Here is a 72,089-nt window from a genome sequence, read left to right on the forward strand (position 1 = left end):
CGCGTTTGGATAATATAAACTGTGGGTTTGGTGGCAGACTGGTTCCGAGCACCCCACCGAGAATGTTAGCCTGTTTGCATTAGTTAGCTCACCATGCCACTAGAATCTCCTCCTATTGGGGAGAGAATAGTTTCTGGCAACCGTAGAACATGACAACCCTGATCCCTCAGGATCGTGGAAACAATGTACTACTTTTCGCGTCGTCACTCGTGCTCACTTAGATTCTCTCCGAGAGTTACACAGAAGAAAGTTGGGCGTGTTTACAACAAGTATTTATTTTATTTTTCTGTTTCTATTGCGCTAGAATCGACCCCCGAAGGGGTATCTCTGCGCTTAAACGTACTTGAGGAGGCAGTGATTCCTAGCAAAAATTAGACATCACATAACAGGAACGTTTTTAACAGTTTTCTGAATGTGAGATGTTCCGAACACTGTCTGAGGGAGAGCGGGAGGTCATTCCATAAAAGAGGGCCTAGATGGGAAAAGGCTTTTCCTCCTAGCCTGGCTTTTTTTACAGAAGGTACTACCAGGAGGTTTTTAGCACTAGAATGGAGGGATCTAGGTGGAACATAGGGTACACATTTCTCTGCAAGATATAGAGGACCTAAGTTATGTAGTGCTTTGCGAATAATACAGCAAGGTTCAAACTTGAATCGTTGCCGAATCGGGAGCCAGTGAAGCTTTACAAGAAGAGGGTGGGAGGGGGTCCTTGGAGGAGCATTCAGGACCAGCCGTGCTGCTGTATTCTGGACCACTTGAAGTCTATTTAATGAGCCTTCATTGGCCGATATCAATAGGCCATTGCAATAGTCCACACAACTTAATACTAGCGCTTGGACCAGGGTTAAGCGGTCGAATCTGGAAGCATAGGGAAGGCTTGACGCAGTAAACCTATTACATGGAAACATGAGCTGAATGTCTGGGCAACATGTTCTTTTAGGTTGAGTGATCGGTCCAGACGGATGCCAAGATTGTTTATAGTGAGTTTAGGGACAGGATAGAGACCCAACTCGGATGGCCACCAATCAGGGGTCCATAACAGAGGGGCTTCTCCGAAGAGCATTACCTCCGTCTTCTCTACATTGCATTGTAGAAAGTTATCTTCCATCCATTGGGATATTGCTCTCATCCCATTAGAGAAGGCCAACTGAACTGCAGCTGTACGTTGATCAAATGAAAAAAGGAGCTGTGTGTCGTCGGCATATAATACGGGGATGAACCCATATTCTCTCAGGAGATTGACCAAGGGAGCAACATAGATATTAAACAATGTAGGGCTCAAACATGAGCCCTGTGGTACTCCCTTGGTCAGTTCCAGTGGGGCCGATCGAAACACACCCAGGTTAATACTAGAGCCAGATCTCTTAGCCCTGCCTCCTCCATTCTTCTGAGCAAGACATTGTGGGATATTGTGTCGAATGCTGCGGATAGGTCCAACAGCACCAGAATCATAGAATGGCCTTTATCCAGGGACATTCTAATGTTGTCTGTAACAGTCAACAGAGCAGATTCGGTGCTGTATCTGGGCCTAAATCCTGACTGGGAATCGTCTAAACATCCAGTCTGTTCGAAGAAGTTGGATAGATGGTTATTAACATGTTTCTCCACAAGTTTGCTCACAAATGGAAGAAGCGAGACAGATCGAAGATTAGAGAGATCTGTCCATGGTGTTTTAGCATTCTTGCGTATTGGTCTGACCTGAGCGATTTTCCATTCTTGTGGGATTTTACCCTCCTTGATAGAGAGATTAATAAGGAATTGTACCTCCGGAGCGAGTTGTTTGGTCAGAGAAGGGATAACCTTGGCAGGAATGAGATCAGATGGCGACCCAGATTTTACCTGATGGATAAGGGTCTCAACCTCGGTCACAGAAATACTTGGAAATTTAGTGAGGAGTATGAGATTAACCTGCTCAATTCTGTCAGAGTGTACGTGCCTTTGCTGAAGGTTGCCCACTGTGGTGATTTTGCCATAGATAATCTCGATCTTTTGTGAGAAATACACGGCGATGTCATGACATGACTGTTGAGAAGGAGTTTCAAGGCTCTCACATGCCTTTGGATTAACAAAAGATTGAAGAATTGTATACAACATCCTAGAAGAACTTCCAGCTTGTGACAGATGAGATGTAATATGTAATTTACATGCAATTTTAATGCTTTTATGATAGATTGCCAGGGCGCAGTAATACTGATTTTTATCCATTTCTTTATGTGTGGTACGCCAAACTTTTTCCATCTTTCTACAATATTGTTTTTGAATTCGTAAGTCATCTGTGAACCAGGCTGTCTGTATGCGGTTTGGACGGCTTGCACCAGATTTGACAGGGGCAATGTGATCAATAGCTCGTATAATAGCTGAATTATATTTTAATAGCGCTTCCTCCATGCCATCAGATTCAGCGAAGTGAGGTTTTATAAAAGCACTTTGAAACCTGTCCGCAGAGACTTTCTTCTTGTGTCTATACAGATTGGGAGTAGTCGCAGTAGGATTTCTCTCCTTTATAAGATCCTGTATGTGAAACTCAATGGCTGTGTGATCTGACCAGCTGAGTTGTTTAGGGGCTTACAGTTAACTCTTGGGGAGTTTGAAAAAATGATATCTAGCGTATGTCCAGCAACATGCGTTGGCCCTTCGTTGATTTGTTTTAGGCCAAGCGAAAGAAGATCAGTCAGAAGTAGCTGGGCATCTCGATTAGTTTTATTTTCACTATGGACATTAAAGTCCCCTAATAATAGGACATTTTTCCCCACACTCACATAGGGAGCCAATAATTCAATCAGTTGTAAGGAAAAGTTGTTAATGGGTCCGGGGGGACGGTAAACAAGTGCTTCCTTCCAGTTGATATAGGAGTGGGCTTCTACTCTAAAGATCATTATTTCTATAGCGGCGTCAATGCGTTGTTCCAAGACAGTGATACTAATTTTTTCTTTATGAACAATCTCGATACCGTCCCCTGTTTTCATAGCTCGATCCAATCTGGTCATTTTATATCCTTCTGGTATCCCTAATGTAATGGCTGGTACCAGGTGGGGTTTCAGCCATGTTTCGGTAAGGACACATAGGTCTGGTTGAGTAGAGGATATAAGGTCCCATATCTCCACGGAATGTTTGGGCATAGAGGGGACGTTGCATAGTATGTTTTCCCAACCCTTCCTACTGATGGTACTGAGCGGGTTAACAGGTTGGTTCAATAAGGCCATTAACGCTTGAAAAGTCCGACAGGAGAAAGGACCTTCCACATCAGAGCAGGACCCTGCTTGACAGGAAAAAGGTGCTTTAGATTGAAGTTTTAGAAGCTCTTGCCTAGAGTAAATCATAGGAAGGTAGGAACTGGTATTTTTGGAAATTTGGCCAGAGTTCCTGGCTTCTGGCGGTGTACTGACGCGGACGGGCCTTCGGCGCGCCATCGGCGCCCCCGCTGCGCGTGTCCGCTGCGCGCTCCGCTTCGTGTGCTCATTTATAGTGAGGCCAGCCTGTGCACTAGACCGCCAACCACCCGGAAATCCCTATCTTCCCTCCACTCAATCGGGACTAACACCCGCGGGGGACCAGGGAAGGAAACCGGAGGTGGGGCTAGGCAGGAAGGTGCAAGAATGAAGGAGGTGAGTCACGTAATATTTAAAAGCAGGCAACAAAATGAAACAATAAAAGGTTCAACAAAATAGTTAAAATATCAGCAGCAAAGCGGTCTGAGCGTCATACAACTAGCGCTATGGTGAGTGTGAATTATGCAGCGGCACCACTACCTTGCACAGTTATTCTTCTAATGTCAAATATGTGTGCTGCGACAACCATTAGACAGTAGCAGAGATATATGATCAGCAGTACAGTGAATTTAAAAGGATAGTACAGTTCTACCATTTTGAAATGGTCATGAACACATACATGGAAATAAAATGCATTTATATAAGAAAGCGCGTCCTCCTACGATGCCTGTCTAGATGTACCTAAGTGTACCTCGCATGTGAGTAGGTGTGAAGCCAAGAATCCCTCTAGGTTCAGTCTAACCCCATTACCTGAAGTGAGAGAGTGTTGGACCTCGTCCTGGTCTCGAGTTGGACACCTCGCAAGGGATGTTTAGACCTCTGTCAGCTGGAGCGTCTGCATGCAGGAACCTCAGGATCTCTGGTCAGTGTGTCGGCCTAGAAGTCTTAGTTCCCTCTAACTAGTACTAGCGAGAGGTGCTGTATTTATACAGAAAAGTATCTTGGGTGCCTTTGTCCCTTGTTACTTGGATTAGCCATTGTTGTGTTTGAGGATGACGCATGGGATGAACCTTGTACGTAGATATTATGCAGGTGGTGTAGCCCCTGCCTGGTTTCCAAGAACCCTTATGAATATTCATTCATACCGGGTAAGTCTAAAGATGAAGTCATAGAACACTATTGTTCAGGGAAACCCTCCTTCTGCGCCCAGGACTAGAACTAGGTAAAGGTTCAATCCTAAAAGGCTCGTTACTGTGTAGTGTAGGGGAGGTGATGTAGGTGAAAGGGTATGATGTTACCGGGCCTATATTAGGGTACCTATATGAAACATAACAGTCTCTGTAGTCTACACAAAACCTAATTTCTCTCTTTCCGCCCTGAGAGTGAGGTTTTGGTACCAGGTCTACTGGACTAGCCCTGGGGCTGTCTGAAGGCTCAATGACACCTAACTCCAGCATCTTCTCGACCTCTGTCCTGATGCAATCCCGGAGATGGTCAGGCTGCCTGTAGATCTTACTCTTGACAGGCAGGCTGTCACCTGTGTCCACCTCGTGTGCACAACACGTAGTCTGACTGAGTGTAAGGGAAAATATTTCAGGGTACTGATGAGAACTTGTCTGGAGACAGCCTCACTGTCTGCACAGACTACTCCATCAACTGAACCATCAACAGGGTCTTGTGAGAGGAGATCAGGGATAGGGTCACTGTAGGACAGTGGGCTTCTGTTGCAGTAACCCCCCCCCACTTTTTGCCAGACTACTGATGCACTTTTTCTTGGTGTGCCCTGGGCCCCTGCCAATCAGGTTCCCAGGGCCTGTGGTCTTTCCCCAAAACTAACCCAATTGGCATCTCTCGCCACAGGTCAGTCCCTGGTAAATGGTACCGCAGGTACCCTGGGCACTGTGACCATGGAAGACCTCTAAGGGCTGCGGCACTTATTGTGCCACCCTTAGAGGCCCTGTACCTTTACATGCACACACTGCCCTTGCAGGCTGCGTGTTTTGGTACAGACCACAGTAAAGAGTCAACATGGCATACTGCCGTGCCTACCACCCACTGCCCTGGCATAGATCAGTCACCCCTCAAGCTGGGTGTCCTATGCCAGTGCTAAGGGTACAAGTGCATGAGCCCTGTGCCCCTACGGTGTCTAAGTCCATTCTTAGACATTGCAAGAGCAGTGCTGCCATTAAGAGTATATGGTGCTGGGAGGTCGTCATTACGAACTCCACAGCACCATAATGGCTACACTGAAAACTGAGCAGTTCGGTATCAAATTTCTCAGCACATTAATCCCACACTGATGCCAGTGTGGGATTTAATAAAAAATGCACACAGAGGGCATCTCAGAGATGCCCCCTGAAAACTTACCCACCACTAGAGTCCAGGCTGAGTGGCTGCTTGCTGCTGCCATCACCAGACATGTTTCTGGAACCCTGGGTCGAGAGCCTACTGCTCTCTGGGGCCTGAAACAAAGCACATCCTGGGACGAGGTGCCAAGTCTCCTCACCCAGGATGGGCAGGGTTCACGAAGGGGGAGCTTCAAAGGCATGCCACCTTTGTGAGCCTCCCCAGACCATTTGCTGCTTTAAGCACCTGGTACCCACTGGTTCTATCCCCCACTTTGGGCAGGAGAGTCAGCAGGAAAAACAAGTGAGGGAAAGAGGCATCCCCACCTCTGCCAACTCGACCCCTCAGGTGGGGGAGGCGAGGTGAAGCACCACTCTCAGTCCCCGCCATCTTTAGGATTGGGGGGATGCAACCAACCAGGGACAGGCTCCTGCCCCCCTCCCACTGGAGGGTGGCACAATAGGGGGTGTACCCACTCCAGGGAAGGGACCCATTGGTCCCTGCCCTTTACCTACCTGTAATACTCCTAAATCTAGCATTTAGGGGGCACCCTGAACCTTGCTTCCTCAGATCCAGCAACAACAAGAAAAAAAGAAGAAGAAGGACCGAACAGCCGTGCAGCCAGCTAACAAGAGGAAGACGCCCAACGATTTGGCTCCAGCCCTACCAGCCTGTCCCCCCTCAAACCTGCTCCTGCGAAATCCCGGTGTGTCCTGCAGCCAGCAACCTCAAAAACTCCAGAGGACCTGCTTGCCTTCCCTTCAAAAGACTGCTTCTCCCGTGAACACCCGATTTGTTCAACTGCAGCCTCTGGCAGCAGCTAGAGACCGCAAATCCAGCCCACTCTGCACCCACCGAACCCGGCCCGAGCTTGAGTGGAAAAACACCACATGGAGGTCACCCCGGCGATCCTGACCCAATATTTGGCGACCCTTGACCTGCCTCAAGCCTCCAGCCAACGCCTGCAGCCTAAATCCAGAAGGCCCCCCTAACCACGACCAGCAGCTGGTAAGAAGATACGACCCAAAAAGGCACCCCTGCGTCTGACGCCCCAAGGCCTAGTGTGCCCAAACCGACGGTGCCTAACCAACTCTTAACTTCCCAACTTACCTCTCCAGGTAGTGGTCGCACCAAGAAGTCCTTTGCCCTGCATGCAGTGCTTTTGCAAACGGGAGGTTCTCCATAGAAAACAACAGGACGCCCGACGTCGAAACAGCACTCTGCACCCGGTCGCCCCAGTGCCGCTAAGAGTGCACCTTTTGTGCTACTTTGTTTCCCCATTTGCCCTGACCTAAACCCTAGAAGCTTTGCTCCCACAACCCAGTGGCCTGCTTGCCAACAGCCACCAACCGGAGGCCCTCTGTCCTCCATTGGATTTCATTGGGCCTCAACACTCTGCACCCGGTCGCCCTAGTGCCACTGAGGGTGCAAAAACAGTGCATCACTAACCCTGGGGGACCCCTGAGTCTAACCCCAGAACCTTAACTCCCAAAGTCGATTACTTACCTGTGAACCGATAACCTGTTTTTCTTCCATAGGATAACATTGACAATTTTCTTCCAAAAAGTTTCTAAGTGTGGAGTTTTGAAATCTAAAGATATTCTTTAAAGATCGCACAAATAACCCACAAATATTTACTTACCTGTTTTCTGGAAGTGTCCCAGTCCTGAATCTAGGTATCCAGCACTGAGTTATAAAAGTAATGTAAAAAGTAACTTACCTGTAATTTACTGAAAAAGCCTATTCATTTCAATGTACTGTATTTGCTAAGTATTGCAACCTACTGCATCCCCTGTAAATCAAACATAGTACAATTCCTATTGCATTTTCAAACTGTTCTATATTCAGCAACGTAATACTGTGCCAGGCTTGCTTGGTTAAAAAAAATAAACAACAGTATATTTTTTTTATACAAAAACAATTGGCTTAGAGTTCAGTTCTTGAGTGTGTGAATTCATTTGTTGACTGAGTGTGTACATCAAATGCTTAACACTGTCCTCTGATACTGCCTTACTGCTCGACCACTCTACCACAAATAGAGAGAAAGGTTCTATCTAATTGTAACCTCTGCCTACCTCTGGGGTCACCTGGACTCTACACACACAATACCTCATTTTGGTGTAGTATATATAGAGCCAGTTTCCTACAATCACTCTCTGCCTCCTGTCCCTCATCAGTGGCCATGAGTAAGCTCATGACAGCCCTGTTGTAGGAAGGCTTTCAGCAGTTTACATGAAGCACCCTGTGGGGGCTTCTAGGAGTACCAAGGTCCTCCAGATAAGTGATCTCACCTTTCTTCTCCAGGATGGTATGGGGGCCACTCCACTTGTCTTGGAGGGTTCTTGGGGCCACATGCTAGAGGACCCATACTTTCTGCCCTTGCTGGTAAACAGTCGGAACATCCTTTTGGTCATACCCCAACTTCTGAAGTTGTTGGCTGGCCTCCAGGTTTTTGCGGGCCCTGTGGCAACACAGGCCTAGTACACAATCCACTATGTCCTGTTTAGGAGGTTTGAGAGGCTGCTCCTAGCCCTCCTTCACAAGAGCAAGTGACCCCTAACTGGATGCCCGAACAGAAGTTCAAATGGGCTCTAGCCCACTCCCTCCTGTGAAACCTCCCTGTAGGCAAAATGAAGGCAAGGTAATAGGACATCCCAACTCCTCCTGAGTTTTTCAGATAGTCCCATTATCATATCTTTAAGGGTTTTGTTGAATCTTTCTACCAACCCATTACCCTGTGGATGGTAGGGTGTAGTGAACTTCTAGTTGGCACCACACTCTTTCCACATGGCTGTCAGGTAGCCAGACATAAGGTTTGCATCTCGGTCTGACACCACCCCCTTCGGAAATCCCACTCTAGAAAAGATTCCTAAGAGGGCCTTGGCCCCTGCAGGTCGTGTAGTGTCGCTACGCGGAATAGATTCTGGGTATCTAGTGGCATGGTCCACCATCACCAGGATATAACTGTTCCTGGATGCTGTAAGAGGGTCAAAGGACCAACAATGTTCATCCCTACCCTTTCAAAGGGAACCCCAACCATTAATAGAGGAATTAAAGGGCCATTTGTATTGCCATCTGACTTGCCACTGACTTGACAGGTGACACAGGAGCGACAAAACTCCTTAGTATCTTCAGACATATAGGGCCATCAACGATCTGTCCCACGCTTGTAGACAAGTGAAGGAAGATCACCAACAAACCTTGGCAATTGTAAACACCGGTACGTGAGAGACGATGCTGTGTTGCGGACCAGCAATGTCTGTGGGACTAACCCAGCGAGTGGAAGTCAGTGCTGGCCCTCAGCATGCAAGAGAGCCAGCAGGAATCAATGGAGCCCCCTCGAGGACCCTCTGACAGCAAACACAAGGAGTTGCAAGGAAGCCTCAGCAGCACACAGGAGATGAAGGCCCAGGATACAGAGAATGCAGGCTGGGGCTTCTTTGAGCTTGAAGGTCTTCCGTGAAGGAAGCCAACAAGCCTTGGCAACGACAGACAGACGCAGTGCACTGGGAGGCAGTTCATGTCAGCTGGAGTGGGATTACAGCCATCCCACTTGCAGTGAAGACTGGTCAGGCCTCTAGAGAGACAACAAATCACCACCTGTGTTGCAAGGCTGGGCGAAATCCGTGGGAAAATAGGATCAGAAAACCGGTCGTTGTCATAGAGGTGCCTGCAGATGCAGGGAAGTGACTCCTTCACTACAAGGTAGATTCCTTTTAGCTTGGATGCAGGCTGAATCCTTGGTGACTTGGAGGATGCACGGCCACGGAGTTGCAGAACTTGAGAAAGCACAGGGGCGAAGATGCAGCAGTAATATTCCCACCAAAGCACTCTTGTCTTGGGTCGTGGCTCAAAAAAGAGCAGAGTTCCAGTGTCCACCAACAGAGGAGTCTTTGGACAGTCTTCAGACAACAGGCAGTTGGATCTAGAAGATATTGTCGGGACGAATCTAAGGACCCACCCTCAGGGGAGCCCTTAAGTAACCATAAAAAGGGGAAGGACCTCTTTCCTGTTGACCCACCTATCACAAGGGGTCAGGGATGCTACTCAGCTGTCCTAGCCAGTCAGAGGCTCCCAGGGGTCAAGATGCAACATGGCAGAATCAAGTGACCACCTGGAGGAGCTATGGGCACCCAACCACCCAGCAACGGGAGAAGCAGGAGCTGGAGAACCCCTAACCGACCATGGAACTGAAGAGGGCGAAGACCAAACTGAACCACAGAAAGCCACAAAACACAGTGCACCAGACACAGAAACTGACAGGGCGAGAGGGAGAGCACCCAAACCACCAGAGAGCAACCAGGACAAAGGAAGCCTCCCTCCCTGTAGAAAAAACAGACTGCAACCCGCTTAAGCTCCAGGACAACCAAGAAGGAAATCACAGACACCTCCAACAAGAACCGCAGACTCAACAGCCAGGAAAACCTCATGAAGAGACATCCACACATGGGAAACTGGTACACAAGCTCCACTGGCGCAGCAAAGCAGACCAGGCACAAAACCAGAGGCCAAGAAAGGACCAATAGGCTGCCTCTCACCTGCCAACCACCGGAACAGAAGGCAAAGAGCTCCAGGACAGAACAAGAAGCAGCCAACAGATGGAACCATAATGGGCCAACCAGGCAGGAAGAAACAACAACAGCACCCCATCAATCAGCATGCAGGAGAAGCCGAAGACAAAGAGCATTGCCATATCTAAGGGGGAGTAACCTCACAACAGAGAAGCCCCCAGAGCAAGGCGTAACAGCCCAAACAGACACTGATGCACCAAACAGTGACCCCAGCAGAAGCTCACCCCCCAAAGGCACCTATTGCCACAGCCCCTAGGAAGCCGATAACAGGGGAAGCACAGAAACACATGAGAAGGGCAGATGCGAGACACCACCCAGCATTCATCACATGTGCCTAGCAGCCCGGGGGACGCCCCCGGAAAAAGCAGCACCAGGCCTGCAAGCACCGCAACGCAGAATCTGAGGCAGAACAAGGGAAAACTACAGTGAATGGGAAAAGGAGAGCCTGCAGGTCAGGAAACATCCCAACAACAAAAGACATAGCACAGCTATACACAAAAAAAAGGTTAAGAGGGACTGATTTACCAACAGGAAGGAACACTGCATCCCCCTCTGACAGACCTTCACCACAGAGGCCGAGAGGCTCAGCAGAGGTGCCTATTTAGTCACAGTGACAGCCAGAGCACTGCTCCGAAGTGCTGCGACAAGCCCAGGGACAGCCATAGGCTAACGAGGCCCCAAAACACAGGAATCACTGCACAGCCGAACCCACACTTCAAACAGAGCATCGCCAGAAACTGTCAGACAGGACCACCAGGATGTAGGTAAGCCTCCGCAGCCTAGGCCAGGGGACAAGCACCCACAAGGAAGGAAACCGCTGAAACCCAGAAGAAAGGGCCAGGCAGACATGGAAATGCCACAAAAACGATCCAGGAAGATCCAAGGCCAAAAGCAGCAAAGCAACCCCATCCGGAGCCAGTGTTTTCAGCCTACAGCACCAGGTACTGCTGGGGGTTTCCCATTTGGGTTCTAACCAAGCCCGACTCTGCTTAATATTTTAGGACAGGTGATTCAGGGTGGAACAGCCATGGGCCCAGGCACCCACCCCTAGAGGCCAGACACCAAAGACCAGATGCCGACAAACCACCGTAGGAGCAAGACGGCCCAAATCCCTGTGGCAAGACTGAGACCCCCGGCACAAAATCCAAGCTCTTGAATGACACATGAGCCAGACACAGGGAGCAACAGCAGAGGGCTGCAAGTGAGCTCACACATAGCAGACAGAAAAGTACCACAGAAAAAAGTGCAGACACCAGAGGGCCAAGGTCCCAAACGCCCACTCAGGCCAGAGAAGGCACTGCAGCCCACCAGCTGGACGAAAACCAGGGCGAAGAAGCAACACACAAGGCCGCGGCACTGCTAGCAGCCAAAGAAACCCATCCCACCCTGGCACACGCAACAGAAACAAGCCGGCGCCAGCCAGAAACACTCCCCAGAACACCACTGGCAGGGAAACCGAGAGCCAGCAACATCGCCCAACTGAAGAAAGGCACCGCAGGCCTCCGGCTGGGAGAACAAAACCAGGACAAAGTCAGGGAGAAATCTGCCGCACTGCAAGCAGACACCCCCACCCCACATGGGCCACAGGAGATACAAGACAGCCCCCCTGGCTAAAGAAACAATGGGGACAGGCACCCCCTCCACCGTGCAACTGACAGGGGATCAGCAGGCTGGGAGACGCCAAAACCATGCGTCCGACCCCCACAGCAGCGACAGCAGGAACAGAGAGGTGCTACAGATCGACAAGCTCATACACTGCGCATGAGAAAACTGCACCCTGGCCGTAGGCCCCGCAAAGCAGCCACTGAGGCATGTTCAGTGGCAGAGCCCCCAACGGCCCACCGTGCAGCCGTCACACAGTCAGACACACACCTCGGCCACAGAAAGGCACTGCAAACCTATGCCTGGCAGAAATCAGCCCAGACTACAAGCCATACTCACCCCGACCGGAGGTGAGCACCACCCGCCTCTGGTCAAGGCGAAAATATGTGGGCACCAAAGCATGGGAGAATGTGTCAAAACACCGGCAACGCCTCCTAGTAGAGAGGAGGAGACAGACTGCCCAGCCGAGAAGAGGAGACAGACTCCCCAGCAGAGAGGAGGAGACAGACTCCCCCACAGAGAGGGGCAGACTGACTCCCCAGCAGAGAGGGGCAGACTGACTCCTCAGCAGAGAGGAGGAGACAGACTCCCCAGCAGAGGGGGGGACAGACTCCCCAGCAGAGGGGGAGGGCAAACTCCCCAGCAGAGAGGAGGAGACAGACTCCCTAGCAGAGAGGAGGAGACAGACTGCCCAGCAGAGAGGAGGAGACAAACTCCCCAGCAGAGAGGAGGAGACAGACTCCCCAGCACTGTTACACACCCACAAGCTGGCCGGAGGCAAGCAGCTCAGAGCTCCGGCCAGGCAAGAAATGAAACGAGGGAGGAGCCCCGATCCACTGCCCTTATGCAGACCCACTCCCCCCCCTTACCTGAAATGACATAGTCACCAGCAAGCCAGAAGAGAACGCGGAAGCCGGTCCCCGTGACCGCCGGCACCGCTCGGCCAGAAACAGAGCCATCACGAACACCGGAGTACGCGTACAGTGGGCGCCCCGACCCAGAACACACACTGCAGCCGGAACCAACACGCCACCCGTGCAGCGAAAAGGCAGCCTATGACACGCCAACCAAAACAACAAACCTACCCTGGAGCGAGCGCGCCGCACCCAAACTACCGTGTCTACAGACACAAAAGAACAGGTGTTGTGGAGGGGGCGTTGCCTTTTATTTTGGTAGGAGGTGTGTCTACGAGGCACAGGTGCCTCATTGCGTAATGGAGATAAGTGAGAGGGACGGAGGTAATGAAATACTCTAAGGCTGACTTTGGAAACTGACAGATTTATTAAGTTCGATGCAAAGTTGGACAATTTTCTCTGCACTTTGGCTCTCACTCCTAATTATTGTTTTCATATATGTAAATGTCACTTTTTAGTTTCTCGCTTTTCCTGCTGTATACTCTCAGTTGTTTAAACAATTAATAAAAAGATCAATTTAATAAATGTATGTTTTAGAGAGCAAATAAGTGAAAGAGAGGCAAGCTATGGAAAGTGGGGCCAAAGAAATAAGATCAGGGGTTAACACTGATAGATTTGCTCCAGGATTATTCAGTCTATTTTTACAAACAGCAGAAGGTGTTAACAGTCTCCTCCCTGTGCAGACATTTCCAGTCTTTCTCCTCGCATACTACTGCTGGGATGCCTATGCGTCCCATGTGCTCTACAAATCCAGTAGCATACATGGCAATACACCCGATTCGGGCAGAGGACTCCAGATTTTCTAAGCCAAAAGTGTTTTTTTTAATTAGCTGTCTCGCACCTGAAATTGCCTCTGCTTCAATAGATGTCAATGGGGGAAATACATTCTTCTGATTTCTTTTTGAAATCTGGCACTTAAATTCCTTTTCTGAAATGTTGGCATTTATGCTCTCCTTCTTGGCCTGAATGGGGAGAGGAGTATCTGAGGTCTGTGAGGGTCTAAAAATGAAGATAAGGACACAGACCCTCAGGGCCCCTCTCCCTGCAGGAGGCACAGACCCCCAGGGACCCCTCCTCCCCCTGCAGGAGGCACAGACCCTCAGGGGCTAATCTCTCCCCTGCAGGAGGCACAGACCCTCAGGGGCCCCTCACCCCTGCAAGAGGCACAGGCCCTGCAGGAGGCACAGACCCTCAGGGGCCCTTCTCCCCTGCAGGAGGCACAGACCCTCAGGGGCCCCTCCCCCTGCAGGAGGCACAGACCCTCAGGGGCCCCTCCCCCTGCAGGAGGCACAGACCCTCAGGTCCCCCCCCCCCCACAGGAGGCACAGACCCCCAGGGGCCCCTCTCCCCCTGCAGGAGGCACAGACCCTCAGGGCCCCCTCCACCCTGCAGGAGGCACAGACCCACCCTCAGGGGCCCCTACCCCTGCAGGAGGCACAGACCCCCAGGGGCCCCTCCCCCTGCAGGAGGCACAGACCCTCAGGAGTCCCTCCCCCTGCAGGAGCCTGGGACTGGACAGGACTCACTGCTGATGCTGACTCTGCTGCAACTGACCCTATCACTATTACACTTACAAGAGGAGAGAAGTAAATTGGGGTCGTTTTGATCAGGCAAAGGCATGCTTTTGCAAAGTATGGGAGACTTTGCGCGTTTGTGCTTGCTGCATGCAATGTTTGTGGTCAGGCGAGCAGTCCCCATTAGGGTAAAAGAGCTTCAACCCCCCCCAGGGAGGCTGTTTTAGCCAGGACTGCTGCAGCTTCCAAAGCCATTGGCTCTGGCCCTAACACCACATCCTCTCCCATCAGTTATGAGAGTGACACCTCAACTTAACTTACTGACTGGCCTTCTTACTGTAACGTAACCAGTGAAGGGTGGACCCACAGCCACACCACCCATGGGAAATGCCTTGCTTGAAGCCATACATGCCAATAGACCCGATTCAGACGGGAGACTACTGATTTTTCAAGCCAAAAATGGCTTTCGTTCAGCTGCCTCCCACCTGAAATTGCATTTTTTACAATAGAAGTCAATGGGGAATTTTCACTCTCCTGATTTTTTATTTTAAATCTCCCATGCCCCTATCCTAAAATGTTGGCATGAATGCTGAAGCAGCAGCAGAACAATCACGATTCCTCCCACCTCTCCAATGTACCCGCTTGCACCTAAATTCAAATCGGAGGTGGGAACAGAGCATGTGCTCAGGGTCAGAGACACTTCCATTATTGTTTCCGGGCGTGTGCGCGAGAACCAATGCCCATATATTGTAATAAGCTGGGCCCAGAAGATGTTTCCATGACAACCCAGTCACTTCTCTTGGCCTAGCCAAGACTGCAATGAGATTAAACAAATAAAAGCTGGCTGCACTCAAGCCTCAATGAAAGCAAAACGCCTCAAGAAATACTTAAAAGGTGTGACAAATGTACTTTAGTGCAGGAATGTGGTGAGATGCACTATAACGTGTTACACTAACTCCTGATGCGTGGCACTTGGCACGGCTGATACTTGAAAATGCCTCCTCCCAGGTGGAACATCATGAAAACTCTTGCACCTAAATTCAAAACGAAAGTGAAAAACAGAATCAACAAAGAACATCTTTCACCTAGTGTAAATACAGAAAGGCAGACTCTCTGATCCCTAGAAGATAAGTGGAAGAAGCCATCAGCACCCACTCCCTGTAACGCACAACAGCCTAGGAAAAAGAAACTCCAGTAACATTAAATACAGAAGCTGTTTCCCTCAAGATTAATTAAAAGCACCTAAAAGTGATTGAACTCAGCAAACTCCTCCTTTACTCAAGCATGTCCCTAAAGTGCAGATTTGTAAAGTGTGACTTATCACCCCTAAGGGTATCCAGGCGCTGGGGCCGTCAGGGAGATTAAGTGAGCTGTTGCCCAGAGTCACATGATGCTGATCGGCTGCCAATGCTGGGTTCGAGCAGTGAGCCCTGCTCTGGCCGCTGCGCCACACCTGTCCCCGGAGCCCTGTGCTCTGGAGTCAGCTGCTCTGGCCTCTGCACCACACCTGTCCCCAGAGCCCTGTACACTGGAGTCAGCTGCTCTGGCCACTATGCCACACCTGTACCCGGAGCCCTGTGCGCGGGAGTCAGCTGCTCTGGCCACTGCGCCACACCTATCCCCGTCGCACTGTTCGCGGAGTCAGCTGCTCTGGCCGCTACGCCACACCTGATACTCAATACTGACGCTGACTTGGGAAACTGACAGGTTTATTAAGTGGGATGTAAACTTGGATCCTTCCTTACAACTGTGGCTGTCACTCCTCATATTTACATTTATAAATGAACTGACGCTCTTTACTTTCTCTTGCTCTTTTTCTTGTCTGGGGTGAAATGTTTAAACCTTTAATACAAAGACACATTTAAAACCCTATGCTTTGAAGGCAGTGGAGGCTGGGCCTGGCAGGACTCACTGCTGGTGTTGACTCTGCCACCAATGACCCGGAGACTATTCACACTCACAGGAAGAGAAGAGCTTCGCAGCCTCCGCTGCTAGTGCTGTCGCTACCGCCGCTGACCCGGACGTTATTAACTACAAAGGCTGGGGAGAAGATCAGTCTGCTCCTGGCGCTGACTCTGCCCCTGGTGACCCGGAAGTGAACGCGTTTACAGTTTTTTTTACAATGAGTGAGAAGGAAGCTTCGAGGGAGGAGAGAGGGTGAGTGTGACGAGGACCCAGAGAAGGGAGGAACTAGGGGGGCGGGGGGGAGGAGATAGGGGAGGGGGAAGAGGGGGAGCAGAGGAGGAGGGGCAGAGGGGGAGGGGGGAGAGAGGAGGGCCCGGCACTGTCATATATGACTACCTTCCGTTAGCCATGGGTCATTACCAGCACATTGCATTATGATATTTTTGCACCCATACCAACAGGGCTTAAACCAAAACGACATGTCCCAGAATGCTATGTTTCCTTGCTGAAATGTAGGACTTTACGGTGCACTGTGCAATGGGGTCATTGTGTGATCTTGTTATAGTACATCAAAGATTCAATCTGGTCTCAGGGTGTGGTCTTAACTCCTTTATATTGGGAAAGGGTGCAGAATGGTTCCATTTGGGGTTCTTACTCATTTGCACAAATACATCCTTGTTTTTTTATTTGGGGGAGATTATCACTCTAATGGATTAACAGTTGTGCTAGAAGGAAACAAAAGCGTTTTTTTACAGAAAAATATTAGTTTCATCTTTTTAAATACATTCCTAAGCGCTTTTGCCCACAGTCCCATACATTGAAATCTTTGATATCCTAACGTTGTCCTCTAAAGTATTGTGAGGGTTTTATCGAAGCAGATTTATAAAGTCCAGCTAATTACCCACTAGGGTATATAGGCACTGGTAGCCATGCTGCTCGGGTGAATCAGTTGAACAACCAGGTCTTGAGTCCCTCCCTGAATGGAGGTTGAGGCTGGAGGGGGAGGGGGAGGCTGTTCCAGGACTTTGCTGCGAGGTAGGAGAAGGAGCGTCCTCTACGGTTGCTTCGGCGGATGCGGAGCGGTGTGAGACAGGGAGGTGGAGCGCAGATGTCTGAAGGGTTGGTGGAACCTTAGGTGGTGGTTGATATAAGCTGGTCCTTGGTTTTGCAGGGCTTTGTAGTTGTGGGTCAGCGTCCTGAATTGACACCTTTTGTGGACGGGGAGCCTTGCAAAAACATTTTATGTGGATATTGCCAGCTTGTTATTCCTACTTCAGGGGAACCTGCTACGTTTAGAGGGTCAGATCAGGTGGACGCAGCTTTGGTACAAGCTCCTTCCATTCGGAGTGCTCTCCCAGCAAAATCCATTTTGAATCTAACTTCAAGTGTTGTCCCAGAAATCTGACAGCCCACAAGCCTATTCATGCTAGATTCTTCCCTGGTCTGATTGGTTGTGTGCTCTTTTATGTATTTCTGATTCAGTGCCAAGAAACCCCAGGTTGAACATGCTCTCTATATATGCAATGACATAAGAAGCATTTTGTAGATCTTGTAGAGGTTTGGTATGTTGGCGCGTGCTTCAGTCACTGAACTGAATATTGCAAAAGAGAGGTGTACAGTGCAAGTGAGGATGGTAGCGCAGTCTTGTCTGCTAGGGTAGCGCAGTCCTGTCTGCTAGGGTACTACAAACCTTTCATTGCTGCAGGGCTGTTACAGTATTAAAAATTTTTCATACAAGTGTGCAATTTGAGCAGACCAAGGACCAGACATAGTCTTGGAAACACATCTCAAATTCGTGCCTTTCATAATATATTAACTATGTGATGGATATTGTTAAATTTTAATGATTGAATTTTTTTCTGGTTTTAGAAATTCGCAATTTCCTCCGATCACACTAGGGTTGATGAGATAGGAAGGAGTATTTTGACCTAGTTGTCCTGTGGTAACGTGTTGCCTTTTCTCTTTTCCTCTCCTCTGCAGATACTGAGACCAGAATGGGGAGAAGACGGACTCCAGGAAAGAAAATGAATGCGCAGGGTTCACATGAATCCATAAGAGCCACAGTCCCATCTTTACCTCTTCATGACGTCTCAAATTCAAGATCCCGAAATGATGCTCAGAGGGACCAGGAACTGGAACCACTGCCAGAGAACCTGCCTCACATTATCCTTCTATCCATGCTGGAGGAGTTGGAAGCCAAACTGGATAACTTGCAGAATACTGTGGAGGACGTACCTTCTAGAGTCGCTGGGCTGATTAAGAAAATCTGGATAGAAAAGGATCAAGGTTCCCTAGATAATGCTGGAGGTACTTTGGAGGTGGTCTGTCCAGTGAGCATTAGAGATTGTGCTGTTAGGCGGTCTCCTGCGACACCTCAGCCTGATAGGCCAGGGGAACCGAGCTTGTGTCTTCAGACCGTGTGTTATGATGGGCGTGCACCAAAGCAGGCCTGTACACTCTCTTCTCCAACCAATGTTCAAGGGCGTCCAGAGGAGCCAAACCTTTGTTTACAGCTAATGTTTCCATATCGATGTGACCCACAGCAGGACCAGTGCGTGCAACCAGGGTTTCCAGATGTAAACGAGTCGCAGCAGGATGAGTGCATGGAACCTGGGTTTCCAGATGTACAAGAGTCGCAGCATTACCAGTGCATGCAACCTGGGCTTCCAGATGTACACAAGTCAAAGCGAGACCAGTGCCCGCAACCTGGGTTTCCAGATGTACACAAGTCAAAGCGAGACCAGTGCCCGCAACCTGGGTTTCCAGACGTACTTGAGTTGAAGCGAGGCCTGTGCATGCAATCTGGGTTTCCAGATGGAAATGGAGTACAGCAGGATTGTACTGTATCCAGGTGCCCTCAGACAGATCCTCCAGGCAGATCACTGGAGGCAAAGCAGTGCCTTCACTTGGAATTTGTTGATGGGCGGACACCACATCAAGACCACAGCATACAATCGGCGTTCCCAGAAAAGAGGGAACCAGATGGGCACCTGAAGCAAGAACCATTCCCATTGTCTACTAAAAGCTGGGACCAGCAACAGAACCTCTGCCCACACACAACATTTCCTGATGGACACGAACCACAGCAAAACTACTGTGTTCAACCCGTGCTACCGGATGGGAAGGAACCTGATGATCCTATGGAGGAAGAATTGATGTATTTTGATTTCCAAGATCCCCAGGAGAACCGCAGCCTACAACCTGTGCCACCTGATGGGATGTATTCACACGAACACTTAGAGTCTGGGCTATTGTCCTTTGATGAGTTGGGGTCACAACAAACCCAGCGTCTACAGCAACACCTTTGCTTGAAGCAGGAACTTCCTGATGCGCAGGATCCAAACCTGAACTACGAGCTAGAATCTATGCGCCCTGAAGCACAGGAACCAGACAAACATGACAATCTAGACCCTGCCTATACTGATGCACATGGTTCAGATCAGAATTACAAGCTAGAACCACTGCACACTGCGGCACAGGACCGAGAGCTAGAGTCAGTGCTTCCTGTAGCACAGGAACCAGATCAGAACTACACTGTGAAACCACTGCACCCTGAGGAGAAGGATTCAAATCAGAACTACAAGCTAGAAACTCCCTATACTGATGCACAGGGTTCAGATCAGAACAACAAGCTACTGCACCCTGAATCACAGCATCAACATCAGAACTGCAAGCCAGAACGGCTCTGTCCTGATGAGCGGGGTCAGTCTGTGCCTCCATCATTCCTGGGACTGGATACAAATACTGCAGATGAAGACTCAATGAAGAGAGGAAATGCAAAATCACATTTATTGCCGTCCAAAGCCACCCCAGGTATGTGTTTCGCTATACATGGGCACGTGGAGTCAACTAACACATGTAACCTCTTTAGAATGTATATGGGCAGATTTTAGAATGTCTCCGAGGGGATCATTTGGGTTTGGGTGGAACCCACTGAGCGATACTGACCCCAGAATACACAGGGTGCAGATGTGTCCCTGCACTCTTCTCGGGTTCTACACAGGACTGCATCCTTCCTGTGCAGAAACAGGCCTGGTAATGGGACTCTGCATGAGACATGTAGGCCAGTAGCTCTCGTCCTTCCTTGTTCATCTCCATTCCAGGCTGAGGAACTGTAAATAGCGCTATTCATGGGAGGAATTACTGGCCAGAATCACACGTAATAGTCGGATGCAAGTGATGTGGTGTTCATTGAGAATAGAAGACATGCGCAGTCTAGAGAGGGAACTGTTTCCTGTTGCACAGTTACAGTGGGTAAAACGCAGTCGTCTCCAGTTCCTGATCTAAAAATCCTAGTCTGTATTCGGCCTCAACAGCAGGGCCGACCAGGGATGTTGTTGCCACTGTAGGGTTCTCCAGGAGTGCACACCACCTCATGATAGATACACAAAGTGATTGGTTATGTGTCACTTGTGAGTTCACCCTCCCAACCTCTAGCTCAGTAAAGAGTTAATTGTTTTATGGGCAGACAAAAGTAGCCATGATCTCCCTACAGCAGCATCCTGCCTTTAGCAAACTCTTTAACTATGAAAATGTCATCGCATCATCACACGTAACATGCCGAGTTAGTGTTTGCACACCCGTACTGCGAGTTACGGATTGTGGTTCTAACCATAACTTGCAAATTTCAGGAGTTTGTTCGGCTTTAAGTCTTAACCATATATGCACTTTACCCTTGTTTTTAAGTGAATTTCTGATTTTTTTTAGAAGACCCATTAATGTGTTTTAACAGAGCCATCTACAACTTCACTTTAACCATAATCAGTGAAAATATATTAGGGATAAAGTACCCCCTGCCGCACCTTCTAAGGATATTGCAAGTCAAATACAAAAGCATTGAAACCCTTTCATGAAGCGTTTGCATTTGACTCATGAAGGACATCTAGTAACGACTAGTGGAACTGCAGCTTGATGTAAGAATAATTTCAATGCTTTTTCATTTCTCGTGAGGGACACCTAGTAACGACCAGTTGAACTGCAGCTCTTTGTAGAATTATTTTGATGTTGGATACTATAATATTCACTGCCCACTGCTAATCTCATCTCATAATACTTTGCAGGGCCTTTGGTTGGGATTGTTTTTTTGCCAATAACTGTGCTTGGGGTGGTCCTAAGAGGATGGGATCATCACCAAATCGTTCAATAAGATGTGCTTTTTGTTTTCAAGGTGTCTGCTTGGTTCTCTCCCTAGGTTAGGGAGGATCCCAAAATCATCACCTCTCTCACTGCTTGTTAATTTTACATTCACTTTTGTAAAAGTGCTATATGCTCTTTAGCAAGATACTTATTTCATTATAACTGGTGCTGTGCAAGATGCCATTTGCAATTATTGCACAGTGTAGACAAGTACACAGTGCCATCAGCTATGCACTACGCAAAGTTCAGTACTACGCAAAGTTCAAAGTATACTACGTGAAGCTACGCATAGTGTTACTACACCAACTATGCCCAGGGTTAATTTAAAGGCCTTCTTACAGAAAGCGTGTTTGTGGAAGAATACAGTAAACAAGGTTTGGGCAGCTGGAGGGACGGATGTGAGTTACAAACCACAAATCCAATGGTAAGGAATGGGTGGAATGTATTCCCACTGATGCTTCCTGAATATCCCCACGATGTCTTTAGCGCTGTCTGGCAGTCTTGGATCTAAAACACAAAGGTCACGTTGAAGTTATTATTGGGATTGCTTTTAACATCTTAATTTATTGTAAAAAATTATTTGCAACTCACTTAAACCATGGTGTCTCTCTCTCTCTCTCTCTCTCCCTCTCGTTCTCTGTTTCTCTTTCTTTCTATCCTTCTCTCTTTCTCTCTATCTTTGTCTCTCTCTCTCTCTCTCTCTCTCTCTCTCTCTCTCTCTCTGCCCCTCCTTCTTTCTCTCTGTCACTCTTTCTCTGTTTCTCTGTTTCTCTTTCTCTTTCTTTCTATCATACTTCCTTTCTATTTCTCTTTCTCTCTCACTCTTTCCCTCTCACTCTCTCTCTCTCTTTCTCTTTCTGTCTTTGTCTTTCTCTCTTTCTATTTTTCTCTCTCTCTCTCTCTCTCTCTCGCTCTTCCTTCCTTCCCTCCCACATAGTTTGTGGTTATAAGAGTTTCTATTGAAAAGTAATTATTTCTTTGCTAATAACTTTAGAATCTTTTAAAAAATCTGTACAAACTTTTCAAAAAGATGTTTTTTCTGGTTTCTTTTTATTATACAAAATGTGTTTATTTTTGTGGTTTTATATACTTGTAGTTCCTGTGATCAAGCGGTCACGAACTGGGGGTCGACGGTTTTCCTATAATGCAGCCAAGTTCTGGAACCAGCTTCCAGAGTTTCTACGACTTGAATCATGCCATCTTAGATTTAGGAAGCAGCTTAAAACCTTCCTTTTTCCTCCGTCTGCTTAAAATCTTCCTCTTTCCATGATCAGTTGAGGTGGACAAGGTGTCATGATAAGAGCTGGGATGCCCTTGGGTAGCCATGCGCTATATAAATGCTTTTTTCATAAATATTTTTTTTCATTCACAATCTTGGCTGAAGGACATTGAGGCACTTTTCTAAAGAAGAACGACCAAACTGCAGATTAGATGTGCCATAAAATAACAGATAAGCAATAGACTAATCCCACAATTCACTTCAGGGGAGAAAGTTGAAACAGTTAATATCTGGATACATTGGAAAAGTGGATGCAGAAAAGTGACCACAGATTTATTATTCAGAGCGTCTCTCAAATAGGAGGATTTTGAGTTTATAATTGTGGCAAGACTTGTGGTTGTTCAAGGTGGTTGTGGAAGGGAGTTCCAGATCCTTGTAGCGCTGGCAGAGAAGGCGAGCTTTATAAAGCGTTCTTGCCTGAATGTCGCTTATTCCAGCAGGAGGACTTTACGAATTCTCGATCCTTGCTCAGATCCAGAGATTTTGAGTTTTTCAACCAAGTAGGAGGGTGTGGAGTTGTGGAGGGCATTGTGGGTGATGCATTCAGTGTTACATTGGTCTGTTGCTTCAATTGAAAGCCATTGTAGGATGCGAAGTACAGAAGAAATGTGAATAAAAAATGTTGTGACCTGTCACAAAGTGGAAAACTGTATGAAGCATTTCTCTCAGTGATACTAATTTTCTCGGGGAAGGCCAGACACGAAAGAGTTCCAATAATCCAGTCTGAAAAGTATCAGCGTATGGACTACCACGTTCGTCAGGCACTCTTGTGCTTTGATGAGACTTGCTTCTGAAGGTAAATGTGAATAAATATAGGTCTGTAATTGTTAAGGTTGTTCTAGTCGGCATCTGTGTTGTTTGATGAGGGGGGTGACTTGGCCGAGTTTGAGGCAGGTTGGCCTGGAGCTTCTCGTAAAAGGAGGAGTTGATGATTTTGGTCCATGCAGGCGAGATATGATGTGACTGTGATTATTGACACGCTCAGGATGGAGGGGATCGGAAATGTGCGATGTTGGTTTCATGCAAGCGAGTAATTGGAGTACTTCTTCTTAAGGGACATAGTCGAATTCAGTCCAACTGGCATAGGGTGAGTTTGGTGAGACGACCATTAGTTGGAGGTAGGGCCTTGGGTAGACCCTCTTTGTTAAGTGGGGCATCTTTGGTGTAGGACGGAGAGATGGGTGGGTCAAGAGAGATTTCAATGTTAGATAATTTTTCAGAGAAGAATGTTGCAAACTCTTCGCAACACATGGTAGAGTCATTTATTGAGTGTTGAGGGAAAGAGGAGGTTTGCTGTTTGATGATGTTGAGAAGGTCTTTAGGTCTGTGCCTAGAACCGTTAAGTTGGGCTCAGAAGAAGGGGGATTCTTCTCTGAAGAAATGTTTTTGTATTTTATGCGTTTAGCTCCTGGTATCACAGGATGTTAACAAGGGTTGTTGTCTCCAGTGTCTTTCAGCCAACCGGAGTTGTTGCCTCTTTGTTATGCTCTTTGTTAAACCAAGATCTGGAAGGGATACTTCTTGATTTCTTGAGTTTCAATGGGGCGTCTATGTCGAGGAGTTCTCCCATGTTTCTGTTGTAGTGGGCTGTGAGATCAGCACCTTGGAATTTGGGAACTGACTAACGCTTCTAACTCTGCCTGGGAGATTCAGTGTATATTCCTCGCTCAGTACTTGGGCCGGGTATTTTGGGGGTGGGCCTTTGGTTGGATGGCATTGAGATTGAAAAGAATTAGGTGGTGGTAAGTCCAGTCGGTGGGTAGGATAGAACAGAGGGATAAGGTGTTCTGCTTAGAGGTGATTGCATCAAATGTAGTGTAGTTCCTATATTCCCAATAGGCTCTGCGCATTGGAATAACATATACTATAGTGTAGACGTAGGACTGAGGTCTACTAGGTCTCTGCCGAATATATTGGACTTAATTGTGAGTGCCAGCTAGCTCAGAGGTCACTAGAAACTTTCTCGAATAGACAAGAAGGCATTAGTTTCTGACAACCGCATAAACATGACAACTGTGTTTCGCAAGAAAAAGAAATCAATCTCTAGAGTCACGGAAACAATAGATAGTTATTTCACTCAGTCAATCGTGCATGCTTCGTTTCACCAGAGGTGCAGAGAAAATAGAGAGACGGGCGTTTTCAATAAAAGTATTAATTGAACAGTCTTCTTTCTCAAGCACAAGAAATGAACTGCTACAATCGTAATACTGGTTATAAAGTACACGGCATATAATACGGAGTATTATAAAGTAGTGCTGTAAAAGCATGGTATGGTTTCTAAGCCATATAAAATAACATAAAATACATACATTAATAAATAATGACTAAAAGTACTCAACTGGTGCTTCTAAAATACGTCTACCCCGGTGTACCTAACCTAGGTCTAGTACAAGGGAAGAAATAAGTGAGGTGTAGCTTAGTTACAGTATTCTTTTTGCCAAGAATCTATTCCAAGAATTCTCTAAGGGTCTAATCAGCTCTGTACCTTGGTTTAGAATGAAGGAGGTCTTGTATCTCTCTCTCTCAGGACTCGATTTCCCAGCAACCCGCAAAGGTGGCCTGGAAACACTGGAGCTGGATTTCTTGGCAAAAGAAATGACAGCGACTCTCAGTGCGACTGCTGGAGGGTCGGCCTCCTTCGGCACTTGCTGTGGCATGATGCGTCGGGCAAGTAGATAGTCGAACTGCTCCAAACCACCGTGTGTTTGTCTGGGCAAATGTGGGCATATTTATACCTTGAAGGTGCCGAGTTTGACGTACGGTTGGACATAATAACGTCATCAAAGACTCAGCTCTTTGAAAACTCCATGATTTCTTAGATAAATTAGTATTCAAGCAAGGGGAAGTCCCTAGCTGCTGATGGCGGGTTTTTCTAAGAAATCGTTGTAAATTCTCAGAACTAGCGGAAGTAGCCATGCCGTATTTGGGCTGCATAGGCTAAGTCTAAATATGGTTATGATTTCTATGCCTATATAAGGATAGGGTAATTTATACCTATATATGGCCATGAATCGGGAAAATTACACTAGGGTCCTAGAGTCATATACAACACAAGGATAGAGCCCTTGGCATGAGTTTGTTTATTGCAGTGTTGGGTGAGATCGTTCGCTTCCAGGAGGGTGGAAAGGGCTTGTACTGTTGGATCATTGGCATTGTTCAAGTGCAGATTCAGGTCTCCTAGTAGATCGTCTGCGCTGCCTTTAAGATAGTTTTGCGTTAATAGGTTTGTTTAGTCCTCAAAGGTTTGTCATTTTTCACCAGGAGGGTGATAGATAACATGAATTTTGATAGAGTTGGGGCCTTTGGAGGAGAGTTGAACTCCTACATATTCAAAGGTAGGGTATTTCGTGTTTAGGAATGGAGTTAAGCACAGATAGTTGTTGTGTATAATGGTTCATCCACCGTCAATACGATCTTAGCGGTCGTACGGATGATTGAGAAGCCCTGTGGGTTTCGGAAATTGATAAAAGAGGATGAGTGGTCATTCAGCCGGGTTTCAGTTGGAAAGCAGATGTCAATTTTGTGTCCTAGGATGGTTTCGGCTATTTGAGTGGTATGCTTGACTGCTGACTGATAGTTTAGTAGCATGCAGCAACACGTAGGTAGTGATCTTGGACCAGGCTGACAGGGTTGGATGGTTGTTATTTGGGTAGGCCAGCTGGGAGGGCGAGTGATGTTCAGGGTTCTACTCATGCCAAGGATGACCGGGATCTGGCGGCGACAAGGCTTGCTCGGGGCATTGTCATACGTGTTGCTCAGCATTTCAGTTTCCCGTTGCGTGATTTCAGTCGTGGTGCATCTATGTTTGAGTTGGTGATGGATATAGGGGATAGTTTGTCTAGGGGTAAAGGATAGGGGATCAGAGTGTATGTTTGTGGCAGGATCAATGTACGCAATAGATGCGTGAAGCTGGGGCAGGAAGTAGGTAATCTTTGCGTTCTTACGAGATTTCATCCAGAATAGTGTTGATTGTGAGTTCAAGCTGGGCTGTTATAGGGATCAGTTGAGTGGCGTTTGGGTCAGAGGTAGGAAGTGGAGTGCGGTGAAGCTCGGCTGAATTCGGGGCGGAGGCTAATGCAGGAGTGGCCCGTGCAGGTAAGAGTGGTGGGGCCGGGTGGGGGGATTCAATAGATGACAAGGAGGGGGGAATGATTTATTTAATTTTCCCTTGTCATCGTCTGTCGCATTCCCCCGGCCCCCCACTGCTCTTACCTGCACAGGCCGCTCCTGGGCTAATGTAGTATCCAGCCTGCTGTGGTTGGAGGACTGAGAGGATTCCAGTGGGATAGATAAGTGAAGCTGGGCAGTGGAGGTGTGCCATGCAGAGGGGGCAAGTAGTTTTGGTATCGAAACAGAAGCTTCAGTGCGTCTGTGGATCAGAGAGGCTGTAGGGGGGGTAGAGGTGGGGGCAGTGCGAGGGGGTTTGGGAGTAGAAGGTTCAGCTAGTAGATGAGGGCGTGCATGGGAGAGGGTGGAGGGGTGGTGGTGGGAGCGAATGGCATGGCGGCGCAGAGAGCCGGAAAGTGGAAAATAGATAATTTTGTTCAGTGGCTTGGATTAGGATGTTTCCATTTCTGTATATAGTTATGGACCCACCTCCGCTAAAGTTCTGGGATAGGGATATTGTTTATTTAGATCCATAAGGGACATTGGTAGCATTAGTTACATGAAGGTGTTGAATGATATTTTCTCTCCTTTTGGCGGGTTTCGTAGTGTAGAAGATGAAGTCCATTTTAAGACTTCCGTGTGTTGGATTGACAAGATGTCTGTTATCAGTGTCTCTGGGTGTTCTTTAAGGATTTTGTGTTTGTACTTTTTAGCAGCGTGTTTGGAGAGGTTTTGCAGAAATGAGTTGGGGGCGTATCTTTCCACGTTCCCGAAGTTGAAGTGATACTCAGAAGTTGTTTCTGGGGATAACCAAAGTTAGACTTCAGGAGAAGCATTCAGAGCTGTGCATAGTGGTCAAGAGGCAGCCTCCAACAGCTGAGATGGCTGCCTGATTGTAACATTGGGCCCTTTCAATGGACGGTTGGTGGGCACTTCTTTGGAAGAGTGGGATGTGAGTGTCAGAGGCGTGTGAAAAAGGTCACCAAGGCGATCTGGTAGTATCCCTTTGAGGAAATGGGGGCCTTGAATGCTGAAAAGCGCCAGTGGGCCTGTTGTCACTGGGTTTTTAGTGGCCACGGTATCTAGGAGCTGGTGGTTGTGATGGAGTTTATCGGTCAGTCTGCAGAAATGTCCTTTATATCCGAGGGCATATATACAAGTTATACACCCACATCATAGGTAGTATATCAATATCAGCATAGACTAGTAGACATCACAAAGGATGGGTCACTGCTATAGGCACATGGTAGGATAGGAAGCAGCATCAACTTGAGATGACAGTATATGCACGAGATAATATTGGAATAAGATGGGCAAAACAATCCCCATGTACGCTTAGAATAACAGTGTAGATATAAAAACAGAGTATACTCGCAAGAGAACATCTTGCACTTTAGCATTGTGGAACATGGTTGAGAGTTCATTTTAATGGTGAGATATGTTAGGAGGGGTCACTAGGTGTCATTGATGTAAATTGTCTCGGACACTATAATTTTGTGGGACTTTGTTGAGAGTTGTTTTTACTGGCATGAAGTATTAAAAGGAACAGTAGGTGGCACTGGCACCTCATTTATTCTTTTGCGGTCTGGAGTGCAATATTTATACCTGGTGCCCACTAGTAGGAGTTTCTAGAGGCTTCCACGCCATGACGTGTCAGGCATCCCCTTCCTCCCTGCCCTGGGCCCAGCTAGTCTGGAGTCACAAAAGACCAGTGATAACTCCTTTGTGAGAGTGCTCATGCAGAGCCTTTGTGATGTGCAATGTGATAAGTGACAGCTGCTCCCCCTCGTTAAGTCAAAGAGGCCTATCCTGCTAACACCTCGCTTCCAAATGAGCAAAGGAATACCGAAGCACTCAGCGAAGTCCAATGGCCATGCCTTGTGACCCGTAAAGAAGTACTGCAAGATCAGAGATGTTTGTTGTGATTTCTTGTTTTCACAATTATTCACTTTTCTTGCGTTGGAGATGTAAAATCCATTACAGGCAGGCAGCCGTCACGTGTTTCGTCAGAGACTTTTTCAAGGCTGCAATAGGCTATAGAAAGTATCTTACACAATTGTAACAATGACATAGGGATAAGAAATGCAGCTGTTACGTCACCACCACCAGATAGAACAAGAAGAACACTGTTGTGATCCTGAAGGATACCCTGTGAAGAGCCAAATGCATCGGGTGAAATCCTAAAACAGATTGTGCCTGATAATCTGGCCATGCTAAGTTATTGCAACTTGCTGTAAAATCATACTACTCCCGATAAAGTCATTGTGAGCCAAAACAACAGTAATCAAATCTATTAGCATTCCAGAATTCTCAAGTAGAGTGGCGTTTCCGATTTTAAAAAAATGCTGTATGGCAGCAATCCCCCCAGATTTGGGGATACTAGTATATAATGCACAGAAGTCCAAGGTAACCAGTATGTTGCTGTCAGTCTACTCACATTTTTTTTCTGATTGCTTCATCAACCCTACCCCCCTTCTGCTGAATACACCTGAAGCAACACTACAGACAACCCCCTCTCTTTTCGCCGCTTCAGCCATGCTGTTTAAGGTTTATTTTGTAACTTTAAAACTGAGTGCAGCGCTCGCTCTTCCCTAGACTCCGCCCACTTTTCATCTGTGTTGGACTTGGCCCTTTTAGCAGGTTCACCCCTGAACTTTTTGCCTTAAGCTCTGACATGGTGGTAGTGATTTTAGACCTCTGTGCACTTTAGCACTGTGGCCCAGTGTAGAGTGCCTGCGCTCTCTGAGTGCTGTGGTGAGATTGGACTGCCCTCCCACAAGAATGCATGGGGGATATGTGTGTCCATGGTAATTCCTGGTATGAGAGGAGTGCAGGGTCGAGTTTAGTATGTATGAACTTGTGAGAATAAATGCTGCGCAATGGTGTGCACAGATTTATGGTGAGTGGTGGAGAAATCCCACTTTTAGAATTTGGCATTGCTGTGTGTCTGCCTGCCTGATGTGAATTGCATGTCTGGCTTGTGAGTGACATGGGCTGGATGGTGTGGGTGGCTCCAGGAGACAGGGTGAGTCAGCCCAGTAATGAATAGAGAGATCTGCATGCAGATGGGAGGGAGGAGTTGCACCTGGGACCTGAATAGGGCTGTGCCTTCCCTCCACAATGCTGGCTCCGCCTCCTGTGGTGCGTCTGATCACTGAGCCCCCACCTAACAATAGGGAAGAGGAGTCTGATACACAGAGTGCTCCAAAACCAATTGCATCTGGTTTCCCAAGCCTAATGCTGTAAATGTAGGGGCTGCTGTTTCCTGGGGGTCCCAGCGTGCTGGACTGCCTCGCTGCACTTTACTGGGGTCTCCCCTGCACCAAGGACTCTCTTATTTCTGCCTTTTTGAGGACTTTTGTGGCCTAGCGCCTCGTGAGTGCTGTATTTGGGTTGCCTAAGGGAAGAGGAGCAGGCCCTGCTGCAGTGCGAGGCTGCGAAGGAATCCCGGCGTGTGGGATTCCTCCCTGAGCTCCTTATTGAAGCAGGAGCCCACCTTGCATTTGTGTGTGCTGCCGGCAGGTGCCTACCCCGCAATCATCTTTATTGAAAGAGTGGGTGCCCACCTCGCACTGACGCTGTTTCCACAGATTAGTACTTTTTAAAAAAACGAAGCGGGAGCCCACGCCGCCGTTTCTGGCCCCCTGCATGAGGCTGCCGCCGAGAACAGAGGATCTACAAGTGTGGCCGCGGCGCTGCCAGTGGCGACACGGAAGCAAGGCAGAGCGACCTGGTTATGGGCGGGGCACTCCGCAAGAAGCCAGAAGCAGGCGAGAGCCTACCCCGCGCTCCTGTGGAAAAAGGAAAAAGGAAGCAGACGGGAGCCTACCCCGCGCTCCTTGGACCAAAAAAAGCGAGAGACCGCCCGACTAGGTGAGGAGGGGGTTACCAGGGGTGGAAGAGAGACGAGGCACGTTGTCAATGCCTGCCCCCACCCACCGGGACCCCAGAGAATTCTGCCAGTGCACCCTTGTGAGTGAGGGGGGGCTGAATGCACCGCCGTGTTGGTGCAGCTCGAGGCACATTGTCGGTGCTTGTGGCATTTTCTCCGCTGCACCGCAGAAGCGGGCAGCTGCAATGTTTTGGGCCCTTCTCTAGTCTAATCTCCAACAACATTCCTGTGCTCTTCCCCGTGTTGGCAAGATTTTGTTAGTTGCCCCGCGTGACAGTGGGCAACTGCAACATTTGAGGCCGAGTTTATTTTCAGAGTCCGAGTGCGGGACTACCATGTGCACAGTGCCCATCCTCATTGCTTGTGGGGCATTGTTTTGGGCGCCAAAGGCACAGTGAGTGCCAGGACTGCCGGTGCATTCCCACAGCTCCCCAGCGAAGCGCAGGCAGCTGCAACGTGTGGGCCCATTTATTTTGTTAGAGTCCCAGTGGGGGACAGAGGGTGCCAGTGCCCATCTTTTTGGATTTCACAGCTGCCCAGCAAGTAGAGGGCAGCTGCCACGTTTAGGCCAGCACTCCTTTGGGGGCATCTCTGAATGAGGCAGGAGTGAGATGCACTCCTCTGCCCAACGCAATTGCACACTGCGAATTCCGCTGCATTGGCAGCAGCCCTGACATTTGGAACATAGGGCATTTGAGCCCCTGAGAAGGCCAGTTGGCCAGGGGACTAATAGGTTTGTAGGGCGCCAGGCCCTAAGGTGATTTATGAGTATGAGGTCTATCCTAATGTGTTTATGCCCAAGGAGATAGTGTAATGTGTGTTTGCCCAAAGTGATGCAGACATAATGTGTTTATTACAGGTGATAATGCTGAGGTCATTAAGGTACCAGTAGTTACTGGTTGTTTCATTACTTGTGTTTTACTTACCTTTTCTGATGGTTATGACCAGGGCCCGATTGGCCTGGTCCTGTATATAATACCCTGTGAATATTGCCTAGTGCCAGTTGGCACAGTGTATATTATGTGATTATGTCAGTCAGTCAAAATACACTTTATTCGATTTTTGTAAAAATCATAAAAGGACAAAATACAATACAATACAAATTTTTTTAAAACAGCAAAAGATTTGATTGCAAATTTATGACATGAATTATTAATTTCATTTGTCTTCATACTTACAATGGTTAAAATTACAAATAAAACCAGTTTTAAGATTAGATTAAAATAAGACTTTCCCAGATATTCTTTTCTTCCTTGATCGGAAGGCAGCTGTTAAGAAACATGCAACGCTAGAGATGGTTTGAGTGTCAGCCAGCAATTGAAGAAAAATTAAAGCTGGCCTTACTTGGATAAATCCAGCAGCCTTTAACACAGGAAGTAAATACTTTGCCCTCTCAGTAGTATACAAACCACAAAAAAATATAAAATGGAGGGTATCCTGTATTGAAAACTGATCACAATCACAGGGTGGTCCATCTTCAGGTTTTGACCACAAAGGGAAGTTGCCAAGTGTGTAATGAATTAAGTTCAACCTAAATTTTGTTAGCAGGAGTCTGTGGAGTGGGTTAGTGACGATTTTTAAATACGGTTCCAGAGAGGGAGTGGTGGTTAAAACTAGGTGAGCCCGTACCGAAGGTTTCCTCAGTTCCAACTCCTCTCTCGCAAAACAAGCCCTCTCCAGAAACTCTTGCTTAATCCATCTAATGTCTTCCCTCCTGATGTTGGTTGGGTCATTAAAGAGCTCCGGTCTCCCAAGCGTGGCAAAAGCTGATCTGATGTATTTCAGCCAGGGTATTCTTATGGCATTATCCCTTGAAATTACATCTTTAAGGATTGCATGATTTAGTGTTAGCTCGGAGTTCAGCCATGTTTTGGTCCAGAAAAGAAGTGGGGCTAATTTTAGTTTGTCAATAATATGAGGCAAACCCATTTCCTCATGGATCGTAAAGGTAGGCGTGGATTTGGGAACGGATAAACATTTTCTAATGAGCCCATTTTCCACCCTCTGGATTTTATCCAGGTTTGCATAGCCCCACATAGCAGACCCATACATGGCAATGGGGATACACTTGCTGTTATATACCTTTATCACTGCCTCCATTGGTTTAGCCCCTAATCTTTTTGTGAACGCTAACAGGGCTGATGAGCTTCGTGCTAAACTTATACTCTTTGCCTTTATCTGGGGGGGCCCAAGAGCCTCTCTGGTCAAAAAGGACCCCCAGATAGGGAAAAACAGGAACCCTTGAAAGAACCTCACCCTTGCAGGTAAAAGTTTTGGCATGCAGCTTATTTCCTTTACGGCCTATGATCATAGTATGTGACTTTGTTACATTAATTTTTAAGTCAAGGTTCTCCATAAAGGAACCAAAACGATCTAAAAGGGCCTGTAAACCAATGCCAGTACGGGCGATTAACACGGCATCGTCCGCGTATAGGAGAGCTGGCACCCGTTCTCCTCCTATACGCGGCACATCAGCCATTCCTGCTTCTAAATATTTCACCAGCCCATTTATATAAATGGTGAAGAGAAGGGGGGCCAGGATACACCCCTGGCGCACCCCTTTCTCAGACCTAAAACTCTCCGTGCACCTTCCGTCCCTAGTGACCCTTATTTTAGCAGAGAGGTCCTGATGCAAACTAGCAATAAGAGCCACTAGATGTTCTTCTATCCCTATCTCACGTAGGAGAGACCATAACTTGGTCCTATTCACCAGGTCGAAGGCCGAGGAGAGGTCCATAAAAGCCAAATATACCGACCCCTCCCCGGCCACCGTGTATTTGGAGACCAAAAGGTGCAGGTTGGAACATTGTTCCAGGGTGCCCCGTTTTTCTCGGAACCCATATTGAATATTCGAGAGTCCCCCACATAGTTCTAAATTTTCCCTCAATTTGACCAGTAGGACTCTGCCCAAGATCTTAAAGGCAGAGTCAATGAGGGAAATGGGGCGATAGCACCCTGGATCCTCCCGATTACCCTTTTTAAAAATGGGTACAATGATAGACATTGCCCATGTTTCAGGGAAGAATCCTTCATTTATTACCTTAAAGACTCTAGCTAGTACTTTAGACCAAAGTGTCGGGCAATATTTAAAAAGGTCCGCCGGCACACCATCGGGGCCAGGCGCCTTATTTTTTGAGGACTCCATTATTGCTTTACGGACCTCCTCCTCAGTAAACTCTACTGCAGATAAAAACTGGTCCCCCTCCATTGTTCTAGCTGTGTCGTTACGGTTACCACCATATATGTTGCTAAAGTACTGCACCCATTTCTCGTCGGGAATCACACAATCTGTGACTTTGTTATCATCCCCCGAAAAAAAGGAATGGTTTATGATGTCCCAAAATTGCTTACTGTCTCTGAGAACATCTATGGTTAGGAGATCATTCCAGGCATTATTTTTGATCTAATTTTTCCTTGCCTTGATATTTGCTTTATAGTCCTGTCTCAACTTTGAAATTAAAACCTTATCTCTTACCTCGGCCTTTAGGGCCTGTTTCAGAGCTCTATAGGACCGTGAGCATTTAGTATCAAACCATTTATGGGGTTTTGGGGGGAATTGTAGTGCAGGTTTTGTAAGGTCCCTAGCAGTTTGTGCACAGATAAAGTCAAAAGCTGCTATAATTTGGGGGTTTGGAGTGGTATGATCCATACAGATTTCGAGTGATCCCTCAATTTTAGGCATTAAGGTGTTCATAAACGTTCCCTCCACAACCCTGCCCCATTTAAGCTGTCTGCCCTGGTCACTGGGCACCGCCATGGTGCAAACCCGTGTTTGTCCTACTTGCTTGCGTCATAAGTCACTCCAGTGTAACTCCACTGACAGGGGGTTGTGATCACTATGGGGTGAGGCAAATGCCTTATAATCTTTCACCTTTGAAATAAGGCCTGGGGAAATGAATATGTAATCAATAACCAACCCTTTTGGCGAGCCTTTATAAGTGGGTACCATCTCACTTCCTCCTGTGTTAAATGGTTCATACATATTAAAACTGGCTAGCAATAAGTCGAGCGCTTCTCCTGTTTTGGTGTGTTCAAAGTGAGGGGTGTCTGCTCCGTTAGGGGCCTCTGAGACACCTGAATAACACAACAGTTTACATTTATGAATATTAAAATCCCCCATCAATAGAATCTCAAAGGGAATAAGTGTATTTTGACTATAATTATTCAAGAAGTTCTCCAAATGTTCCACATGATCCGCTTCTCTTTGTCCTCCCCATGCATTGTAAAAATTAATAACAAGTAGGGTGCACCCTGGGGAAACAGACCATGCTATTACTAGGATATTGGGTGATCCTGAGTCCAACTGATTAAATGACCCCGCAAGATCTAAAGAAAATAATAAAGTAAGCCCCCCTTTCGCTCTCCTCGCATTACTTGGGGTTGCTGGTACTGTAAAACTTAAAAAACCATCCAATAGAAAGGTAGGTGAGGTGTCCCAAGTTTCTTGGATGGCTATCACCTGGTGTCTAGAAATATAGTTAATCCAGGTTGGATCTGACCTTTTAACTCTCGTCCCTGCGACTTTCCAAGTCAGGAATGTACATACGGAGGGAGTAACCACCTCAGGGGGTACTGGTATTAGTTCCAATGGTACAGTCACACAATTAATCTCTGGCATGGTGTGTGATACATTGACCACAACTTGAGAAGGGTCAGTGGTCACATTAATAGAAAAGTTTGGGGGAGAGCTAAGGTCCAAAGTGTCAGGCGCTAACCTCCCTATACCTGGTCCTGGGCTTACAGGTGGGTTATTCTGTATGGTACACCTAGATGACATAGAATCAATACTCGAAAAAGGTAGAATGAATTCAGGGCCAAATGCGGGTGCCATTTTCATAGGGAGTCAATCTACCTCTTCTAAACAACCAAACCTGTTAAAGGTTGGTGCCCCTTCCCACCAGCTATTAGAGCCTAGACATCCGTCTCTTCGCCCACCCCGCACAGGGTTTCGAGCTAATGACCAATTCCCCCCAAGGTTTGGACTTGGCCGCGGGGGATAAAAAAAAGTAAGTGGTCTAACTACGATAGTTGATTTCTCACCACGTGCATCCCATGAGCATAAGTGTTGTGCCGTAAGAGGGTCTTCAAAAGAGACGACAATACAGTCGCCTGGGATGGATTTGGGTTTCGGACCTACCCACGGGACCCTTCGTACCATTATAACGTTACTTCTTATGTGGTTAGGTAATTGCCTGTTTGTATTTAGCCAATGAATTACCTTGTTTTTAAGTGACTAGAAGTTTTCTTGGGATTGGGTCTCCAATGCAGGCACTCCGGCTAACACCACCACATAGGGCCTTGCCTCGGGGGGAAGATCTATGAAGCCCCCACGGAAGTTCTGTACACTTGGATGTCCCTGTGGGTATGTTCGGTGGGTCAGGATGTTTTTAAATCTCGGGGCAGCAACTTCTTTTAAAGATGGCATTCGTTGTGCAGGATGTTGGGTAGGGGCCTTAACTGGGGGGTTGATGGCTATGGGGTCGTAAGCCTTTGAGCATGGTTTGGGTATTGGTTTTATCGGGGGCTGAACTGGTGGGGCTACTATTGGTGCCTGTGCAATTTTCTCCACTTCCGGCAAGATATTAGGCTCATTGTACTTTAAGCTAAGACTAGCTAGCGTTACAATGGTCTTATCCATCTCAAGAAGATGATTTTCTATGCGTGAAAGTCTGAGTTCAAGGGGGGATAAGAGCTTTTTCAGAGTCTCCCATACTGTTTTTAGAAATTCTTCATCGCTTACCTCTAGCTCGCACGTGGGTCCCCCGTTACTCCCCGCGGCGAGATGTGGACGAGTCTCCCCATCTGTGATATCTATCTCTACTATATCTGTGGTCGAGCAGTTCTCCTTGCCACTTAAACATGGGTCGGCTAGGGATACGTCTCCGCCCACCCCACTTAGTACAGAGGGTCTTCTATTATTGAAAAATTGTGCCCTAGCAATTTTGACCTTCTTCTTAGCATAGGCAGATCTTGCGATGCGTTTTCTTTTTTGGACTAGATCCCTATGGTTTACACACGCATTCTTCTTGTTCGCCTCGAGGCTTTTAGGGATACCAAAGTCTAGGGCAGAAGCATTCGTCAAAGGGCTCTGGTTAGGATTAAGAGAGGCCCGCTCTGGGGTAATAGCTTGCGCAGATGGAGTTGTGACTATAGTGTGGTGGATATCCACCTTTGTAATTAATGGCCGAGGGCCAGTCAAGCGCTCGGGGGTTTTGGCAGATGCAATATTGCCTAGGGATGACTTTTTCGACATGGCTAGATCCTGGGATAATCTTCTAGCTGCATCTAACTCTATGGAGACTCTGTGTTGCATTTTGGTGATTTCAATGTCAATAGCTGTGTTAGTCCTAGTTATGAAATCATCAATGGTCCCATTCAACATTTTCCCTCCTTTGGCAGTCTTGCTGCGACTTGCACGTGAGCACATAGTCTCTCTAGGGACCGTTACTAGCAAGTGGGCACAAAAGCTATATCACAACAGCAGGGATGGCAACAAAGGGGGAGGCCCAGTCCAGTCCTTACCGTCCTCGAACGGCCTCAAACGGCCCGCTCTTTGCCCGGTCTTAGCCCCGAGCTGAGTCCCGCGCGCGTCCCGCGCTTCGGGACACAACGACCAAGATATAGGGGTGGTTACGGGCTGTGGGCGGAGCAACAGGGAGAGCGGACCGGAAGATGGGTGTCGGTCAGGCAGGGACTCCTGGGAGATGGAGTCCCTGCAACGCTCGCAGCCCCGTTGCTTGCCTCTACCAGGGTCCAGCAGTTCACAGCTCCCTCGATGCGTCTGGCAGCCTCTGTCTCAACAGGCGAAGCGGCACCCGCGGAGCGGTGCGACGAGGTCCGGTGTGGAAAAGATGCAATATTATCCTCCCTGCGGCGATGACTCCCCACAAGCAGAGTCTTCAGTAGTGCGCCCGCGAAATAAGGACACGCTGGGAGTTTAAAACCCCTCAGGTGGGAAGCGGGCGGAGCAACAGGGAGAGCGGACCGGAAGATGGGTGTCGGTCAGGCAGGGACTCCTGGGAGATGGAGTCCCTGCAACGCTCGCAGCCCCGTTGCTTGCCTCTACCAGGGTCCAGCAGTTCACAGCTCCCTCGATGCGTCTGGCAGCCTCTGTCTCAACAGGCGAGGTCCGGTGTGCAAAAGATGCAATATTATCCTCCCTGCGGCGATGACTCCCCACAATCAGAGTCTTCAGTAGTGCGCCCGCGAAATAAGGACACGCTGGGAGTTTAAAACCCCTCAGGTGGGCAGCGGGCGGAGCAACAGAGAGAGCGGACCGGAAGATGGGTGTCGGTCAGGCAGGGACTCCTGGGAGATGGAGTCCCTGCAACGCTCGCAGCCCCGTTGCTTGCCTCTACCAGGGTCCAGCAGTTCACAGCTCCCTCGATGCGTCTGGCAGCCTCTGTCTCAACAGGCGAAGCGGCACCCGCGGAGCGGGTGTGGCGAGGTACGGTGTGCAAAAGATGCAATAGATGCAATATTATCCTCCCTGCGGCGATGACTCCCCACAAGCAGAGTCTTCAGTAGTGTGATTATGTTTCTGATGTGTTTATGACAATACAAAGGCTATTTTTATATAACCTTGTTTGGAGTTCCTTTTGTGTTGTGCCTAGGGTGTTGCTGCTGTGTGTGTCTGTTGTGCAAACGCTTTACACATTGCCTCCGGGATCAGCCTTACTGCTCGTGCCAAGCTACCAAGGGGGTGAGCAGGGGTTATCTTTGGCGTGTAACTCCCTTGCCTCGACTAGAGTGGTGGTCTCTGCCTGGCTTTGGCGCAAGCCGTAGCCAACCAGAGATCCCATTTCTATCATTGGTGGTCAGCGTGAGGATAGGACTTGCATTTGCACAGTGCCACAGCGACATCTGCATTTAGATAATCACGTGTTTTGGGATTATTGTTTCCGAGTTTTATTCTATTTTTTTCTCCTAAAAGTGTCCTTTTTTAATTGCGTACCCCTGTTGCAGCTCTTGCACCTAGGTCTCCTGTGTTGCTCGTGTCTCTGAGCGTCCTGCCAAAAAGGAGTCTGTCTTTAATTTCTATGGTCTGTTTAGATACAGTATGTGGGAGTTGGTGGGGTTCTGTGAGGAGAGAGACACAGCAGTGAGTGGGTCACACACCACGTCAAAACTTTGGAAAAACCTGATCCAATGGCAGAAGGATGAATGGGAACGTGTGCGCAATGAAGAGATGAGGACCCTGGACGCATGCCAAGAGGGTGGTGGGCCCGAGGGGGCCCTGTGAAGTCTGAAGGGGAGGAAGGAAATGACAGGACCGGGACGCTAGTAGATAGTGAGGACCCCATAGATAGGGAGTCTCAAGCTGGGGCCAGTGTCGGGGGCAGTGCCCCATCCCTTTCATTATCGGAGTGGGTAGATAGGAGGGAAGAAAGGGAGCATCAGCTGGCTGTGGAGAAGCTCAGGTTAGAGCATGCCAAGGAGATAGCGCAGCTGAGGGTGGAGGAGAAAAAGCTAGAGACTGAAAGGGTCTTAGTGCAGGAGAAGATGGCGGAGGCTGAGAGGGCCTTCGTCAGGGAGAAATTAGCTCTGGAGGGTAGATTATCCCCTGAGTGCAGTTGTGGTTTTCTGGATTCACCAGTGAGGGTGGGGTCCAGTGATGGCAGCAATATGGAGTCCAGTGCAGGAAGTTCCATTCCCAGTTCCCAAAGTATGGTACCTTGTTCCCAAGAAGAGGAGTGCAGGTTGAAGTTCAGGGACAGTAAGAAACTGTCTCACCAGTCTTCGGGGGAGTTTGCGGATGAATGTTATGATGCACTGGTTGATTGGGTGACATTTAACCCGGAGCATCATTTTGAGGGACTGATCAATATGATTATCAAAGGGCACATGCGCAGTTGTTGTTTGCCGGGGTTGTGCCAACACCTGTTGGAGTGTGAGTCCTTTAATCCTTGGGAACTTGCACAGGAGGCACACTTCTAGATAAGTGCCTGAAGTTCTGCCAAAGCATTGGAGAGTGATTCCAAAAGTAGCGGCTTGGGTATCTTCCCGTCCTGTGTGGGGGAAGAGGTTCAGTGTATCCCAGCTAGGTCCCAGTGTAATGGGAGGGGTGTAGGGGCTCACGTCCTGTCTCAGTGGAGTAGGAGTGAGTGTGGGACTGTGTGTCCCCAGGTGCCCGAAACCCAGTCTCAGGGCCTGGAGGGTTCCTTAAGGGAACACCAGGTTGAGGGCCTAGGCTGTACTAGGAATCCATTTGAGGGGGATCTCCTAGTGTTAGGAGACCCTGGAGCATCTGTAAACGGAGCTACAGTGGTTCTGGTGTCTGGTAGTACCACTCCAGTTGGGAGGGTGCAGAAGTCCGGATTGAGGGGTGAGAGGGGGATGTGTTCCCCAGTGAAAGAACCAGCGGGTCAGGGGCCAGCCAGAAGGACTGAGTCACCATTGAATGGCAATGGTGCCACCACTTCTGTCCTGGGGGATCTTCGCGTGCTGTCAGATGAACAAGGGTCGGAGATCTGCGCCAGGCAGACTTTCACACGGCACATGAGTCATGTGTTACCCTCATGGGGTTGAGGGTGTGTGCGCCCCCAGAAGTCCTGGCGTACCAGGCAAGTATTCAATGGCAGGGGTTGGTCCCTTGGGTGGGAGGACAGATTCAGGATCTGCCTGACCTGGAGGGAGGGACATCTGTAACCAGTGTCTTGACCAGTTTGGCTTCCAGGGGTACCGCTCCAGTTGGGAGGGTGCAGAACTCTGGAAGGGGGTGCAGAGGGAGGGAGCCCTTGCCTCTGACCCCGGTGCAACCTGAGGGTTTAGACCCTAGGCTTGGAGACCAGTTGCTGGAGAGAGGTCCTGAACTGATGGGAGAGTTGTGTTCTGGGGGGGCCTCTCAAAGGAGGAGAGTGCTGAACCCTAGGAGGAGAGGTAGGGGGAGGAAAGCCTCGCACATGACTTCTGGTCAGCCTGAGGGTGCGGACCCTAGGCTGGAGGATCAGTGGCAGTATAGAACTGCCCTTATGAGGGGAAGAGTGGAGAATGCCTACTATATGCCATGGGTAACTACCCCCACTCTGGGGATGGGCAAGGACCAGTGGCATCTGGGTGGCCTAGGGCCAGGTCCTGGCCGCGGGCAGCTAGGAAGTACCAGTGGGGTAGCCTAGTTGGTCCTGAGAGCTTTTACAAAGGGTACCTCATGGGTTCACAGTGACGTAGAACAGGAGGGTGTCCTAAGGCCAACAGAAACAAATTCAGCAGTAATAGGAAGGGTGAAGGCACCAGTTTGGGGGTGAACCTGTAGAGAAGGCCATGTCTAACAAATTCAATAGCTGTTTTCTTCAAGTGCAACTAAGAAGCTTATTGTTGCAGTAGTAGCATTGATCCTTCATAAGTGACTTCCAAGTTATATCATCGGTAAGGACGTAAGATCTGGAGAGATGAGTTAAAGGCCGGCGTAGAATGTTGAGTTCTGACGTACACGCAGTGTAATCAAGATGTGTTCAACTACTCTCCATGTGTGGCTTGGTTATTGGTGAGTACCTGGGCTGTAAGGAAGCTATAACTGGTCACAAGATAGGGGATACAAAGCCCGTACACTAAAAGCACTCTTACAGAGAGTTTGCCGTGGTCCAGCACACTGCTCGTGCGTGCCACATGTGCCTCAGTTGTAGTGCAGAATCGATGCTGGCACTGGTGGAGTCTCAGCACAGTGCCAACCTGCATAAAATGCTTAAAGATAAAGACAGCGACACGGAAAGTCTACATGTCGCTGGGCAGGAACTGAACGAAACAGCTTCTAATAGAATATATGGCGCCATTACGCAAATTAATACGATAATGCTATGTGGAGTAAGAAAACTAAAGGTGGAGAAGGAAAGCACACAGAAATAGTGAAGTACATATTACACTGAAATTCATATGCTATGAAGCAGAGATTAACCAGGTGTTTGTGAAGAAACATTTCAGCACAAAATCGACCAGTGTTATCTGCTTTCATGTACTTGTAGTGTACAAAGATTTATCTCCTTCTCTAAACCATCAACAAATCATTGTCTCACAACATGCTGGAGAGCAGTCCCAGAAAGAGGGTTGGGTTGGGTTTGCCTAGTTTCCCCAGACGAAGCGGCCCACCACCAAAGCTGCTGCCTAAGAAGCCCCGAACAACTCCTTAGACAGCCATAACATACAGTGCTCCGATGGAGAGCCAGGGCGAGATCCAAGCTCCAAAAGTCATTAAGGCTGACCCCGAAGCCAGCACATCATGAGGCGCTAGAGAAGCTCTGTCTGATCAAGTTCCACAGGGAGTGCCTGAGAGACCACTACTGTCCTCCAATGTTTGTATGGCTGCTGCATTCTTAATTCCGCCAACTGTGTTTGATATTGCAAAAAAACAGAATATTGGTGATCGATGGATGGATAGAGACTTTTGAAGAGTTCCTAGATGCAATAGATGAAAAAGAGTATAAAGTATCCTGAGAAACATATCCGGTGAAGGAGGAAAGAAGCCATGAAAAAGAATTTACAAGAAGGTGAAAAGACATATGATCAAATCGAAAAGGCCTTTAATGTCAAGTTTAAGCCAGTGCCAAATGTGAATTATAAAAGATATATATTCATCCAGAGACCAGGTTAGACCATTGATGAGTTTGTTGAAAGCCTGGATGTTTGGTAAAGCACTGTAAATTCAATTAATTTATGATGAGGAGGCTACCCTCCTCAGAGTGATCAATGGATGTCTGTCGTAAGCATTTCAACGACGAATCCTGATGGAAACTGAGCTTGTATCAAGTCCTCAAGGCTGCTTGCGCTGACAAGCGTACTTATCGCCAAGTGACTGACATGGAGGCCGTAGGCCCCCAAAGTGCGTCGGTCATGAGCACGAAAAGTAAGCCAAGGTACAAGGCAGAGGGACACAAGGTCCTATCTCCACAGAAGAACAAAACGTGTTACAGATACGGACTGTCATTTCCACCCGAAGGTAAATGTCCCGCCATTGGACAGATATGCATAGACTGTGGTAAAGCGAATCATTTCGTGACGACTTGCAACGCGTAGATAAAAGTAAGTGTGTTGCAGCGTGAAGACAAAATGGCCGACCAAATGCTACATCAGTGACATTCGACGTACTCCCACAAGGCTAAGCGGTCACACCAATTGAGGCAAATCGACGCAAAATGAAGTTGATAATCGTGTCTTAATCATCGAGAAAGAATTCCTCTGTGTGTGTTTACAATGAAAGGGACGATGACAATTGTGCAATATTGATGTTTACTTCAAAAAGGCATGCACATATGGGGCTAGTCGAATGTGAGAAAAAAATCCAAAATGAAGACAATTCAACATGAAGACAGCTGTGCGTCGATAAATATTATGCCGCTGGAGATTTATCGCGAATTATCTCCGGTACAACAAGTTATGAATTCAAAGACTAAAGTATACTCATGGGCTGCCTCAACGCCCTTCAAAAGTCAAATAAAAAAATTGTAGCCACGATGAAACTTAAGAAAACTGTGGTGAATGCGCCGATTCATGTACTTCAAGGAACAGCTTCAAGTGTTTGCTGAGTTTCCATAGTGCTGCTGATATGGGACTGATATCAGTGAACTACACTATGAATGCTCATTGTGAAATTGTAAGTCAATTTCCTTCAATATTTCATGGGTCAGGAAAACTCAAACAATGAAAGTAAGGTTACACATAAATGAGAATTTTCATCAAAAACATAGACGAGTTGCGTTTCACTTACAAGAAGCTGTTGAAAAGGAACTTAATTTTTTACTTATACGTGGCATCATTGAATGCTCCATTGGTCCGACACCATGGCTTTCTCCCATTGTAACAGTGCCTAAAAGAGACAGGGAAGGAGCTGTACGCATAAGTGTTGACATGCGTCAGGCCAACAAGGCAACTAAGCGAGAGAAACCTCCACGTCCGCCCATTGCTGATATAACTCAATTGAATGGTGCAGAGTTCTTCTCTCAATTGAACCTAAATAAAGGATCTTACCAATTGGAACTTGAAGAAAAATCCAAACACGTTGCAACCTTTTCTACGCATATTGGTTTGTTTTGCTACAAGCGATTGAGTTTTGGTATATCCTCTGCTGCAGAACTTTTCCAAGTCGTCATTTGACTTATCATATAGCATGTAGTAAATGCATTTAACTGTAGGGATATATTGGTATTGTGGGGCTGCACAGAAAGAGCATTTCAAAATGCTCATGCAAGTATGTCGTTTGCTGAATGATGCAGCCTTAACTCTGAATGCTGACAAATGTCAATTCCACAAGAAAAGCTTGACATTCTTCAGCCATGTCTTTTGTGATGGGGGTACGAAACCTGATCCAGCTAGCGTGCAAGCATGGTCTACTGGAAATCCCCCACAAGGCATTTATATGATACAGTCATTTCTTGGAACGGTCAATTACTGTTCTAGATACATACAAGACTTTGCTATGGTCATTGCACCAGAACTAACCAAAAAGTATGTGTCTTTTCTTTGGTCACATGAGTGTGAGAAGAGCGTCCAAAAAATCAAACAAGCCATTGAGAGCGCCATTGAAATGCCCGATTTTGATCCCAAACTCCATACAGAGGTTGTAGTTGATGCTAGCCCTGTCGGGTTAGGCACAATCCTTGCACAGCCCAAGGGACCGCAAAATGCCTGGAGACATATCGTGGTACATGCCAATAAGAGCCAGTCACAAACTGAACGTGCTTACTTGCACCCTGGGAAAGAAAGTGTGGCATTGGTTTGGGCTTGTGAATAATTTCCATGTGTTTGTGTATGGAAAACCCTTCACATTAGTGGCTGATCCCCAAGCATTGTTGATGGTATTTGGCAATCCCACAGCAAAAATGATTCCTCGAATTGAGCATTGGTGTTTGAGGTCACAAGAATTACAACTAAATGATTCTTCATCATCCAGGGAAAGATCAGAAACTGGCTGATTATGCCCTGGTACCCCATGTAAGACAGTGGAGGATTACATCCAATTTATTGTGAAATGGAGCACACCAACTGCCATGTCTTTAGAGCAAATTGCCACTGCCACAAGCCAAGGTAGTGGCATGTCAAGATTAAAAGTTGTGGAACCAGTATTCTAGACCTCTCACTAATGACAGCGAGTATATGAAGTTCAGAAATGTGAGATGAACTTTCAGTAACGCAGGAAGGCCTCATTCTACAAGGTACACAGATTGTTATTCACCAAAGTCTCTGAGAACAAGTAGTTGAATTTGCCCAAGAAGGAGATCGAGGAATAGTTGTCACTAACAGAGCTCTCCGTGATCAAGTCTGGTTTCTGTATCTTGACAAAAGGGTCAAAAAAGAATTGAAGACTTGTCACATATGCAACTGTCTTTCATCTCAAGTTAGTCAGCAACCTTTGATTATGTCAGAATTGCCCCATCATGCTTGGGAGAGAATTGCTATTAATTTTTTATGGCCCTCTGTATAATGGACATTATCTTCTAGTTATTGTTGATCAGTACTCCCATTTTCCATTGGTAGAAGACCTTTCATGCACTACACACGAGCAGGGTTATTCAAAACCTAGATGGCATCTTTGAGACATGACTTGTACCTGCAATCTTAAAATCTGACAACGATCCACCTTTTAATAGTCAAGAATTCAAAAACTTTCGAAATCACCTCAATATAAAGAATAAAAAAAAGCACTCCCCTTTGACCCCAGGCCAATGGTCTGGTAGAACGCCTCATGCGTGCTCCAAAGAAAGCTGTTCAGCATTCCACATTGGGGAAGTTCGACCTCGAAGGTGTTTTGAACACTATTCTTTGAGGTTACTGTTTGACCCCCTCACTCAACCACAGAGGAAACCCCTGCAACTATCATGTTTGGAAGAGTCATGACAACCAAGCTTTCCCAATGGACGGGGGTGGATGTGACAGGGGATACATCTGCATTCATCTGCATGCTGATAGTCTTCTTGGGCTGGGAGAGAGGTGGTTCACACTTACATTTGAATAGGTTCTGTCCTGTCCTCACTCAAAGGGCTGATTTACCCCCTAGTGATTGTCTGGAGCCAGGAATGGGCTGCAAGGGACTGTTGCACACTTCTGAGGGTTCATTTGAAGTCACCCGTTCATCAAAGACATTTTTGAGTATATGTACTGGAGCTCTGGTCCCATGTTTTTAGACGCTTCTTGGGACTGGTAGCCAGACACTGTGGGCACTACAAACTGCTCATTGCCGTGAGGACTGCTGTGCTGTCAGGAGCAACAACCATTTCAACTAACTGCCTTGTTGTGTTGACCTGCTGCAGCTGGGCTGCAGGACGGACTACCAATTTGCAACCTAACTGTATGTGCTGTCTGCTGCCTGCCACCTCCTTTTGTGCCCCGAAGTGCTCTCCAAGGGCTTGTTTGCTTGCCCCCTGTTCTCCCGAGATCTCAGGGCCATCAAAGACCTTGTTGCCTCTTTTCTCCAAGACTTCTGCTGGGTGAGCCCATTTTACAAGGGCTAGCATGTCGCCAGTGCTCCCTTCTGCACCAAGGTAAAACTTTGTGCATTACAGGACAGTGCACCATGGGACTAAATAAATAAATAAATATCCACATTTGTAAAGCGCACAATCACCCGTTAGGGTCTCTAGGCGCTGGGGGCCGTCGGGAAGATTAAGCAAGCTATTGCCTAGAGTCACATGGTGCTGGACTAATCTGCCGCCGTTGCCGGGGATCGAACCGTGATCCCCAGATTCCGGAGTCAGTCGCCCTGGCCGCGGCGCCACACCTCTTCCACACTACAGTGCAGCGCTCTGACCAGGGAGTGCCTTTGTGCATTCTAGGGAAGTGTTCAATGTTTTACAAACCAGCATGTGGTGAGCGTTTTTTCTCTAGCGTGAACAGCGTTGTTTCGCCTGGAGGCATTACCAGAGAAACAAACATGTCCTTGAGCCAGCGTGCTCACTGCAACTGAATTGTATTGTGAAACCTCACCCCCGGAGCAAGATATCGCCACCATCAGATGCCACCAAGAATAAACTAGTGTGGCCCCTCTGGTCGTGACACTCGAGGAACAGCCCCTGAAGACTTGTACAGCTCTAAGATGGTACAGTGCAGCGTCTAAGGCTGCAGAGCTACAGGAGCTGCAAAAAGCCTTCAAGGCAGGCATTTCGACGACACGTTGTTCTGTAACATGTGGTGGGCCAGCATTCTGAGGCTCGTTCCAGCCAGCCTCGCCCTCTGGTTTTGACGCGTATACTGCACGAAGCTCTCCACGTTGGTTGACAACATTGTTAGCAAGTTACAGATGCTCTGAGGACAGTGACCATGCACCCACAAAGGTACTGTGAGGCGGGTTGGGTCCAGAAGAGTGGTAAAGCCGCCCTGCTCTCCTTCACGGGTGGCTTGGTTTCCCTTGGGCAAAGAAACGCGAATCAAGTGGCCCCGGCGGGCTCCACACTCGCAAGAGCATGAGGGGCATTTCTTGTTCAGCATTGTCTCTGCTCTGGAGATGACCTCAAGAATGGCGCAGGGCTGTCCATAGAGGAGAACTTCTGGAAGACTCAAGCTCAATTACTGTTTAGCGTTTAGTCGTTGCTCCTGCGCCGTACGTTTGGTTTCTAAATGCAATCACTTCAACCACGTTCAAGACAGTTACCGTATGAAGTGTAATAGGAGCTCAGGTGCGCTGTGACCTATGTTTTCATAGTAATTTGTGTTTTTCTCTGTCAAACCTGCATTATTTGCACTAACGGTGTGATTTAAGTCATTTTGGTCTTGTTTGATTTACAATATAGAATTTATTTTTACATAATCCTGCGTGGATTCCCTTTTGTGGTTTACTCACTGTGTTGCTGCGCGAGTGTGTTGCACAAATGCTCTGCCTGCTCTGCGCCAAGCTACCAGAGGGTGAGCGCAGATTATCTCAGGTGTGTATCTGGTTTACCCTGACTAGAGTGGTGGATTCTGCCTGGCTTAGGTGCCTACCCTAGCCAACCAGAAACCCCATGTCGAACAGTGGTTCTTGTGAATCACTTGCTTTCCCAGCATGCTCCTGCTGCAGGACTAGGTCACCGCAATTTGTGTAGGAGGACTAGCCTCCATTTGTGTCTCAAAGGGAACTGTGACTCTTTTTCCTAGAACTTTCATTTTTTTTCCCTGAATTGTAACTGTTCACTTCTCCATATTATATCAATGCAGCTTTTTCAAGAAATATTTTCTTCATTTAATTTTCAATGTTTTTTCTATTTTGCAGAACAACAATCACATCTAGAAAATATGAATGGGAAAGAAAGCCATAAAGGTTCCGGAGGCAAGATGAATATAACTCAAAATATCTACTTAAAGAAACGGCACATAATGCACATGAGGGAGAGACGCTTTGCTTGTAATGTGTGTGACAAAGGATTTATCAATGAGACACTTCTTGTGAGGCACAAAAAAGGGCACACCAGCCTCAGGGCATATCCCTGCGGAACGTGTAAAAAGTGTTTCACTCTAAAGGGAACTTTTTTACAGCATCAAAGAACACACACTGGAGAGAGGCCTTATCACTGCACAGTGTGTTCCAAGCGCTTTGCTTATAAGAAAGGCCTTGTACGGCATCAACGTGTACACACAGGAGAGAGGCCTCATCAAAGTGTACATACAGGAGAGAGGCCTCATCAAAGCTTACACACAGGAGAGAGGCCTCATCAAAGTGAACACACAGGAGAGAGGCCTCATCAAAGTGTACATACAGGAGAGAGGCCTCATCAAAGCGTATACGCAGGAGAGAGGCCTCATCAAAGCTTACACACAGGAGAGAGGCCTCATCAAAGTGTGCACACAGGAGAGAAGCCTCATCAAAGTGTACACACAGGAGAGAGGCCTCATCAAAGCGTACACACAGGAGAGAGGCCTCATCACTGTACTGTATGTGCCAAGAGCTTCACTCAAAAGAAAATTCTTCTTCAGCATCAACGCATACACACAGGAGAAAAGCCTTTTCACTGCACCATGTGTGAGAAGAGCTTCAATCAAAAGGGAAATCTACTACAGCACCAAAGAAAACACACAGGGGAGAAACCTTATCATTGCACTGTGTGTGAGAAGAGCTTCCGTCAAAAGGCGCATCTACTAAAGCACGAACTAATACACACCGGAGAGAGACCTTATCACTGCACTCTGTGTTCAAAGTGCTTTTCTCATAAGGCGACCCTTGTAAAGCATCAAAGCGTACACACAGGAGAGAAGCGTTATCACTGCACTGAGTGTTCAAAGCGCTTTTCTCGTAAGTCGACCCTTGTACAGCATCAAAGCGTACACACAGGAGAGAGGCCTCATCATTGCACTGTGTGTTCAAAAACCTTTTCTCAGAAGAGAAACCTTGTACTGCATCAAAGAACACACACAGGAGAGAAGCCTTATCACTGCACTCTGTGCTCCAAGCGCTTTGCTGATAGGAGCGCCCTTGTACGGCATCAAATTGTACACACAGGAGAGAAGCTTTATCACTGCACTGAGTGTTCAAAGCGCTTTACTCGTAAGTCTTACCTTGTACTGCATCAAAGAACACACACCGGAGAGCAGCCTTATCACTGCAACAGGGTGTTCCAAGTGCTTTGCTGATAAGGGATCCCTTGTACTGCATCAAAGAACACACACAGTAGAGAGGGCTTATTTCTGCATTAAGTGTTCCAAGCGCTTTGCTTATCAGGGATCCCTTGTACGGCATCAAAGCGTACACACATGAGAGAAGCCTTTTCACTGCACTGTGTGCGAGAAGAGCTTAAATCAAAAGTCAAGTCTCGTAACACCAAACACACTGGAGAGAAACCTTATCACTGCAAAGTGTCTTCCAAGCGCTTTTCTCAGAAAGAAAGGCGATGTATGGCATCAAAGTGCACATACAGGAAAGAGGCCTTATCACAGCACTGTGTGTGGGAAAAGCTTTACTGGTAAGGCACATCTTCTACAGCTCCGAAGTTTACACTCCAGTGAGAGACCTCATCGCTGCACTGAGTGAGAGAAGAGCTATATTCGAAAGGCACATATGCAACGGCACCAAATAATACACACTAAACTGAACCCTATCACTGCACAGTTTATGCCAGGAACTTCACTCAAAATGAACGTTTCTACAACACCAATAAATACAAACTAGAACCATTTCCACTGTAACAATCTTATTTCCTGCTTACCCCAAAGTAAGTTTTACTGGAATGTTGTAACTTAGCGAGGGCTTCTAGTCATAAATTCCTAATGGCCAGTGTTCCCTGTAGGGAGCGTGCATTTAGTGCGCAAACTCCGTTGCGAAGCGCATACACTTCACACATCACTGAGGCACCATTTGCAGCTCTTGCTTTTAAAAAGCGAGCAGCGTGGAAAAAAAGATCTCTTGCGTGAAGGAGCACAGAGAGCAGATCTTGGGCCTAGCCACATACCACCGTGGAAGAGGGAAGAACGTTGCAGCGTGCCGCCTAAACGGCAGGTATCAGATTGCCGAGGGTCACAAGTTGTGCAGCATGTTTCTTCTTCGCATGCTGTTTGCTGCACTAGTTTCTGAGAGAGGTTGCAGGGCTTTAAAGGCAGCAGTGGCTCTCCGGGCATGATCCACGCCTTGCAGATTAATTTATTTTAAAAGTCCATGCACTAATTAGCATTGTTCGGTATTTAAGGGCACGATGTACGGCATACTGATGTTTAAGTCCCAGCTAAAAGTGTTCAAAAGGCAAGCACTCTGTCCATAATGGTATGCCTGTGCTAAATTTATTTGGAGAAGTCATTTCTGACCCTGCCGCAAGCATGCTAAGGCATATATGTCCCCAGTGAGGCAGCATCATTCAGATGAGTCATTTTCCCGGCCTAGACCTGGGCTCTGTAATTGCAGCTCTGGTCACCTGTGAAGCGTGATTGCGAGCAGCCGTACAAGAATGTAAGGAGATATGATTGGTAACCAATCACATCCTTGTGTTATTTCTTTATAAATGTTCTGAGTCTTTCTCACTGCTAGTTGATTCTATTGTACCAACCGAATATAGGATTCATTTACCACCTCGCTCACGCCATTACATGAGGGCACAGCCGCAACACTATCACACCGTCTTACAAAACACACACTAAACTATTACTTACACGTCACAACAACTTTTAGCTCACAGCTAGGGCTCTCAGCACAGCCCCCTATTCAGAGATGCCAAAGTCCCAACAAACCAAAGCCCGTAGCCCCTCTGCAGCGCACAGAGGTACTCGCCTCTCAGAACGGACTGGCTTTCGTCTTCAGCCCTGGTCCTGCTCGCTCTTTGTGGTGCGTGATTACCGTTGGAGCTGCAGAAAGAAACGTGGGCTCTTTTACCTTCCCATCATACCTTTTACCACATTTGTTTAAGAGTTAGTAGTTGAACTGTGGTTATTGCAGATGTATGTAGACATCTTTTCCTCAATAAATCCTGCTGTATCTTGCATTACAATGGGTTTGAGTCCGCATTCTGTGCATTTAAGATCCCCTCCTATAGGGCTCACATTTATTTTTGTGTCACTCTGTAAGCTCTACAGCGCTCAGGCTTTGGTAGTGAAGAGCGCTGCCGCAACCAACTACACAGCGGCGAACCCACTGAGCAGCCCCTTATCTATGAGTGCCGCCAGGTATAACTTGATTTACCTCTTGTAAGGAGTAAGTACTGTGTCCAGACTGATTTTTAAATTTCTTTTTTCATTCCAGTTCTTTTTTGCTTTCCTCATTCGAACAATGCAAAATACAACAAGACTTAGGGCAGGATGTACTAGCATCAGGAATACCGATTTCCTATTTGCGATTCTCTATGAGTCGCATTTTGGAAATCGGAATTCCTAATGTATGAAAGCAACTCTTTTGAGTTTCATTAGCGATTGCTAGCGAGATTCAAATAGACCTAACTCATGCATATTAGTGAGGTAGGTCGCAATTTGAGACCCATTAGGAATCACAACCATCACAGAGATGGCAGCCTGCGGAGGTCAGCAGACCAAAATGTCTATGATTGGGTTTTAATAAAGCAGTCTGTTTATTTTTTTTTAATGCAGCCCGTTTTCCTTAAAGGATAATGGGATGCATTTAAAAAGAAAAAAAAAAGCTTTTTCGTTTAATTTTTTAAGAGTAGACAGTGGGGTCCGTGGGACAGCCGCCTGCTCTTAAAAATATTTGTTTTCCATTCTTCAAAGGACTTGTACCTATTTGCAAATGGGTTACCACCTCCTTCAGGGAGTCAGTAAAATTTGACCTTAATTCGGTCGCAAAACATTCATACAGCCCATTCAGATTCAGTAATTGGAAGAAATGCCGTAAACATGCCCCTTTTAAATACCAAATCGCAAACACTAATTGCAAGTAGGCAGCGTGTTACTGAATCACAATTTGTATTTGGTACATTTGTAAAAGCATTTTTGTGGTTGGGCGTTTCCGACTGCAAAAATGCTTTGTACAAGTGGCCCCTAATGATTTACTCTGGCACAGGCTTTTTTTTATTTTTTAAACAAATTAATCACTGCAAACATTCATTTATTTGTGCTCCTCATGATTGAAGATATCTATTTCAGTCTTAGGCTTGGATATAATATTTTGTTTGAAGTCCATGTTCGTGTTTTCCCAGCGGACGGCAGTTGCTTCTGCTGTTCTTGATCCATGCTTCTGTGCACTTTATCAATGGCGCAGCAGGTGCAGTGGCACGGGGCCCAGGGCTGTGAGGGCCCGTTGACCCTGTAAATTACTGTATATTATCAGCCCAACAACAGTCAAATTGGTGATTTCCTTCGCTTGCACCTGAGCACATGGCATACTGGTCTTTCCACAAATATGCATAAACCCGAGTTGGGCGTCACTGCTAGCGCTGATGGAGGGCTGTACGTTTTGGAAGTAGAGTCGATCTCTCAGGACCATGCTCAGATAAAATTATCATTGTTACGAGTCTCTGCACTGCCGACGCCTGAGCAGCAGGAACCCTTCGTCTACCTCTTCTTGGTTCATGCAGGACTTCATTCTACCTAACATAAGTTTCCCGTATGTTTCATTTAACAACACAGTTTGCTTCCTAAATGCAACGGCAAAGTTAGCTTTTAGTGGGATGAACAGCACATAGGATTATACCTGCAAGCGTTTTGGAAATACAAACAGACACACACACGCATCAACCCTTTTAAGAATATCCACACCTTATGTCCATTATACTCCACTCCACGTGTTGTATAGCATTCCCCGTCATAGGGAGGGACGCCTTCACAAAAGAAGGGTCGAGGACGTGTTGCATCCTAAAAGGCTTCAAACCTGTGCTCTGTGTGCTGCAGATGTCCGCAGTGGATGCCTTAACCATCTGCGCTACCTTACATGCTTACTAAGACACAGGAAAAACTGTGTATGTATGTCAATTGTAACTGGGGATCAACAAACGTTTTGGTTTAGAGGATCACCTAAACCTTTTTGTTTTGTAGCTACAAGCGCTTTCTTTCTGTGGCACTTTGCATTTCATGTTCACTGTGCTGCAGGTCACCATTACCAGTCCAACAAATACAAAATGCAATTGAGAATGGGTTGCGGGTTGCAGGTTGCAGGCTCCACTCATCCTCCACCGTTCCACAAGCAGGTAGTTTGGATCTTCCATTTATTTAAGGCAATTTCTGAAATATCAGAAATAGCTGTATAGTCCAGAAAAATGTTTCACACTCTCAGGGGATTCCTTTCTTTTCTTGTCCAACTCCTCTGTGCTGTTTTTTTTAATTCTTTTTTTATTAACATTTTAAAGATCACACGTGCACATTTGACCACCTCGTGGTCCCACTGCACAACATAGATCTTGTATCATACAGAAAGTAGTACAAAGCATTCAGTGGTAAGTGGTGCTCTTCAGTATACCTTTCTGCTGCTGACAGTCATTCGATAGACCTCTCCCCACACACCTGCCCCAGAGGACCTGTCATCCTTGCATTCTTCAACTGCATACATTCGTTTGTCCTTTGCAGGGTTCTGGTGTTACCGCAGCCCCATTCCATAGCCCACCATGCTGCAGCCTGCAATCCTCTTTTAGTATCCTGTGTCCAGCATCGCCCCTCTGCGTGCCCTTCCTCCTCGGCATTTTCACCTTTGTCCACTAAGTATGCCTTATAAAGAGCCCAGAAGTCCCTAGGGTGGTTCTGCACAGACTGAAGCTCATTAGAAGTGTCCAACTACTCATTACAGTATGCCATGTCCGAGTGCCGATCCCCCAATTTTGGGGCAGGGCCCCTTGCCCAGCGCATCGCTACTCTGCGCTTAGCTAATAGTAGTCCAATAGCTACTAGCTTCCTGACCGATTTTTCTAGGTCCTTATCGTATCCCAATAAAGCTAGCATTGGTTCCATCTGTATAGTGAGGCTGTTCTAGCCGTCAATGCCTGGAAAACACCCTCCCAGAATTAAAGTATCGCTGGACAGTACCAAGCAGCATGTATAAACCCTTCTTCCTGCTCACTGCATCGCAGGCAATTTGCAGATTCCCGTAGGCCATATCGGTACAATCTTTCCAGCGTATAATACACACGGTTTATGTACTTAAAGTGTATCAACTGGTGTCCCCATTTACAGATCCCTTCTTCGTTCTAGTGCAGCAGGACTGCCATACCTTATCTTCTATGGGCCTAGCCAAGTCTCTCGGCGAGTCCGATCTTGCTTTAGTCACACACTCGCGACTGTAGAAGGCTCCAGCTGGGAACTGCGAGGCCCAGAAGGCAGTGGGCACACCGGAGGACAGCTTGCCCCTCCCCCTAGCCACCGGGGGCTACATAGACCTCTCGCGCCTTCCGCTCTGCGGGAGACGCTTGCGCCTGCAGAAGGCTCCAGCTGGGAACTGCAAGGCCCAGAAGGCAGTGGGCACACCGGAGGACAGCTTGCCCCTCCCCCTAGCCACCGGGTGCTACATAGACCTCTCGCGTCTCCCACTCCGCAGAAGACGCTCGCGAGTGCAGAAGGCTCCAGCTGGGAACTGCGAGGGCCAGAAGGCAGTGGGCACACCGGAGCACAGCTTGCCCCTTCCCCTAGCCACTGGAGGCTACATAGACCTCTCGCGTCTCCCGCTCCGCGGGAGACACTTGCGACTGCAGAAGGCTCCAGCTGGGAACTCCGAGGCCCAGAAGGCAGTGGGCACACCGGAGGACAGCTTGCCCCTCCCCCTAGCCACCGGGTGCTACATAGACCTCTCGCGTCTCCCGCTCCGCAGAAGACGCTCGCGAGTGCAGAAGGCTCCAGCTGGGAACTGCGAGGGCCAGAAGGCAGTGGGCACACCGGAGGACAGCTTGCCCCTTCCCCTAGCCACTGGGGGCTACATAGACCTCTCGCGTCTCCCGCTCCGCGGGAGACACTCGCGACTGCAGAAGGCTCCAGCTGGGAACTGCGAGGCCCAGAAGGCAGTGGGCACACCGGAGGACAGCTTGCCCCTCCCCCTAGCCACCGGGGGCTACATAGATCTCTCGCGTCTCCCGCTCCGCGGGAGGCGCTCGCGACTGCAGAAAGCTCCAGCTGGGAACTGAGAGGCCCAGAAGGCAGTGGGCACACCGGAGGACAACGTGCCCCTCCCCCTAGCCGTCGGAAGGACATAAGCGTCTGGTCCCTCCCGCTGCGCGGGAAGCGTGCGGGCAGGCGCCGGGCTAAGCCCGGGCAAAGGGCGGGCCGTCTGTGGCCGTCGGGGGCCGGAGGAGGCTGGGCCAACCCCCTTGTTATCGCCTCAAGAAGGTACTGTTGACATTGTATGAGTGCCTTAATAGCACGAGAACCTAAGTAATGGGGAAGAGAAAATGTATGGAGGGAGGGGGTGAGGGCCCAAGTGTACTGACAAAGGGGAAGAAGTCAAGAAAGTAGCAACGCATGCAGGGGGGAACTGTGTTATGGACCGTATTGACGAGCTAATCGAGGAATGTGAAGCACTACTTACAACCAACCACCTCCCCAATCAGAAGCCAGAAAGTGGATGTAAGAGCCCCATGGAAGTACTAAGGGGGGGATTAAACAAGGCCCAATAGTGGTCCCTGACATGTTCCTAGGGAGAAAAGAAGGTGACCGAGTTCTAGATCAAGGGAATGCTGAGGGGGGAAATGAGATCAGTAATTCTGGTATAGAACATAGAGCAATATTCCCCCTTGTGGTTGATCCAATTATTATTTGTAAAAATAGGTTTTCAGCCCTAGCAAATACTGATAGCTGTAGTTCAACGATTGATGGAGAAGGAGCCCAACCCAGTACATGTGAGATTGTTGCTCTCCAAGGAGCTAGTGAATCAACACTGGGGGAGCTTCTTGACTTTCTCGTTCCCACTAAGGAAGACAGCACTGCCCTGACCATTGTGGTCAAACAATTATGTAAACTGGTTGAGGGCATGCAGGGTAAGATCGAAAGCCTTACCGCTTCAGTAAATAAAACCATAATAGGCCGAGGTCCCTGTTCTACTTGCATAGCAAATAAGAAAACAAATGGTATGCCAGGGCAATGTGGCAACTCAACGCATTGTGTCTCGCCCAAGCAGAGATAGTGTTTTGATCCAGGCTGCTGCTTTGTAGAGCGAAGCGGCTAGGGCAAGGAAAGGGTTGTCGCAAGTCCCTTACACTAATGTTGGCAAACAACCAATTGCAACGTTAGGGGAAACACAGCTAAGGGAAAGAAGTGGTGATTCCAAAGTGAGCGGTAGACATTGTGACCAAGCTAGCATGTCCAAACAAATTAACAATAAAATTCCTACAATGCACAGAGGTAAACAACAACACCATGCCAATATGAATGAAACACCGAAAGTTTATTTGGTGAATGTTCCAAAATTGGTCCCTGGCAGGGATCGAGAATCAAGTGAATCTCTAACTAATAAGGGTATTCATTGGATTAGGCCCACCAGGGGTTGTCGATCAGTGATAAGAGATGATATTGTTAGGGCACAAAGGCTTTCTACCCAAGGGGGAAAAACCGACTGTATTGAACTAGTTTTTAAAAAGGCAAATATGGCAGAGAATTTAATACTGTTGGAATTTAGAAGTTGCTCCCCAGATTATTCTGCCATACAAATGAGATCTTCTCCCCCCCAACATTGCCTGGCTGAAACAGGAAAGCGAGCACTCGAAAGTGAACAAGGCTGTTCGGGCTTAGAGTCTAATGATTGACTACCAGATAAAGGTGACAAATCAGGCCTCTCAGTCTCTATCATAGCGGAAAGTCCGAGCCTGCATGTAGACCTTAATCCAGGCATTCTTTGCACACCAGTAACCTCGTGGTTGTTGGAAGATCACGATAACCCCATGTCAGGTCGCGTCCTAGAAGGCCCAAATTTAAATATGAACCCTAACCTCCCTGATGGCCTTGAGAAATTTGGTTCAATCTTATCTTGGAACGTCGCCGGATTGAACACGAAGATTCAAACCCCGGAATGGGCCTCATTTATTAATCTGTATAATATCTGTCTATTCCTAGAAACCTGGCTACTTGAAGCACAGTATTTCCCGGGTTTTTTAAATTTTATCGTACCTGCAGAAAAGTGGAAAGAGCGCGCCCTTCAGGGGGTTTAGTTATCTGGATTAGGCAGGACATAGAAGTTAGTGTAAAGGTGCTCCCCTCAATCCACAGGGATATACAGATTGTTACCCTTAAGTATAGACAGGCTGAACCTGTAGATATCGACAATGTATATGCGAAGAGTATAGGGAGCAAAAAATCAGAGACTATTGCCGCCCTAGAAGAACTTATAGAAAGATACTCCACGCAATCATATATAATTGTAGCAGGGGGTTTTAATACGACTTTTGAGCCGTTGTTAAGTGGCGACTGGAACCTCACCGATGAAGACGATAAGCAGTGGGGAGTTCCTAAATTAGAATTGGAGCCTGTAAAGAGGTGGTCTGAGCTGACAATTCACATTAATTAAATTTGCATCAATAAGGGGTTGAGGGCAACCAATGGCAGGACATCACAGGATAAGCTGGGTGCTACTACTTTCAAGAGCGGCCTACGGGAAAGTAGAATTGACTACATTTTAGTGAGTCTTGGAATGTGGGAATACATAGAGGATATGATGGTTGTTGATCGGTTGGAGAGCGATCACAATCCTCTATGTATGTTCTTGTCTTATTGGAAGGCGCCTATGGCTGCCAGGGGATCGAATGAAGTGTCTTCCCCCCAAATATAGTTCTTGCGAATCATATGCGCCACATAAAATGGGCAAAGTTGCTAGAATGCCTGGAGCGTATGGATTTTATTTCAAGCAAAAAAAGACTTAGATTTAGAATCTGGTACTAGGACACACGAAACATTGTTTAACCAATTAAAGGGTTTGTTTGTTAGACCATGCAAGGTGAATAAGGCACAAACTAACCACTCTCCACGCTGGTATTCCAAAGAATGTAGGCAAGCACGTCATGATTTGGGTCAGGCTATAAAGGTTGGATCTAGTATCGCTGTACGCCTTACAAGGGCAGCCTATAAAAGTGTAATATCCAAATCAAAGCGAGCCTGGGATGAGAAGAGGTGGCAAGAGCTCAAGGAAGCTAGTGCCCCAAAGAATTCCAAATGTTTTTGGAATATACTTAAGTGGGGTTGTGAGGGCCAACCTGAAAAGCCACAAAACTGTGTAGCCCAAGAAGAGTGGGTGGCTTATTTTAAGCCGCAATATGCAAAAGGTGTGGAACCAAGTACAAGTGTAGAGGTTATACGCACACCCTTTTCGGAAGATCCATTCAATATTGGGGATATAAATTGCGCCTTAGATTCTGTGGTACCTGGTAGGGCGCCAGGTATAGACGGCGTACCTGCTGATACCTTTTTGCATGATAGAGAATCTTGGGGGAGGTATATATTATTGTTGGCAAATCTAATAGCAAACGGAGCACCTATACCCAAATCGTGGAATGGTGCGGAAATTATACCAGTTTTTAAGAAGGGGGATAAGTCACTCCCCGGTAATTACCGCCCAATCAGTCTGATTGATACCATGCAAAAGATCTTTGGTAGACTGATTTTGAACAAAGTGCAGGAATGGGAGCGCGAGCAGAATATTTTATCCCACCTCCAAGCAGGATTTAGAGCCTGTATTAGCACAGTCGACCAAATATTGCATTTTGCAATGCTTCATTGGAAGACTGTGCAATTATGTGGGGGTAGTTTATATGCTGCCTTCATTGATCTAAGGGCAGCCTTTGATCTTGTTTCACGCTCGATCCTTGGGTCTGTTCTACATGATATGGGTATGCCTCGTGCCCTTCTTTCGCTAATTATGAGACTCCATGAGCATAATTATGCGCAGATAAGATGGGGTTCTCCTGGAAGCATTACCAGCCAGTTTCCAGTAGAAAGAGGGGTGCGACAAGGCTGTGCGCTAGCGCCAACCCTGTTTTCTCTATACATTAATGATGTGGCCAAACTACTGATTGAAGCTAATGTTGATGCCCCAACTCTAGCAGGTGCGAAAGTACCCATTTTAATGTTTGCTGACGATTGTCTAATTATTGCTAAGACCCCGAGTGGATTGCAAAAAGCTCTAGGTATTTTTGAAATTTTTTGCACCTACCGAGGTCTAGAAGTAAATGTTTTAAAATCCAAATGTATTTCTTTTAATCAACATAAATCATATAAGGGCAATATATTCATGAATGAATTACCCCTTGAGCAAGTCAAAGCTTTTAACTATTTGGGTGTTAGTATTCAACATGATTTGCGATGGAACCAACAGGTTGAGTTGGCAAGGCTCAAGCATCGCCAACTGGCTGGAGCCTTGAGCTTAGAGCATGCTAAGTCATTAACAAAACCCGTTGCCCATGCTCTACATGTTTACGACGCAAAGGTGTTTAGCTCAGCCCTTTACGGCGTAGAGGGGCTTTGAGGATTTAGGTAAAATGACTGTATCTGAAAATAGGCTCCTACGCAATCTTATTAATTTACCCCAGAGTACCCCTATGTGTCCTGTTTTTATGATTTAGGAACGAGACCAATAGAACTTATTGCTAACTTGCGACCAATATTGTACTGGAGGCGCTTATGGTCAACCCCTGAACTAAGAATATTTGCTGCAGGACTCATGGATATAATTAAGAGTGACACCTTTCACAAAATCAAGTGGTTATCGGGTGTTGGTGGGATCCTGGTAGAGTTAGGAATGCTAGAGCTGTGGGAGGATCCACTCAACGCTAGGTTTCCACCGAAGAAGGTCTTAAAGGGTATGTACTCTGAGTTAGTGGCCTCAAAAGCTTTTAGGACTACTGCTCCTCTTTCGCTCACAGGGATCTTCCTGGATTTCAAAGATGAGATTATTTTAGAAACATTTTGGGATGACATAACCAAATCACTGGATAGAAAGCTCTATTTCCAGCTTAGAATTGGTAGTTTACCAATCAGAACATTCACATCTAGGTGGTCAAATGGTGGAAAGGCCTCTTGTCCCTGTTGTCCGGCCCCCTTGGAGTCAATCGGCCGCATGCTATTTGGGTGCCCTGTGTATTCTGCCCCACGGAGGGCATGGCTGTGCCCAATGTGTAAACTATTGGGTACCAGGAGTGTTATGGCAGCTACTAGAATTATTTGCACAAGTACTAACCCTCCTGTATATATAGCAGTGGCAAAGTTCCTAGGGTGGTCTTGGACTATTAGGAGTAAAATGTTGAAGGGGTAATTTGGCCATATTGTGCTTATGTTGTATTTTGTGGTATATTGTATATTTTAGCTAATAAGAATTTTATGCCGAATTTTAAGATGAATTGCACTTTAGACATTATGTTTTTTAAGATTTTTAACATTTGAGATGAATTTTATGTATCTTATGCTTTTATGACATTTATCATATAAAGCTTGCTTGAATGAATGCTTTAGTCACACTGGGTCTGTGCCTGCCTGTGCGTAAGCAAAGAGCACTCTTACTAACTTGTCTGGGGCTTCTTTCTGTATCACGGCAGAACGTGCCGGCATGTCTGGTGGCTCTTGCAAGTCTTGTCCTAGTAGTTCTCTCAATTCATACCGGACTCTATGGCAGTGATATCGAGTCTGGGCTGATGGCGGGTGCCTTGCTCAGGGATATTCCTCCAATTCCCAACCTTTACTTTGTGAAAAAGAGCTCCCATCTTTGTTACCCCTTGCGTTTGCAGAGCAGTTCTCATATTTCTTACCAGTACTAAAGAGAGCCAGGTGCACCGCTCCAGTTTAACATGCGGGAATACAAGAGTGTGCCACTTGTTTATCTCACAAGCTCCACCGTGCATGTGATGGAGTGTTCAGTAGATCCAAGACTCTAATTTGGCGGGTTGGAGCCTCGAACATTTCTGTGGGGGTGTGTGGGGGTGTGCGGCGTCTCTCTCCAAGCACTGATTAGGCAGATCGTGTGGGCCATGAATCCAGTAGTAGGCGAAGGAGCCTTGCACCACTTTATAGTACAATTCTAGCTCTGGTGCATTAAGACCCCTTATGTCATAAGGTAGAGTGAGGACCTCCCACCGAACCTTTTGCTGCTTTCCCGCCCATGCTAATTTTGTCAGAAAACTGCATAATGTCGCAAAAATAGCTTTAGGCAGGAGAATAGGTATGATCAGAATCAGAAACCTAGGGAGGACTACCATTTTCATAAGAGCTATGTGCCCAATGAGAGAGAGTGGTAGTTTGACCCAGCGGTTCACATCTTCTAACATTTGCATTGCCTTACCGTATTTCTCAAGTATGACTATTGCTGGGTCTGTATGAATCTGTATTCCCAAATATCGTTCTGCTTCTGTCGTCTATCGTAAGGGGAATTCCAATACTGGTGGCATCGTGGATGGGGTGGGAAACATCCTTTACAACGCAACTTTTACCACGCAGTGCTTTTACATCGCAACTTTTACAACGCAAACCATTACAACGCATTGCGCTGGGGGGCACTCTAGGATAGGGAATAGATTTAATTTACTATCCAACACCTTCCCTACTATCCACGGGGACTGGAGTTGGAATAGTAAATTAAACTATTCACTATCCAGCACCCCAAAGCGCTATGCGTTGTAAAGGTTTGCGTTGTAATACTTGCGTTGTAACAGCATGCGTGGTAAAAGCATGCGTTGTAACGTCATACATCCGGATGGGGTAAGTGGAAAAATGATGGACTTATCCCAGTTAACATTTAGCCCTGAAAGACCCCCAAATCGTATCACTTCTCTTAACATAGGCGTAAGATTCTTCCCTGGTTCCTGAACATACAGCAAAATGTTATCAGCGTATGCTGATATGACTAGTCTGTAGCTCGGGGATCGCAGCCCTCTGTGATCATGATATTCTCAGAGCAAGCACGCCAACAGCTCCACTATGAGAGCGTATAGCAGGCGCGATAGTGGGCAGCCCTAACGGGTGCCTCTTGTAATCGAACTTTGGGACAAGGTTATTGCACCAATACGAATATGTACCACCAGTTTTTTGTGCAGTGTCCTAACCAATTGTTGAAATACTTCTCCCACTCCAATTAATCTCAAGTTTGCTCTCATGAATACCCACTCGACTGAGTCAAATGCCTTTGCGGCATCCAAAAAGACTGCGGCCGCTTCTGTTTCTGGGTCTAGGATCTGTACTGCATCCAGCAGCGTCCTAATATTAGTATTCAGACTCCGACATCGCCCTCTGCCTGGGACGACTCCTGGTGGCCTACTGCCCTGGGCACCACCCCCAAACCCACAGACCACGCACGCAACCTGGGCTTCATCCTAGACTCCTCCCTCACGATGACCAAGCAAGTCAACGCCGTCTCTTCATCTTGTTTCAACACCCTACGCATGCTCCGAAAAAATCTTCCGATGGATACCCACCGCAACCAGGAAGACGGTCATCCAGGCCCTCGTCACCAGCCGACTGGACTACGGAAACACCCTCTACGCCGGAACCACAGCCAAGCTCCAGAAAAGACTACAGCGCATCCAGAACGCCTCGGCAAGACTCATCTTGGACATCCCCCGCCACAGCCACATCTCAGCCCATCTGGAGAATCTTCACTGGCTCCAAGTCAGCAAGAGAATCACATTCCGACTCCTCACCCACGCACACAAGGCTCTCCACGACGCGGGCCCCATGTACCTCAACAACCGCATCGCATTCTACACACCCACACGCCAGCTCCGCCAGCCTCGCCCTTGCCACCATCCCACGTATTCGCAGAGCCAACGCCGGAGGAAGATCCTTCTCCTACCAGGCAGCCAAGACATGGAACTCCCTCCCCACCCACCTCCGGCTGACACAGGACCATCTCACCTTCAGGAAGCAACTCAAGACCTGGCTGTTCGAGCAGTAGCACCCCCCTCAGCGCCTTGAGACGCTAACGGGTGAGTAGCGCGCTCTACAAATTCCTTGATTGATTGATTGATTGACCCGGGACAAATCCCGACTGCTCCGGCCCCACCACCCTTGGTAATATCTACCCCAGCCTATTGGCAAGTACTTTAGCGTATATTTTCACGTGAACATTTAATAACGATAAAGGCCAACAGGAGAAGCACACATTGGGAGGTTTACCAGGTTTAGGTATTGCAACTATGAGGGCCTCGCGCATCAAAGGTGGCATTACCCCAGTCTGTACCATTTCTTCATAGAACGTGACTAAGTGTGGTATCAGGACATCTTGATATGCTTTAGAAAAAGCCACCGTTAGGCCATCCATCCTTGGCTCTTTCCCAGGTTGCATACCCGCCAGTACTGCACGGATCTCCTCCGGGCCCAGCGGAGCCATCAGATGCTCCCACGTCATTTTAATGCGCTCCAAATGGTCATTTATGGCTGCCTCATCCGGGGTTATTCAAGACCTATTTAACTCAGCATAGTATTTGCGAAATCTCTCGGCTCTATGGTGCGGCTCATGTAGGAGTTGATCATCTTCATCTAACTCTTCCAACAGAGTCTCTACCTCTCTGCTAGGGTGCACCAATGCCCCTAGCGTTGCCCCTGGGTGTTCACCTTCTCCGTATGCTCTGGCTACCGCATACTGTCCCATATGCTGAAACTCCTGGGCTGCTATTTCATTGTCCTCTTCTAGTCTAACCTGGATGTACCTTAACGTTTGTTTATCTCCCAACCGTTGTTGTTTTGTTTCTAGTGCTGATATTTCTTTTTCTAGAAGTGTTCACCTACTCTGGGGGATTTCAGTACCCCTGAGTGCTTTGATATAACCATCCCTCCGATATAACTTTGAATGTTTCCCAGACCGTAGCAAATGTATCCACCGAGCCTACATTGTCTGAGAAAATCTCACTTATTAGCTGGCTCAATTCCACTTTAAAGGCGGAGTCTAGGAGAGAGTACGGTGGGAATCGCCAAGTAAAGGCAGAGGTCTGGCATTGTCGGAGCTCCAGGGTCAATATCACTAGCAAGTGATACTAATATGTACGGGGAGAGGTTCACGTTGGGTAACCCTAGGCACTAGACTCTCAAAGATTAACCAATAATCCACCCTAGTGGGTATGTCATGTACGGTGGAATAGTGCATATACCTGACCCGTATTTAAGCAATGTCTCCATATATCCACCATTCCCAAACAGTCTATTATATCTGTGATAGTTTTTCCAGCCGCTGCCGGTCTGCGGGTCGGGTCCATTGGTCTATCCTTAGCAGGGTCCAGGAAGCAATTAAAGTCGCCCCTCCAAATCTGAGGCAGGCCATCGTCCTGGTGCAGGTAGGTGCCGAGTGTGTGGTAAAACTGCGGCTCATCATAGTTAGGACCGTAGAGTCCAACCAACAGGACTGCTACGTCTTCCTAATAACAACGGGCCACCACAAATCTACCGCTTGGGTCAATGTGTACATTTTTTATCATCACACCTGCCTTATTGTCGGCCCAGATAAGGACCCCTCTAGGATGTGAGGTGAATCCAGATGCAATAAATTGACATGTTGTCATTTCGCCCCCTTTCTCATTGGCTTAAAGTCTGGTTGAACAAGGGTACCGCCCTAAATAGAGAGATCCTAAGGGATTGTATGGCTCTGGACCATGCCCACTACATTCCTTGGTTAAAATACATCCGGGTTGGGGATAGGACTCTTGGTAGGGCGGATCTCTATAGTAATCTGAATTCAAAGAAAGAAAAGATCTTCTTTGGGCCAAGGAGACTTTTTTTCAGACAGTGGCTGGTGAACAGGGAAGAGCGTGAGGTAATAAAGCCCAGTGTACGTAAATATATTATTCTTAAGACTTACCCACAATTGAACCGTATCTCCTAGGGCTTCCCAAAATGCATGACTGTTTTTTATTAACCGCGGCGGTAATTCAGCCGCGGTGCGGCGGTGTAGTGCAGTGGGCGGTGCCTCGTCGGCCAACGGACATGCGCAGCACTACGAAGATAGTGCGCTCGACGGCCGTTGGCCGACGCCAGCAGCAAAGGGGTTAACAAGATTACGTTTTGATTTATTTCACCTTCTCCTCGCCCACCCGTGGGCGAGTAGAAAAGGCGAGACTCTGTTGCCATGTGGTTGCGATGGCAAATCCCCTCAGGATATGACTCATTTTTTTATGTTTTGTAGTTATTATGAGGTGCCGAGGAGATGTTTGTAATCCCCGTTTTAAAACTAGCAAACTTTACCCAAGTGTGCCCTGCTTTTACCTTTTTAGCCATGCTTTCGGGGTCCACTTTATGGCACGTTCTTAGCTTTTTAAAGGTTACAGTTAGGCTTAGATCTAGCTGCGACGAAATTTCATATATGATGTAGTCCTGAAAGTGTGAGCATTCTTGATTTTTATATATGATGTAGATACATTTTTATGTCCTTTTTTTCATGTACTTTATAATGAAATAAAACTATTTATTCAATGATATTCATGGACGGGATTCGTCCGCTACAATCTAACTTGGACTTTTATGTTTTTTATACAAAAGCTGAATAAAGTATTTTGAGTGATTGATTGACCTTGCAATCCACGTTGTGTCAATTCATCACGATTGGGGGCCGATGCGTCTCCTGTAATATTGCTCCATCTACACTGTTGCGTTTGAGATATTCTATCACCTTCCGTATTCTCCTATGGTCATTCAACGCTCTAACATTCCATGTAAGGAGTCTAATCTGCGGCTTTGTGTGTGCATCAATCATTCCCTTTTCTTGTATCTTCCATGATCTCAATGCTTTGTGTGCTGAGCAGTTACGAGTAGCCAAATTGTCAACATACACACTTCTACCTAACAAAACAAATTAGACAATACCAATCCCATTATGGATCTCACCCACCCTATACATTCACAAACTTTGCATTCAGTCTGAATGCGCCATTGGCAGGCACTGTGAGAAACTTGTCGAGCCTTCAGTCTCCGGATTCTCAATCGTGCCCCTCATAAACACCCAACCACAGTCTGAGCTCACCCAGACCTGAGGAGGACGACTTCACAATTTGTAATACATTAGAGTCATATGTTGTATGACAATAAAGACACAGAAACACATCATCTGAAAAAACGATTTTCTCTTAGGAAATGCAAGATGGATGAAAGCATGTGACATGTGAATGGGGACTGCTCTTCTGACCTAGGGGACGTTAGGGTTTTTACGTCATCTCTGAGAAATTAAGTTAAGAGCATAAACATGAAGTTTTAAAGCCCAAGTGGGTCAAAGGGGTAAAGAGACTGCAGAGGCTCATGGGGTTGTCCAGGCCAGCAGTGGTATGAGAGCGGCCAACGCTAATAATGAAGGGGAATGGAGTGGGATTGTATAAGAGGTGTGACAATATCAGGAGAGTTGAGGGAGTGTTAGTGAAATTAAATTTAATTTAATTGGTATAAACCTCTTCCGATATCCAGAATATGTTAAAATAGTTTATACATATTTCCAATCCCATTGTACCACGATATATCACGAAATATATTATATACAAAAGAGATTATTATTCTTAATTTAAACATCTCTAAAATAGCGGGAGAAACACTTTCAAATAATTAAACTTTGTGACATACAAATTCATCTGGTGGGGGTCTTATAAGCTCAGACAGATCCATTGTTCTAAAAATATTATAATTTGTGCAAATCGGTTTTAAGAATTGATTGCGGGCATCGGCCAAGCTGCTATTTGGACAGACAAATAGGACATGTACCAAATCCTGGATTCCTCCTCTACACAAATCACATTGGCTGGTTTTATCAAAATTACTGCTCCATTTTTTGTTATATCTTTTAGTGGTAATATCCTCAGTCTTAGCATCAGGATGCAATGCCTAACCTTATGGTCCAGTGTAAAACTCAAATATTTTGGGATCTCTTTATACTCCACCCTGGCTAGTGATCGCTTATAATGCGATAACTGTTGACAATAAAGTTTATCCATTTCATATCTCAAACTCCAAGTAGATTTTTTCTGAAAAAACTTTAGAAAAAGATTCTTTGAGCACTGGGAGTGCTCCAAAGCAATCTCTAAATTTCCTTTAAACATATTTATTCCTGGCCCAGCCTTAAAGTTTCTTGACATATAATTGCTCTCAACGTATCTTCAGGTGCATGCAATATGTTATAAGCCCACCTGACAACGTTTGCCAAGGCTCTTGTATATGCACTCACTACCCCTAATTCCAGTCGGAGTACGTGAACAGGAGTGGCTTGACTTGTAGTAGTAAGCATACGTAAGAGTTTTCCATCCTTTTTTTTTTTTTTTTTAAATTCTTTTTATTGTTGCATCAGCAGTATCACCGCCAAAGAAAAAGGTAGACAGACGGCAGGGCGTCAACATTCCGCCCTATCCGCCAGGAACGCAACTTTTCTCAGTAGTTACATCATGCCATATTCTGCAGTCATAGATTCGCATTCAAACTAGCAAGAATAAGAACAAAGAAACCAAAACCCAATAGAATCCCAGGAACAGCCGCCCGCCACCCCTCCACACCCCCCCCCACCCCTTGGTCCCCACCCTCTCTCGGCATGTCTCATCCGACAATCTCGCACACAAGAACAGGTATTAATGTAGGCATATGACACTCATGGGTCCCCACTGTGCACATCATCTCGTCCAGGTGTTCCCCTCCCACATTTTACTAGTCCACAGGGTCTCAATCTAGTCCATGGAATTGTCTCCATTTAGCCCATATTCTCCTGAATTTTTTGGGGCAGCCCCGTGCACGATAAGTAACTCTCTCCGCCGCCATGTACAGATCTAATCCCCTCCGCCATTCTTCCATGTTCGGCCTTCCGGGCGCTCCCCAGCATCGTGCGATGTCTCTTTTTGCTACTACTAAGGCCAGAACCAGAAAGATAGTCAAGGGGCGGGGCAGGTCCACCTCTGTGATTGTACCCAACAATGCCAGTCTAGGGTCGCGTGGTAGGGCCACCTCCAATACATCCTCCAGTTCCCGGAACACCTCCTCCCAGTATTCTTGAATTATTTCACACCCCCATAGTGTGTGGAAGAAATCACCTGTGTGTCGATGGCATCTAAGGCATGTTGTGTCTGGTATTCTACCCATTTTAAAGAGTCGTACCCTATCAAAATAAGATCTGTGCAATATTTTGAATTGTATGAGGCGGAGTCTGGATTTAATAGCTACCTCCCGGGGGTGCATGAGGGCGAGTTCCCAGTCTAGATCCTCCATGTCCCCCACATCCGCCTCCCATCTATCACGTAGGGCTTGCAGGTCACCCAGCATATTGTTGGTTAGATTCTTATACGTCAGGGATATCGCCCCACCCTGTAGCTGTTCCTGCAGCAGTCTACCCTCCAGTGGTGCGTAGTCTGGGAGATCTGCCAGTACAATGTTTTGTGCGTTCCATGCATGTTTCAGTTGTAAGTATTTGTAGTACTGAGTGTTGTGTAGGCCAAATTCTGTTCTTAGTGTCGGGAAGGTCTTTAATTCCCCTTTTGCAATCACGTCCCCTACCGTGGAGATGCCTATGTCATCCCACCTCCTAAAACCTTTCAGTTTATTCAGTTCTCCCAGCCACTTGCAGCACCATAGTGGTGTCTGACGAGTGACCCTCTTGTCCCAACCCATTCTTTTCGTCGCCCTACGCCACGCTGTCAACGTTATCTTAGTGGCGGGAAGGAAGTGCTGGCCTACCGCTTCCCCATAGAGGTAATGCAATATTGATTTGTGTGACCATTGCGACCTTTCCAGCGCATAGGTGGGGTGATCGGCCGCCGCATGGAGCCACTCGTTGATCGGGGCGAGGTGCTCCGCCCAATAGTACGCCTCCAGGTTGGGAAGCGAGATACCCCCGCTAAATTGGTGGCGCTGCAACGTGGTGAGGGCCACCCGAGGTTGTTTTCCCAGCCACAGGAAGGCGCGCAGGTCCGCATGTATTTTAGTCAGAGTCGCCAAAGGAAGGGGATAATACTCATTCTGGAGTGCATAGAGAAACTTGGGTAGTAGGACCATTTTATATAGTGCGGCACGACCCAATAGGGTGAGCGGGAGTAGCCTCCATCTGTCCATTTCTGACCTTGTTTCCACCATTATCCTAGCCACGTTTGAAGTGTAGGAGCGTGTCTTATCTAGCGTTATATATACGCCCAGGTATTGGAAGCCGTCTGTCGTATGAATAAGCTGTCTCGGAAGGCACTCATGACGCTCTTTGCCGTGCGGGTCATAAAGGACCGATTTGTGCCAATTGATCGTGTGTCCCGCCCTCGCCCCGAATTCGCCTAGCTCCCCGAACAGTGCTGGAATTGTCCTGCCCGGGTCGGTCACGAACAATAGTACGTCGTCGGCATACAGAGATATTTTTTCCTGTGTGCCGTCAATAGTACCCCATCTAAAACCTCTGATATCCTGGTTCTGTCTAATCCGTGTTGCTAAAATCTCAATCGTAAGGGTAAACAGGAGGGGGGATAATGGACAGCCCTGGCGCGTACCCCTACCAATGGGGAACTCACGGGACAACCTTCCATTGATCCGCACTCTCGCCTTCGGGTTAGAATACAGGAGCCGGACCCACTGCATGTATTTGGGACCGATCCCAAAACGTCGTAGGGTCTCCATCAGGAAGGGCCAGTGGACTGCATCAAATGCCTTCTCCGCATCCAATGAGAGGAACCAGTGGGGTTCACTCCTTTCACGGACCTCCTGGAGCCAGTTGTGGGTGCGACGGAGATTCAATTTGGTCGCCCTATCCGGAAGGAAACCTGACTGGTCCATATGCACCAACTCCGATATCACCTGTCGTAACCGTCTAGCCAGGATAGTGGCCAGTACTTTCGTCTCCGTATTCAGGAGGGAAATTGGGCGGTAGGAGGAGCAGTCGTTTTTGGGCTTGCCCTCTTTGTAGATTGGGATAATAGTGGCCAAGACCAGGTCCGGGGGTAAACTCCCTGCCTGGTATGCGTCCGTGAAGAGGTTTTTCACGTGTCGCTGTAACAGATCCGCCGTACGTTTAAAAAATTCTGCCGGGAAGCCATTGGGCCCGGGAGTCTTCCCCGGTTTCAACGCCGTCACGGCTTCAGAGATTTCGTCCAGCGTCAGATCCGCTTCCAGGGCTGCAGTAGCCTCCGCGGATAGTGTCGGCAGCTCCATATCACTTAAGTAGCGTTGGGCGTCCCCACAGTCGCCCAGGTCCCTAGCCCTGTAGAAGTCCTCGTAATAGGTCGCGAAGGCCTCGGCTATGTCTCTATCCGTGTGTACCTGCCTGTTTCCTGTTAACGAGATCTTATCCACCCATCTCGCCGCAGTTTCCCTCCTACTCAGCCAGGCTAACAGTTTGCCCGACTTGTCACCGACATCATATAGTCGATGCAACGTCGCCAGTGCCTGAGTGCGCGCCTCATCCGTGACTAATTCCCTGTAACGTCTCTGTGCATCAATCAATTTCCTGAGGCGGGCCTCAGTCTTTTGCTGGTGATACTCCGTTTCTAAATTTAAAATGGAGACCTCTTCACTCTCTACCTGACCCTGACGCGACCTCCTAGCCTCTCCCAGCCTGGTTTGAATGCGGTCTCTTAGGACTGGTTTCATAGCCTCCCAGAGGGTAACACCAGAGTCCACCGAGCCCTCATTTTCGGCCATGTACACCCGTATGTCCGCACGCACGCCCTTAAGTATTTCCGGGGTTTGGATGTCCCATGCCGCTAATCGCCATTGTGACTGCCTCATCCCTCTGTCTCGTCCCACCTGTACTAATAGGGGGGAGTGGTCGGAGATCCCCCGCGCCTTGTATTCTGCTAGGTCTCCAACCGTGATATCCTGTCTAGACATAAAAACATAATCCAGCCTGGAGAAGACCTTGTGTGCCCCGGAGTAAAAGGAATAGGCTACCTGTGTTGGATGGAGCCAACGCCATACGTCGGTGAGGCCGAGGGTATTCATCTGCCGGGCTAGGGCGGTTGTGGAACCCATTGGGTGTGAAGTCCCCGATCTATCTTGTGAGGTGCACATGACATCATTAAAGTCCCCCCCCATTACCTGAGTTGTGTCAGCCGTGTCCAGGAGGATAGTGGCAACCGCCTTCAGTGTGTGAGCCTGCAGCTTGGGTGGGGCGTACACTGATATTATCGTGAACCTACGTCTTTTCCACAACCCCTGGACTCCCGCATATGTGCCCTGAGGGTCCAACCAGGTGCGTGTAATCGTGAATGGCGCAGATTTTTTTATAAGGATCGCCACCCCCCTGGAGTCTGCCGTGTATCCTGCATGTGCCAGGACAGTGTATCTTCCCCGCGCAATAAATGCGCACTGGTTCCCTCTAAGGTGTGTTTCCTGGAGGAGGATGACGTCTGGTGCCAGTCGTCTGAGGTACGCATTAACTAAACCTCTTTTAATTTTCGACCCCAGGCCGTTCACATTCCAGCTTAGCACCGTGAACCCTGTGTCACCCGTGGGTGTAGCGTCTAGTGTACTTGCCATTGTGTTGCTCTGAACCTTCCCTGTGTGGGACCGTGACGTAGGGATGTCAGCAACTGTGGAGTGGCGTGTCTCTGCTGTTCCTGAACGTGTTCCCCCCTCCCCCCCATAACCTTTGTGGACCCCAACCGGGGGTAATACAAGAACCAATTCCCCTCAGCTCCCCCCTCCCCACCTCCCTCCCCTTCCAGTTGCATCCCAACCCGGGCCTGAACTATCCAAGGGAGAAGGTCTGTCGCCCTCCCGCACATCCCTCCCCACGCTAAACAAGAACTAACACTGAGAACTTAAAGAACAGTAGGGGGGTGCGTGTCAACTTGCTTGCTCCGTGTCGCCGAGACTTCATCATCTCCGATCCCCCATCAGCCCAGTTCACGAATGTGAGTCCTGAGTGTCCGTATTCATCCCTTGGCTTGAAGACTCTTGTTCCATATGTTGGATTACCGTGATCAGCGGGTGATCTGAGTTGTCCATTGGTATGTCTCCTTCTCCTCCAGACATTTGGGCTTCCGAGTCCTCCACCTCATCGCCTTCGGATCTGGTTCTATTCCTCAGGCAGCTGAATCTCGAGCCCACCACCAAGTCATTGCTCGGGGACGCCGACCTGTTGCCTCTTTCACCCTCCTTGTCTCGCGTGCGGTATGGCGTCGCCGGGGCTTTCTTCTGCGTCCTCCGCGCACCCCGTCGCTGTGGTTTCGGCACCTCCCAGAGGGGCCCCTCACGGATCGTCTTGTCCAGAGCAGCTCGGCCAGCCGCCTCTCTGCTGTTCAGAATGGGCCTCTCCTCGAGCCACTGCCACACATCCTCCGGGTGGGCAAAGAAGATGGATTTGTCTTTATATATTACCCTGAGTTTGGCAGGGAAGAGGAGCATGTAAGAAATGTTCAAAGACCTCAGCTTCGCCTTGACCGGGTCGAACAAACGCCGCTGCTTCGAGACCTCCTGA

The 72,089-nt window shown here is 47.6% G+C and overlaps 1 protein-coding gene across 1 annotated transcript; it reads left to right on the forward strand.

Moving 5' to 3' along the window:
* Window positions 1-18,055: 18,055 nt before the first annotated feature.
* LOC144768105 (uncharacterized) lies at window positions 18,056-50,829 on the forward strand. The gene is made up of 2 exons (XM_078651511.1): window positions 18,056-19,874; window positions 47,646-50,829. The coding sequence occupies exons 1-2, from the start codon at window positions 18,056-18,058 to the stop codon at window positions 48,998-49,000; spliced, it is 3,174 nt and encodes a 1,057-aa protein (XP_078507637.1). The 3' UTR covers window positions 49,001-50,829.
* Window positions 50,830-72,089: the final 21,260 nt, after the last annotated feature.

Source organism: Lissotriton helveticus, chromosome 1_1 (genome assembly GCF_964261635.1).
Source record: "Lissotriton helveticus chromosome 1_1, aLisHel1.1, whole genome shotgun sequence".
NCBI classification, from domain to species: domain Eukaryota; kingdom Metazoa; phylum Chordata; class Amphibia; order Caudata; family Salamandridae; genus Lissotriton; species Lissotriton helveticus.

Coding starts and splice junctions, on each gene's coding strand:
- LOC144768105 (XM_078651511.1), top strand. CDS start 18,056: ATGGGGAGAAGACGGACTCCAGGAAAGAAAATGAATGCGCAGGGTTCA. Junction 19,875..47,645: donor GCCGTCCAAAGCCACCCCAG/GTATGTGTTTCG, acceptor TCTATTTTGCAG/AACAACAATCACATCTAGAA.